Source organism: Alexandromys fortis, unplaced genomic scaffold (genome assembly GCF_014885135.2).
Source record: "Alexandromys fortis isolate MF-2015 unplaced genomic scaffold, M_Fortis_MF-2015_v1.1 scaffold_147, whole genome shotgun sequence".
NCBI classification, from domain to species: domain Eukaryota; kingdom Metazoa; phylum Chordata; class Mammalia; order Rodentia; family Cricetidae; genus Alexandromys; species Alexandromys fortis.
The window spans coordinates 2530017-2602105 of NW_026068029.1; positions in this window are offsets into that span (position 1 = coordinate 2530017).

The window sequence follows — 72089 nt, forward strand, 5'->3', positions numbered from 1 at the left end:
TTCTAGTAACAGATCCACTAGGAGGCTACAGAGTACATGGAAGGCAGGGCACATGGAGATTTGCAGTAATCTCTCAGGAGGTGAAGTAAGAAAGGACACGAGCCAAATGCCTTTGTTGTGCTTTACACAGAAAGGAACGAGCAAAGCATAGAAGACAAGTTTAGGATTGAGTGGATGTTTTGGGTTGGCTCGGGTGCATAAAGATTGGTCCTAGTCCTCTGATGCTTGTCTTAAGAATGATTAAGGTAGTCTATTCTTGACTCTACTAAGAGTGTGGCTGGGACTGCAGTTAGTTTGCATGCAAAAGAAATCTTTCACTACCTCTCCATATTGGCTAACCATGTTAGTGCTCCCAGAGTCAGCGAGTCCCCAAAGTTAGGGAGATGAAAGACAGAAACTAGAAAGTACGGTTGTTACCACAAGCTCCAGCATGAGTTGTAAATGTAGAGATTATCCTTGCCTTGTTTTTGATCTACAGAGTGGTAGACTTGCAGATACTCTTTTATCAAGGAAGTTCTCTCTCTCTCTCTTGTTTAATGGTTCTCAAGCTTCCTAATGCTGTGGCCTTTTATGCAGTTCCTCATGTTGTGGTGACCCCCACAATACATTTATTTTGCTGCTACTTCATGCCTGTAATTTTACTAATGCCGTGAATCATAATGTAACTATCTAATATGCAAGGCATCCAATATGTGGAGGCTGCAACTGACAGACTGAGAATCACTGTTCTAGTTGGTTGTGGATTAAGTATGAATGGATGCTAGAGTTTGTTGAATATTTCTCTGCAAAAATTAACATGATAATCTTTACCTTGTTAACAAAGTGGATTCCATTGTCTGAATTTTGAATGTTGAAAGACACAAAGAAACATCAACATTTGAAATAAATCCCTTTTTACACATATCTGAATTCAATTTATTGATGTTTTATTAAGGATGTTGCCTAAATGTTCATAAGAATTATTTGTCTATAGGCTTTTTTCCCCTCACCTTTCTACACTGTGGCTGGTTTTGATGTCACAGTAATCCTAGGCTTGAAACATGAGTTGTAAAATGTTCTATTCTTTAGAAGAGATTATATAAATTGGCATTAATTACTCTTTAAATATTTGCTAGAATTCTCTAGTGAAACCATCTGGCTTGGAGATTTCTTTTTTGGAAGATTTTTAATAATTAATTCGCTTTCTTCCATGTTTATTAAATGAATCAAATTCTCTGTTTTATCTTGCTTGATTTTGATAATTTGTAGTTTTTGAAGAACTGGTCCATTTCCCTCTAGGTTTTAGAATTCTTTTGTGGTCATAAAATTTTTAATAATATTCTCTGCTGGATATATAATAATATCTCCTTTCTTTTCTTATGTTGGTGAGTTTTGCTTTCCTTCTTTTATTTATTATGTCTTGAATTTTGTTAATGTTTTTCTAAGAAATAGCCCTGTAAACTTTAAATTTATTCTTATTATACTGTTTGCTTGTATGTGATTGTGCATACATAAATGTTCAAGAAGTATCTTTACAGATGCACATGTTACTGTGCAGATATGGAGGACAGAGGATAACTTGTAGAGTTGGCTCTCCACTTCCACTTTTACGTAGATTCCAGGGATTGAACTTAGGTTATCAGGCTTGTGCAGAAAGTACATTTACCTGCTGAATCATCTTACTCGCCCCAGGTTTTATTTTAATTTTCTGTGTTATTTTCAATTTCATTCACTAATGTTTCTGTAATTATTACTTACCTCTACACACTTTGGGTTTATTTTACTCTATTTTTATGGTTCCTTGAGGTAAAATGTTAGGTTATTGATTTGAAACATTCCCTCTTTTCTAATGGAAGTATGTGTTTCTGAGCACTTATTTAGCTGTATCCCAAACATGACCTTATGTTACCTTTTTACTCACATTATACAAATGTTACATTACCTTTTATGTAATATTAAGTAACATTATGTATGCATAGAGCTTTTTGGCTATGGTAGACAACCTCGGAGTAATAGGGTTTTTATATATGAAAATTTAGAAACTACTGCTGAAGTATATTTCTTGTGAAGTGTTTCCTATGTACAGATTTTAGGATGTTTTACTTAAGTGATTTATTCAACAGTATGTATTGGCTTTGAATGATTATTTACTATGATATACAATGTTTTAATTCTGTCACAATCTTCTTATGTATATAATTTTAACGACTAATTAGAACATCCTAGTGTTGCATAAGATATTCTAGTTCTTTTCATTATTATAGTTAATGTTATAATGATTGTACATGTATTTGGTTTTTCTATAATTCAAGTTGTTTTGTTAACTTCCATTCACATAAATTAAATTACTAAATCAAGGCACAAACATTTTAAATCAGTCAAGCATGAAATTCGGCCTGTGGGATAGCTAGTCATGGTTGTGAACTTAACTACATCTGGAATTAACTAAAACTCAAATGACTGGGCACACCTAGGAAGGATCATTTTTTCTTAATTAAATCATTTGAAGTGGGAAGAACCACTTCTAATCCAGATCTCTGAGGTGGGAAGACACACCTTTGATGTAGATAGTTGATGTGGGAAGGTCTGGGCCACACCTTCTGCTGGCAGTCTATATAAAGGACCTGGAAGAAGGAAGCTTCCTCTCTCTTTGTCTGCTCGCACATACCTTGCTAACAAATCATTCCTCCACTGGCATTTGAGCCTATTTCTTTAGGATTCCAGTGTATATTGAAGACCAATTGAGACATCCAGACTCATGGATTGAGCAACTATTGGATTCCTGAACTTTCCATTTTTAGCTAGCCATTGTTGGATTGGATGGAGCATAGCCTATAAATCATTTTAATAAATCCCCTTTCTATAGTGAGATTCATTCTATAAGTCCTGTTACTCTAGAAAATACTGACTAATATGGTCTTTGTTTTTGTTTGTTTTGTTTTTGACAAGAGATAGCACCTTTCTCATATAAAGATTTTATCTAAACTTAAATTTAAATGGTTCTCCTTAACTGAGGAAAAAAGTATTTTACATCAAGTATACTAGAAAAGCTGATATGAAATTAAAATTTAGAAATATATCTTAATCTACGGGGATCATGGTATCATTTTAAAAAGTGGGGAGGGGCTAATGTATGACTACTTTGAGATGCTTAGAAAATTTGTCTAATAAGTTTTTTGAAATAACACAGGGCCATCAACATATGAAGCCACATATGGAAGTGTTCCTCATAGTAGCAGTTAGCAAGGATACAAAGGGAATTGACTTGTGAAAAATGGGTTTGCTAGACAAAGAGGTTGCTTGGTGTCATTTCTGATCTGTGATCCAAATGGCACCTAAAATTCACAGCTAGTCTCATGTCACAAAATAAAGCAGGTTCTGCCCTATCCCTAGCATATACTGTCTCATGTTTCTCCAAAGGCCTAACTACAGCTGATTCGTACTGATTTTAGCAGCTTGAATCTGCCCATCTAGTTTTCTATCATATTTTAGGTCCTAGTGAAGGAAACAGAAAGAACAGAATAAAGACAGGAAGGCAAATTGACCAGGTAGAGTGTCCTTATTATTTTAGATATATATATTTTTAGATGCAACAATTATTTTGCATCTAAAACACCTAGGACCTACCTACCATGCAAATTCCACAAATGTGCAGGACATAAAACCAACACAATGACTCACTCGCATTTTTATACATTTGCAACTAAGCAATATCAAATTTAATAATCAGATTTAAGCTGTGGGATAACCCCTCTGTATGCTGTGAACATGTTTTATTACCATTAGCTCATAAAGAAGTTACTTTGGTCTATAGCAAGGCAGGATAGAGCCAGGAGCAAAATCCAAACAGGGATACAGGAAGAAGAAGGACAGAGTCAAGGGAAGATGCTAGCCAGCTGCCCAAGATGCAAGATGCCAGCAGACCAGTAATGCCATGGTCATTAATAGAAATGAGTTAATTTAAGTGAAGAGCTAGTTAGTAATAAACCTGAGCAATAGTCCAAACAATTCATAGTTGATATTAAGCTTTTGAGTGATTATTTTAAAAGCAACTGTGGGACTGGGCAGGACAAAAAGTCTCCATTTACAGATCGAAATTATAATTTAAAAATAAAATACTTAATAATTAAGCCATCTAGGAAAAATATCTCTCCACTGAAGAATAAGGCGAACACTTAACTATTGCTGGTGGCAAGCCAGCCACAAAGCCTTTGTTCTTCAACTGTGTCCTGCTTTTGATATATATTAGTGCAATGGTGGCACAAAGCTTGTGAAAGTAACCAAACAATATCTGATTAGATTTAGAGCCTACTCCATGAGATGGAAATCAATCCTGACACTCTTTGGGTGTCTAAGACCCTAAAACTAGCTATCCCAGGGATCTCAGACAAAACCAAATACTACTGTTCTGGAAAAATAAAGTAGCAATAAAATGATGCCAAATGACATTCTGCTAGATCAGTACCTCACTCAGCCATTATTAGAGAAACTTCCTCCTTCAGTAAATGAGATCAAACACAGAGACCTACAAGCAAACATTATACAAAGAACATGTAGCCCTAAATGGGATATATCTCTATCAAATTCCTCCCTTAAGGGTCAAGAGAACCCCAAGGAAGAGGAGACAGAAGGAGTGTAAGATTAGAAGGGAAGGAGGACACCAGGAGAACAAGGCCCTCTGAATCAATTCAGCAAAGCGCATATGAACTAAGGCAGCATGCACGGCATTTACATGGGTCTATACCAGTCCTTTGTGTATATTATGGATTCCAGTTCAGTGTTTATGGGAATCCTAAGTGTGTGAAGGAGTGGGTCTCTGATTCTTGTGCCTTCTCTTAGACTCTTTTCTCCTTCTGTCCATTTGTTTTTTTCAATTGTGATGTGTTAGTTTTTGTCTTATACTATTATATTATGTTTTTATTATTATCCCTTAGCAACCTGTTTGTTTTCAATGAGAGACAGAAAAGGAACAGTTTCAGATGGAAGGGGAAGTGTGTGGGTGGGGGACCTGGGAAAAGTAGAGAGAATGGGAACTGTAATCAGGATATATTATGTGAGAAAAAACTACTTTCAATATAAGGAAAAAATACTCCTCCATGGAAGTTAGAAAACAGCTATAAAATTATAACTCTAAATGATTCCAATAAATAGAGAAGGAGGTTGAGAAAGAAAGATCATGAGTTTGAGGCTAGGACAGCCAGGTCTACAGAACACAGAAACCAAACCTGGATAGGATAGGTGTGGTGGTTTCAAGGAAAATAGCCCCCATAGACCCATAGGGAATGGCACTAATTGTAAGGATTAAAAGGTATGGCCTTGTTCGAGGAAGTTTGTCACTAGGAATGGGCTTTGGGGTTTCAAACGTTCCAACTAGACCCGTTCTCTCTCTCTCTCTCTCTCTCTCTCTCTCTCTCTCTCCCTCTCCCTCTCCCTCTCCCTCTCCCTCTCCCTCTCCCTCTCCCTCTCCCTCTCCCTGTTTCTCTCTCTTTTTTCCTGCCGACTTCAGATCCATATGTAGAACACTCAAGCTATTTCTCCAGCACCATGTCTGCCTGAATGCCACTATGCTTCCCACCATGATGAGAAAGTGACAAAGGACTAAACCTCTGAAATGTAAGTAAGCCCCAGTTAGATTATTTCCTTTGTAAGAGTTTCCATGATCACGGTATCTCTTCAAAGCAATAGAAGGATAGGGCAGGACAGGACATGACAAGACAAGACAGGACAGGACAGGACAGGATAGGATAGGATAAACTATGTCCATGTGTACATTTTAACAATATCCAATGTCAGTTGTCTTAGAGTTTTCATTGTTTTGATTAAAAAAAACACCATGGCCAAAGTCAACTTGAGGAAGAAAGAAAGAGTTTACTCCATCTTACAGACAGTCCGTCATGGAAGAAAGTCAGGGCAAAGCTCAAGGCAGGAACCTAGAGGCAGAAAATGATGCAGAAGCCATGGAGAAGTAATGCTTACTGGCTTACTCCTTATGGTTTACTCACCTACCTTTCTTATATGACTCAGAACCAACTACTCAGCTCTGTTCACAGTAGGCAGGGACCTCCCATATGTCATCAATTAAGAAAATTAAACATGGGCTTTCCCACAGGCCAGTCCATGGTGTTTTCTAAAGTGGTATTCTCTTTCTCCAAATGAGCTTGGCTTGTGTGAAGCTACCATACAACTAGCCAGCACAACACTTTTCATTAAAATAGAAAGAAAATCTCAAATACAAATTTATCATTTTAAATTTCTCATATTCGGTCATATAGTACTTTACTTTCTGTGCTGGATTTGTTGAGCTTAATATAATGTTCACCAGGTCCATTCATGTTGTCACAAATAACACGATTTCCTCCTTTTTAGAGACTGATGGAAAAATATTCCATTGTTTGCATATTATACATTTATCTTATCCATTGATTTGTTGATAGGCACTTGAGTGACTACCTTGGCTATGGTGAATGCTCCAGCAAACGTCTAAGACACTGGTGTCATTTCCTTTCTATATATACCCAGTGGCTGATGAGTTTCAGTCAGTAAAAATGTGAGCCAGCAAGCCTGATACCTGAGTTCAATCCCTGGGATCCACATGGTGGAAGGAGAGAGCCAATTCCTGCAAACTATGGCATGCGCATGCCCACAAGCATACAAACAAACAAATGTTTTTCAAAAGTCAAGTAGAATTGTTTTAAATAATATAAATCTTATTTTTAAAAGGTAAAGTAGATACATAGCCAGAGAAGGGATTGTGCAACAATATAGTACTATGAATTTGAATTCTTGGGGAATTTTTGTGTATTTTTCATAAATGTAGTAACAATGTATATTTCAATTAATAATGTAGCAATGTTGCCTTTTAGCTACATCATTGCCAGATCTTGTCTTTCATCTCTTTTTGAGAACAGTTATCCTAACTTAAGTGAGGTGATTGAGATGTAATTAGCTTTAATTTGAATTTCCTTGATGATTAGTGATTCTGAACACTGTGTAGCTTGAAACTGCTTCCTCTGCTTCCTGCCCTGAGGCTACTGTGTAAGAAAAGTCACATTATCTACTAGAAGATGAATGTCTCTGTGGAGTAGGAGAGGTTAGCACCAACTGCCAGGCATATGGCTAAAATACTCCTGTCCGGCCAACCTTCCATTCGAATGCTGCTTCAGGAGTGAGTCCAAGCAAGACCAGCTGGACAGTCCAACAGATTCATCCAAGAAAGATGAAGAGACAAATGTCATTTTATGTCAAAAGGAAAAGAGACTGCCATTACTTGTCCTTTGGCTGTTGCATTTAATGAAGAGATCCAAGCATATTAGTCATCTTTTCTAAGGTCCACTGGGATATGGTGCATTCTAATATAGACCCTGAGAGGTTCAAAATAAAGCCTGCACTCTACATCTGATCGTTGGTAAATCTTGCTCTTTTTCCTTAAAGAACTGGAAAACATGGTTAGTTGTTTAGGCTGCTGTCACCGCTCACATAATTTTAAAAATTCAAAGAAAACAGCTGTCCATGTGCCAAACAGCTGCCTATGCAGAGTCTGGAAAAGGGAGTCTATCTTACACAGGGTGTGTTTGACTTGAGAATTCATAGAGAACTGTGCTGGGGTATGTCGAACATGCTTTTAGAGCTATGTGCCATAAGCTATTACCAACAGCTGCCTTAGCTGCGGTGTTTGTTACAACACATGAGCAAGTGAGAGAAAGAGCGATAAGGACACAGAGGGAGAGGCACAGATTGAGATTTTAAAATGTTTCCACAGATAGAGGATGGCTGGTTGATAATTTGTTTGAGGATTATCTTAGGCAGTGTATCCAGCCTATCTTTTGAAAAGGGGAATCATGTGGTAAGCATCCTCTGTGCCACTGTCTTCTGCTAGAGCGTATCCATTTGCAGGAGTAGGTTTCATGCAATACGTTGTCTTTTTTAGGCTGTGTCAAGATATAGCCCGTTTGAAAAGGAAGAGAAAGGATGCTTTAGTGAATAATCAAAGGCTTCATGGTTTGTTCGGTGCCACTGTTGTATTGCCCCTATCAGTTACCGTCTTACAGCTAAGACCACAGGCGCAGGTGTGGTTACTCAATGCCACGTTTGCTCGCAGAGATGTTGCTGTGAAGAGTTTATTGAAGAATGAATTGGAAATGAAACCGTCGGATGAATTTCCCCAAATTTCTTTCTCTCTTCTTTTTTAGTAATCAAATCCATCACAAAATTTGCTCACTCAAAGAATAATTGATATGGAAAACAGAAGAATCAACAATCTTATATTCCCTGGAATTATCATTATATATCTATACACATTTGTTTAAAGCCACCAGTCCATAAACCCACAACGTAGGTTTTTCTCCTCCACCTTCTTGTGATATATTCTTTTTGTTTGTTTGTTTGTTTTGTGGCCCCAAAAGAAATGCCATGAACTGGTTCACAAATCTGTAGTAATAGGCAAAATCTCAACAGCTTTAAGTCCATTTTGCCAACTTCTGCAATGTCTGTAGTTCCCTTTCTGATCATGACTGGCAGTGCAGTCTGCAAGTGGGCTCATTTGAGATATATTACATGACCCGTCCATGCTGCTCGACAGCCTAGGTTACTTCTCTACACTCAAATAATTCTCCCATTATTTAAGGTGTTTATGACACTCTATTGCTCCCGACTCCAAAGTTTGTATTTTCTCTGCTCATCATTTGTCTGATAATCTGACTTCTTATTGCATTCACAAACCATCAGAATGTGTTCTACCAGATCCTTAACTGCCACATTTTCCGGCAGATATCTGCACCCATATACTTTGTCTTCTCTGTAGGTAAAGCCATAACTGCCTGGTTTTATATAAGACCAAATTCCCATATCATCAGTTCAAAAATGATACTTTTTAGCTATTCTGTTTTTCTCCTTGTAGTGTCGATTTTGCTATTATTTCACTAACAAACATGCCAGAATAATTCCAATTTTAAAATATTCTTTTCTTTTAATATTCACTCAAATTTTTGTTATTCTGTATTACAATGAAAATCTCTGAAGGTATAGACTATTCAACCATGACTTCTTCCCTCAAACTATTCCTTGAATTTACTACAACATAATTTAAATAATCAATGTTGCATTGAAATTTGGATCATTGGGTCTTCTTTAGTTTGCCTAATCCAATACCAGTTTTCCATTTGCATACTCCTGGGTCAGTAAATACCATTCATCAAAAATTGACAATTTTCTCCCATGAAATGCTATTTTCATTTGGTTTCCAAATCTGGCTTTCCTTCCCCTCATTGTTACTATTTTAGTGTCTTCTAAATTTGTTTTGTCCCATGTTTCTAAACATTATAATGTCTATATATTAATCCTTAGATACCTACTTCTTTTATGCTTTTATTGAGCTATCCATTTTTATCTGCTCCCTTCCCTTCCTCCCTGTCCCCTTCTACCCTCTTCCATGGCCCCCATGCTCCCAATTTACTCAGGAGATCTTGTCTTTTTCTACTTCCCATGTAGATTAGATCCATGTATGTCTCTCTTAGGGTCCTCTTTGTTGTCTAGGCTCTCTGGGACTGTAAACTATAGATGTTTTTCTTTGCTTCATGTCTAAAAGCCACTTATGAGTGAGTACATATATATTTGTCTTTCTGGGTCTGGGTTACCTCACTCAATATGGTTTTTCTCTAGATCTATCCATTTGCCTGCAAATTTCAAGATGTCGTTTTTTTTAAACCTCTAAGTAATACTTCATTGTGTAAATGTACCACATTTTCCTTATCCATTCTTCGGTCAAGGGGTATCTAGGTTGTTTCCAGGTTCTGGCTATGACAAATAGAGCTGTTATGAACATAGTTGAGCACATGTCCTTGTTGTATGACTGAGCATCCTTTGGGTATATACCCAAAAGTAGTAGAGCTGGGTCTTAACCAGGTGCCAACATTTAGTATAAGGTATAGAATTCAGATTTCTGGCACTATAACAAAATGACTGAAATAACCAAGTTAAAAGGATGAAGCGTTTATTGCGGCTCACAATTTCTTTTACTAATTAATTTTCCCTAGCCTGATTACATTTTCCTTCCTTCCTCCCTCCTCTCCTCCCAGTCTCTCCCCCAATCACTCCATCTCCGCCTCTGTGTCTCTTCACAAAAGGGCAATCTTCCCATAGATACCAGCCAGCCATGGCATAGCAAGTTGCAGTGAGCCTAGGCACCCCCTCTCCTGTTAAGGCTGGTGAGGCAACCCAGTATAAGGAATAGGTCCCCAAAAGCAAAGCAGGCAACAGAGTCAGAGACAGCCTTTTCTCCCACTGTTAGGAGACCCACAAGAAGACCAAACTAAGTAACTGTCACATTTGAGACACCTACTTCTCTTTGTTTATCCCCTCACTTAGCTGATTTCTTATTTAAACACAGTATAAGCAACATCAGTGAATGTTTCAACTGTCTATCTTATCACCTGACCTTACATTTCAAGCAAAGTTCTTAAAATTAGCATGCCCAAAATTAAACTCCAGTTTTCCCACCCCCTCAAGCTTTCTCCTTCAGTGCTTCCCATTTTAATAAGTGGTAAAAATATTCGTATATTAGCTAAAATCATAACAATTTGAGGAATCTCCACGTTGATTTCCATAGTGACTACACCAGTTTTTACTCCCACCAACAGTGAATAAATATTTCTCTTTTCCCACATTCTTACTAGAATCTATTGTAATTTTTAAAAAATTTCAGCCATTGTGACTAGGGTAAAAGGAAATCTCAAATTACTTTTAATTTGCATTTTTCAGAATCGCTAAGAATGTTGAAAAAGTTTTGAAATATTTCCCAGCCATTTCTATTTCTTCCTTTAAGAATTCTCTGTTTCATTCCATATCCCAATTTTGAATGGAGGTTTTCTTTTTTTGGTGTTTAATGTTGAAAAACTATTTGTTTTGATTATTTGTTAATCTAGGCACAAACCCTCTGTCAGATGAACGTTTGGTTAAAGGTTTATCCCATTATGAATGCCGTCTTTTCACACCAATGATAATATCCTTTACTATATAGAAGCTTTATAGTTTGATGAGGTCCCATTTGTCAATTCTTAATGCCTGTACTATGGAGAATTCTGTTCAGAAAGTCTGTTCTTGCGCCTGTAAGTTAAAGCTTATCGCTACTTTCTCCTCTAACAGATTCTGGGCCTCAAGTCTTATGCTGAAGTCCTTGATCCACTTGCAGATAAAGAAGTTGCTTGTTTCTTCCAAAATGCAAGCTATCCAGTTTGACTAGCACCACTTATTGAAGATGTTATCTTATCTTTAATTTTTGGCCTCTTTGTCAAAAATCAGGTGATTATATGGGCATGGATTTATATCCAGGTCCTCAATTCTTTTTCATTGATCAATGTATCGTTTTTGTGCCAGTTTCATAGTTTATACCTTTGAGATATTACTTGAAATGAGGGATGGCAGGACTTCTAGCAGTGTTTTCATTGATCAAAATTATTTTGGGGTGTGTGTGTGTGTGTGTGAGAGAGAGAGAGAGAGAGAGAGAGAGAGAGAGAGCGCATATGCCCTTTTCCAAATGTAATGAAATTTAAGCTTATTTTTTCAATTGTTATAAATAAATGTATTGCAATTGTGATGTGATGGGGAATTGCACTGAGTCCATAGATTGGTTTTGGTAGGATATCATTTTCGTAGTATTAATCTTATCATCCCATGACCACAGGAGGTCTTCCCATGTTCTGTTGTTTTCTCAATTTCTTTCATCAGTGTCTTCAAGTGTTCATTGTAGAAGTCTTTCACTTCCTCAATTATATGTATTCCAAGGTTTAATTGAAACTATTGTAAGTGGTATTGCTCCCCTAATTTCTTTCTTGGTATGTTTTTCATTGGTACATAGGAAGGATACTACTTTTCATTGCTTACTTTTGTATGTTGCTAATTTGCTGAATGTATTTATTAGATCTAGAAATTTTTTGTTGGAGTCTTTGGTGTCTTTTATATATAAAATCATCCTATCTGCAAATAAGGATACCTTGACTTATTTCTTTTCTATTCGTGTCCCTTTTATCACCTCTTATTGGCATAAGACTCCTAGTACTATATTGATGGAGAAGGATTAGACATCCTGGTATCATTTCTGATTTTAGTGGAAATATTTTGAGTTTTTCTCCATTTAGCTTGATGTTGCTTGTAGGCTTGCTGTATACTTCATTGTGTTGAAGTATGTCCTCTGCATCCTTAGATTCTTCGGGACTATTTACATAAAAGAATGTAAAACATAAAACTATTAACATAAAAGAACTTTGTCAAAAGGCCTTTTCAGCATCAAATGAGATGATCTTGTACTTCCTGCCTTTGAGTCTATTTATATAGTAGATTAAATTTTATTGATTTATATATTTTGAGCCATCCATGTCTCTCTGGGTTGAAGTTGAATAATTTATGGTAGAAAATTTTTCTTACATGTTCTTGAATTTAGTTTGTGAATATTTTACAGAGAAAACTTTTTGTCTATGCTCATCAGGGTGATGAGCTTATAATTTGCCTTTTGGGGGGTGTCTTTGTCTCTTTTTGATATCAGGGTAATACTAGAATCATAAAAAGAATGTTGAACTGTGCCTTCCCTTTCTATTTTATAGGATAATTTGATGAATATTAGTATTCTTCCTTAAAAAAAATCTAGTAGAATTCTGTCTGTGCTGAATCCACAAGGAAGAAGGAAGCTACTTCTTTGACTGTTTCCTCTAGCCTTGCTAGAAAATCCATTCCTTCAATGGAATTGAAGCCTATTTCTTTGGGATTCAAGAGAATACTGAAGACAAACTGAGAAATTCAGCTTCATGAACTGATTAACTTCTGAATTATTGGACTTTACCTCTGTAGCTAGCCATTGTTGGACTGCAGCCTGTAAGTAATTCCAGTAAACTGGGGGTGGGAGAGAGAGAGAGAGAGAGAGAGAGAGAGAGAGAGAGAGAGAGAGAGAGAGAGAGAGAGAGAGAGAGGGGGGGGGTGGAAATTTATTCTATAAGTTTTGTTACTCTAGAGAACATTGACTAATACATACTACATCTTGATTTAACTTCAGTAGGTTATATGCATCTAGAAATTCATCCTTTTTTTGGATTACCCAGTTTAGTTAAATATAAATTTTAATAATATGTCCTTATGACTCTGAGTTTCATCAATGTCTATTGTAATGTCTCACTTTTATCTGCAATTTTTATTAATTTGTGTTTCCTCTCCCTTTCTTTTGGTTAATCTTAATAGCCTTCTCAAAGAACCAACTCTTTATTTCATTCACTTAAAATTTTTTTTCATTAATTTCAGTCCTGATTTTAATATTTTCCTGTCTAATGTGGGGTGTTGTTTGGAAGAACTTTCAGACAAAGTATGTTTAAACAACATAAAGAAGACATGAATATACTCTAAAAGAACAAATAAATGAATTACAAAAGGAAATAAATCTAAGATATAAAAATAGACATCAACAAAGAGATAGAATTGCTAAAGAGAAGCCAAACTGAAATGATGATACAAATTAAATACTATATAAGCCAAATAAAAACCTTAGTGGAAATCCTCACCAATATAATTGATTAGATGGAAAACAGAATCACAGGCTAATATGGGAGAACTCTGGGACAACATGAAAGAACTTGACCTTTGGAATATGAGCAAAGAAAGAGAAGAATACTATCCTGAATACAGATAGAATATTTTCAGTAAAAGTCAAAGAATAAAATTGTCTCAGAGATGCCCAGTCAGGTACAAGAGGCCTACAGATAGACAAGAACAGAAGAAACTCTCCATGACATATCATAGTTAAAATGTTAAAAAACACAGACCGACAAAAGGGTATTAAAAGTTGTAAGAGAGAAAGGTCACATCACTTATAAAGACAGACCCATTAGAATAATATCTCATTACCTGACAGAGACTTTTAAAGCCAGCAGGGCCTGGAAAGATGAATTCCAAGGTCTGAAAGCCAGAGTTGTCAACCCAGACTATTATACACAGTAAAACTATATGTTAATGTTGAAGGATAAATAGAAAAACTTTTCACAATGAAAAGAAAAACAGAATAAATAAATTTATTACATGTAAGTTTGATCTATACAGGATGCCGGAAAGGATGCTTTCAGATACAGGATGTTGGAAGGGATACTTTCATCTGAATATAAGGATTAACAGTCCAAAGAAGACATGGAATTAATAAACAATTCCAGAACAGTTTAATTAAATATGGGGTCTAAGCTGGGCCATGTGATGCACACCTTTAATCCCAGCATTTGAGAGGCAGAGGCAAGCAGATCTCTGTGAGTTCAAGGCCAGTCTGATCTACAAGAGCTAGTTCCAGGGCAGGCTACAAAGCTACAGATACCCTGTCTCAAAAAAGGTGGAGTCTAAGAAAAGACCACAGAACAGCAAAAATGGACAAGAATTAATATATGTTTCAATAATAGCTCAATATTAATGGTCTCAATTCCCCCAATAAAACGACACAGACTAACAGAAATCAGGCTCTATATCTTTACTGCTTCCAAGAAACATACCTATCAATGATAGATACCACCTTAATTAAAAGGATGAAAAAAGGTATTCTATGCCATCTGAATTAAGAAATAAGCAGGTTTATCAATTCAAATACACAGCAAATAGACTTCAAACCAAAACTAGTCAGAAGAGAGAAGGAAAGTCACTTCATACTCATTGAAAGAATAATCTAAACAAATGTACCAAACACAGAGGCACCCAATTAAAAAAATACTATTAGATCTAAGAACTGCAGATTAGCCCCAACATAGTGATGGGGGTGACTGTAACACCCCATTCTCACCCTTAAACTGGTCATTTGGAAAAAAAAACTAAACAGACACACTGGAGTTAAATGATATTATAAATAAAATGGAGCTAAAGGACAACTCCAGAGCATTCCACCCAAACACTAAACAATACACTTTTTTTCAGCAGCTCATTGAATTTTCTCGAAATTAACCACGTATTAGAATACAAAGTCTTAACAAATACTTAAAAAGGAACTAATATCCTGTACTCTATCTGATCACAATAGAATAAATCTAGATGTCAAGAGCAATAGAACATATAGGAAGAACACAAACTTATGGAGACTGAACAGCATACTAGTGAATTATAATTGGGTAAAGGGAGAACTCAAGAAGCAATTTACAAATTCATAGGTTTGAATGAAAGTGAAAACACAATATACCAAAATCTATGGGACCCAATGAAGGTAGCTGTCAAGAGGAAAACAGCATTGAATGCCTGCATCAGAACGTGAGAGACCACAAATGAATAATGATGCACCTGAAGGCTTGGAACAAATCAAAACAAAGACTATACTTATACCCTCCTATGTCACCACTGCGCCAGTCCACTTCAGGTTTTAGCCACAGTCAGCTTATTTAGATGATCATGAAAGCCTCCTGCCCTCTTTTTCCCTTTCATATTTACTCCTGTATAATTCTTCCTTTTTATAGTTCTCAGGAAGAACAATCTAAACTAAGTATATGCCATCCCCATATTTAAAATTTTCCAATGGTTTCCCGTCACATTCAGAAGAATATATACAGTTATACAGTCTTTGTTGTGGCCTTCATACTCCCTGACCTTATGTTTTTGGGACTGTTTCTCTGACCTCATTCAGTGGCACTGACATTTATTTTTAAACTAAACGTAAGCTGCACACTGGCCTCCTATTTTTCTTCTAGTACAACAAAGACATTCCCACCTCAGAGACTTTGCATTCTGTTTTTGCAGTGTTTTCAGAGCTGAGTTCATTCAGATGTCAGTTTAAATGTCACCTCCTTATTGACTCATTCACTGAAAACTTTATCTTCAGTGGATTTAACCAAAATTCTATTCTCATAAACTGATGGATTTACTTTTCATAGCACTCCTAAAACTAAACTACCATCTATTAATCACCTTTGTTTATTTTGTTCCCTCTGCATCCATTGTCTAGAATAGTAATGTAACTAAGTACATAGTTAATAAATATTGCTGAATTAATTAATCAATAGCCTCCTGAAATTTTTTGAGAAAAAAGGCTGACTGCTATGGTCTTAATAGGCCTCAGACAGTATGTAGGGAATGGAGATGTATGTTTTCTTCTAATCCTAAATTGATCTTTTTAAGTCACAATAAAAATTTCAGAATATCAGCAAGGGCATATTTTAATCTTTTTAAATCAAAGTATATAAATAAAATTTAGAATTCCTTGGGATTACCACAATGAGAAGCAGTTCATATGATTCCCATCTGACACAAGTTGTTACTTGAATGAGAAATATGGTTGACAATTTTCAACTTAGTTCAAAAGATATGAATATTTCTAATAGTTCCTGATTTGAATTTTTAAAATGCAGCTATATCTTTAAAGTAAGAAAATTTTGATCTAATAGCTATTTTGATCTAATAAGGAGGTTCATACCCAAAGTGCAGGAACTTTTTAAAGAGCTGACATTTTGATGAAATGTACAGGCATGTTTAAAGTTGCTGTTGTTCTATGAGCAGAGCCTCCAGGTCATTCTTTTCAAGTACCTGCTAGTCATTTAAGTGAGAGAGTACTTTTTCCATCAGACCAATTGAAAATCTTTTACTAAATGCCAAAGCTGATGGTCCTTTCTTGGTTCATGATTGAAAAAGTTAGGCTGACACGTGGGAACTTTTAGTCTTAGAATCCCATCAATGAACTTTCCCCACAGTGGCTGCTAATAGGAAACAAAATGATTGAAGTGGCAGGAAGTAAAGACTAGTATCATTTATAATTTCTTTCATGCACATGTGTGGCTGGGGTTGAATATGACATAGATATGCAATATTTTCTTTGAGTGAAACTGTTCCTGGCTCACACGATTAAGTTATGTGTCAGAATTTCATGATGTTTCTCAAAGGGCTCTGATTCCCAGATGCTTCATCATCTAAACCAGATGGACAATCTTCCCTCACAGAGAAATAAACCAAAATTTACTCTAAGAATACATTGTCCTATTTTTTTTTTAAAAATCATCTTTTAAACTTCCATCAGCTTTTTAAAATTTTGATCCAATATGACTAAAAATGACATGGGTGTTTACAGCTGTAAATTAGAAATTCATAATTCACCAAGTTGACCATTGTGGCTCTTTTTTAATATATAATTTTAAAATTTGAGGTTCTTATATATTTATATTCATGTCAGTAGTTCACTTTTTACCTTATATAGGGGATAATGCTCCTTCCAAGAGCCATAGGCTACAAATTTAAAAGCCTAGCATCAGATGTAAGATATTTCCACTTGAGTCAGTGGTCAGAAGTGTCCCAGAGTTCCACAAAACAATAAGTGCTATTGCCATTAATTTTTGTTGACCACCAGAACTTGATGATAAAATTCTATCGCTGAAGCAAACAAACCCTTTGCTCACAGGGTATGGACAAATCAAGTCGATATTGACAAGAAAGCTTCCTCCTTGTTGGCTAGTTTTCTTATTACTAGGAAGGTGGAGGTTGCTGCTGGAGAAAACAGTCAACAGTAGACTTACACAACCATGAATCCTATGAGCTACAATAATGACCAGTGTGGCAAGACATGCCTATGGGTGCAATATTGTAAGGGAATGTTGACTGGATTGATCTTATTTAAGGCTTGTGAAAACAATTACATCTTTTTGAGGTCTTGAATACATAGGTCATGGGACTTCTGGAAGACCCTGTTTTGACCTGGTTCTCTCCCACTTCTGGTTATTACAATCTTTTTATACCATCCTCCACAATGGATTTATATTCAATGAGAAAGAGATTTACTATCCACTTAATTATTGCCAGCAGACAGCTTCTGGGGGAAAGACAGTTTCTTTAAGTGTAAGGCTCCTGGTAGGTTGAATGTGCTCCAGTGTATGGCCCAATACTCATATGAATATAGGCAACACAAATTGGACACTGTGGGTTATTGAAAAAAATAAAAGAGAGACACAAATTTGGGAGAAAGTAGGAATGTGGAAGATGGATATAAGTTAGTGGGAGGGGGAGTGAGAAGGTGAATATAATAAAAACACATTATATTAAATTACAAAAGACTCAATAAAATAATATATAATTTTTAACATCTAATTGGGAATTTGGATTTGTAAGATTAATATATTTATTTTATGACAATGCATTCTCATTTAAAAGTGTAATAAATCATTTTCTGTTTTGTTTTACCTTAAACAGCAAAACTATCAATGTGGTAGAGTTTATTTCTTATGTAGGCATGACAACTGTAATAAACAGCAGTTCATAGATTAGTAAACTACGTTGCAGAGAATCAGTGATTAAGACAGATGTATAGATGTTTGTCACTGTTACACTGTCTAAGTCAGCATTCTATTTCTGTGAAGAAGCACCATGCTCATGGCAACTCTTATAAAGGAAAACATCAAACTGTTTCAGTTTCAGGGGTTTAGTCTGTGTTCATCATGGCAGGAAGCATGGTGGTACACAGGCAGACATGGTGCTGGAGAAGTAGCTGAGAGTTCTGCATCTCAATCTGAAGGCAATAGAGAAAGACGCTGGGCTTGGAAATTATCGTAAGATGTAAGAGCTAGATAGAAATATGCCTGAGCCATTGGCCAAACAGTGTTGTAATTAATATAGCTTTTGTGTGATTATTTGAGTTTGGGTGGCCAGGACACAAAAGCACAGTCTCTGTTTACAAAGGAACCTTGATTAAAATAGAGCATTTCTTCACACTTTTGCCCTGTTTTCATTCTTAATAATTTTTAAATTCCTTATGACAACAACATTTCAGAAATATAAAAATCAAGGGTTAAGAATAACAAAGTATTTGCTTCAGTTTACATGGGAGTAAGCAATAGAGAACACAGTATGAAATCAAATGCATATGGGTAAATAGCTATTCAAGTCTTGCATTTTGTGATTATGATTTGTCATTCTAACACTAACATCATACACTCAGTACTCTTTCTAGGCATAATATTTCAAAAAGACAAAAAAGAGAATATAATTAAGAACTGTACATCAGCTACTACCTTCAAATATAAATATAGATATATCACATATATCTCCAGAAACCTTTGTTTGTCTCTCCTTGTATTCTCCCTACTTCTACATTTGTTACCTACATATAGAAATACAATAGATTTTTTCACATAATGGTTCTGTACCTAGTAAATTTTGTGAACATTCTTATGAATATTTTCTCTATAGAGCCAGGTTTAGCCAACCTGTAACCCTTGGGATGCATATAGTCAAGGAGAGTTAGTAAAAATAATTAAAGAACACACAAATAGAGAATATTTTGTAGTTATAGATTGAATAATATTAGAATGCCTATAATACTTAAATGATATATAAATTCAATGCCATTTCTAGAAAAAATTCAATGAAATAGTCATTGAAATAGGAAAAAATCCTATGGCACATAGCAAAATACAAAAGATCCAGAAAAGCTAAGTCAACCATTTTCTTTAAATTGTTTGAAAATTTTATACAGTAAATTTATTTTATCATATTCTTTCATATCCCACAAATTTTCCCAACCCTACCTAACTTCGTGGGTTTTTTCACTCCTAAAGTAACTATTAAAAAGACAAGGAGTCCATTTTGCATTGATCATCTGTCATTGAGCAGAGGGCCTGTTGTAATATTAGTGGCAGGCTACATTCCTGGCACCCAGCTGCCTGCACGGCTAGCTTTATACACGAAATAATTACATGGAAACTGTATTCTTTTAAACACTGCTTGGCCCATTAGTTTTAACCTCTTATTGGCTAGCTCTTACATATTGATCTAACCCATTTCTAATATTCTGTGTAGCCCACGAGGTGGCTTACCAGGGAGGATCTTAACCTGCGTCTGTGTCTGGAGGGAGAATCATGGCGACTGCCTGACTTGGCTTCTTTCTCCCAGCATTCTGTTCTGTCTACTCCACCTACCTAAGGGCTGGCCTATCAAATGGGCCAAGGCAGTTTCTTTATTAATTAACCAATGAAAGCAACAGATTAGAAAGAAGTCACTCCCACATCAAGGGCCTGCACTGAAACGTCATTGCTATGCCAGAGATATTCCTTTGGGGAAAACCAATTCTCCCTTTGTAGTACCTATCAATTGGCTAGGAGTGGGACTTTGAGTTCACCTCCCTTCCTCTGTGCTAGGATTTTTTATCTGGCTTGAGTTTATTCAATCTTATACCTGCTGCCACAGTCTCTATGAGTTCACATATATGTCTGCCCTGTTGTATCTGGAAAACTCTGCTTCCTTAAATTTATCTACAAACTTTGACTCTTACATTTTTTTCCTTCCCCTCTTCCACATAGAACACTGAGCCCTGAGGGGAAGGATGTGATAAAGACATCCCATTTAGAGGTAGAACTCCAGTCTCCTACTCGATGCATATTGTCCATGTGTAGTATATGCTAATTACCATGAGAAGAAGTTTCTCTGATGAGGCTTAAGCATTGTACTGACTTATGGGTATAGCAATATGTCATTAGGAGTTGTTTAATTGCTATGTAGCTAAGACAATCACAAGCAATAAGAGAAAAGCTGCAAGCTATACACTACCTGGCCTCGAATATGCTGCAAAGCTCTCCCGATTAAGCTTCATAATACCAGCATATAAACAAATGTAGACATCAAGGGAAAAGAATAAGGAGCCCAGAAATAAATTCATGAATTTATGCTCAATCATTTTCTGACAAAGTTGCCAAGAAAACATAATGGAGAAATTACATGTCTTCTGTACATTGTGTCAGGAACGCTGGATACCCACATGCAGAGGAATGAAACTGAACCTTTATTTCAAAGCGCATACAAATCAACTTGAAAAGAATAAAGAATTAAATATGAAACCAGAATCTATACAATTACTAGTAGAAAAACTTAGAGGCAAAATTCCATGACAATTATCCAGGTAACACTTTGTTTTTGGTGTAGTATGATGGCTGGTTTATGACTCCAAAAACAGATAACAAAGGGGAAAGTAGATAATGAAAACTTACGAGTTTCTGCACAGCAAGTGAAAAAAAAACCAAACTGATGTAACAACTTAGGAATGGGAGAAAATATTTGAAAGTAGAATATATGATAAAGAGCTATTATGCAAAATGTACAAAACCTCAAATAACTTAATAAATAAACAATGAACTTGAGTTTAAAACTGGGCAAAGGACCAGCAAGACATTTCTTCAAGGATGCCAAACAGATAATGAAAAAAAAAGTCAGCATGATTAAGGAAACAGCAAATAAAATGATACCAGATCATAATCTTGTGTCTGTTACAATGGCTATTCTAAAGGGTAAAAAGAAACAGTCATTCGTGAAAGTGTAAAGAACAGAAGAAGCTTGTATAGTGCTGATGGGAATGAATGTTAATGAGGCCACTGTGGAAACACTAGGTAGTATGTTGAAAACTTGAAAACTAACCTAAATGCCCCTCGACCAAAGAATGGATAAGGAAATTGTGGTACATTTACACAATGGAGTACTACACAGCAGAAAAAAAAATAATGACAGTTTGAATTTTGCAGGAAAATGAATAGAGCGAGAAAACTCCATTTTGAGTGAGGTAACCCAGATCCAGAAAGACAGTTATCACATGTACTCACTCATAGGTGTTTTTTAAGCATAAAGCAAAGAAAGCCAGCCTACAAACCACAATCCCAGAGAACTTAGACAACAATGAGGACACTAAGAGGGACTTACATTAGATCTAATATACTACTGGGGAAGTAGAAAATTGGGAGCATGGGGACCTTGGAGGAGGGTTGAAGAGGTGAGGGGAGAGGCAGGGAGGGGAGCAGAGAAAAATGTAGAGCTCAATAAAAATCAATAAAAAAATAGAAAATAAAAACCTAGCCAGGCAGTGGTGGTGCACACCTTTAATCCCAGAATTTGGGAAGCAGAGAGGAGGGGATTTCTGTGAGTTCAAGGTCAGCCTGGTGTACCTAGTGAGTTCCAGGACAGGCTCCAAAGCTACACAGAGAAACCCTGTCTCAAAAAACAAAACAAAATTAATCAAGACGTTTAAAACTACGGATCTGGAGAGATGGGTCAGTGGCTAAGAGTACTTTCTACTCTTGAAGAGAACCTGAGTTAAGTTCCCAGTGTCCATATCAAGTGGCTCACAGCTGCTTATTAATCCAGATCCAGCCCTTTATGAGCAGCTGCACTCGTGTGCACAACCCCTCCACAGATACATACACACATGAGATTTAAAATAATATAAATAAAAAAGTTTAAAACTACACTTGTCATATGATCCATCAGTGCTACTAACACTGATTTCAAAGCTGAAAGAAACAAAATTACTATGTCAAAGTGACACCCTCAAAAGTTCATCACATTACTCTCAATAGTCAAGAAAGGGAATCAATAAAAGTGCTTATCAACAGATGAATGAATAAAAGATATTTGTATAAATAATATAACATACTGATCCTTATAAAACAAAATTCTGGCATTTACAGCATGGGCGCACTGAGTGTATGTTAAGCCAAATGAAATAAGTCATACACATACATATATACATACACACACACACACGCAAATGCTACATGGTATCACTCACATGTTGAAGCTAAAAATATTGAACTCAGAATAGAATAGTGATTCCTAAAGGTTTGGGGGAGATTCTTGTTAAAGAATATAAAATTTTAAGGAAAATAAGTTTGGGAGCTGAAGAGAGATGGCTCCGTGATTAAGAGGGCTTTCTGCCTAATCAGAGGACTAAAGGATCAAACAACCACATACCAATCTGGGTGTCCCACCAACTCCTGCAACTACAACCCCCAAGATATCCAGCACCTTCTTTGTGTTTTTGTGCATGTGTAGACATGCACATCTATACACACATATCCACATTGACTAACAGACACACACACACAAATATGCAAATACACAAATAAATATACAAAAAATAAATCTTCAAAAAGATAAAGAAAGTCAACCCATCTATTTGTACAACATGGTGACTATGTAGCCCTGGCTGTTCTAGAACTTATTATGAAGATCAGACTGTCCTCGAATTCAGAAATCCACCTGCTTCTCCCTCCTGGGTGCTGGGATTAAAGGTGTGCACCATTATGCTTAACTTTGACGGTTTCTTAATAAGGCTGAGAATTGATTTTCTACGGCTAGAAAGTTTGTTAAAAGGTTTGTATTTTTATCAAATTATTCTACTTCCATTAAGATAGGAATACATTTTTCTTCGTTGTTTATTAAGTTGAATGGCACTGGTAGAATTGATATTAGTAGACTATCATAGTGAAAGATGATTTTTAAAAGGTTTTTAGTTTTCATTTTAGAAATATGGGTTAAAAATACCACATTCCTGGGACATATGAGAGCGCCATATTACAAACTGGTTGTGTAGCTGTTAGCTGACTGGAAAGTGTCGCCTTTAACAACAGCTAGCAAGTCTAAGAAATGGCCTGAAAATTAGCTGAATGATTGGGAGGACATTTTGTTAGTTTGAAGTCTTCTTAGTTGACCTTAATTCTAGGGAAAAGAGCTTTACAGAAACTACTTAAATGCAAATAACTTGTCACCCAAAAATCATGAAACACAATATACTGGTTTGCCACACTTCTTGGTAAATATGAGGGACAGAATGGTCCCTTTCTACCCACAAATCTACCCCACCAAACAAAATAATGTTAAACATTTGCAAGACCCAGACAATGTTAATGGTGGTTCATAGCAATAGTATGAAAAATGCACCTTTCTTTCTCTTGCCTGTCCTCATTTGTCCAACTCAGAAACCCTTATAAGAAAAAATAGCAGCACGGAATTAGAAACACTTTCTAGGAAAAGTGATAAGACACTGTCTACATCCCCTTTCCTAGTTTTTCAGCCACTGCAGGCCTGAAATGAAAGGTGGAAGCCTGAACTTTAAAGAAACATTAGAGCTTGAATTACTGCTGATATTTTAATCAAACTGAGACTCTTCTATGATAAAACATAACCGAAACACACAAGAGTCATGGCAACTGCCTTAGTTCTGATCCAAGGGATAAATATGGGCCATTACAACTAGCAATAGAAACATCAGTTATTTTCTAATCATACCTCTGGTACTCAACAATAAATTCTCCAATTTATTGCTTATATTTTCCCTAAATTTAACCTAATGAGATTATATTACATATTTTAAATACTTTTGAGTTCATATTCTGTATTTTGACTATATGCACTCCCCACTCCTCCCTCTAATTCCTTCCAGATCCACTCCACCCCTTCCTACTCCCTTCCAACTCAATGTCCTCTCTTTTTCCATTCAGTAATCCATTAAGTTCAATTTGTGCTAAGCGCATATTCCTAGGTGTGACGACCATTTGCTGGTGTGTGATCATCCTACTATGGGCCACATCAGAAAAAAAAACTGAATCTCCCTCATCTAGAGGTTATTAATTTTCATAGCTCCTCACCTGGGGATGGGAGCTCATGAACTCCTCTTCCATGCTAAGATACTAACCAGCTTGATTTTGTGCAGGTCTTATACAGGTAGCCATAGCAGCTGTGTGTTTATGAGTCATGTCTCTGTCATGTCCAGAAGATGCTGTTTTGTTCTGTTCCTCCCTGACCTCTGCCTCTTACAATTCATCCACCCCCTGTGCTGTTGTGGTCCATGAGACATTCAGAGTGGGAGGCTGTGATATAGATGTCCCATTTGTGACAAAGCACTCACTCTCTTTTATTCTCTACACTTTGACCAGTTGTGAGTTTCCATTTTAATTGCTGTGAACTACACAAAGAAAATTCTCTGATGAGGTCTGGGAGCTGCACTAATCTATGGATATAGAGATGTGAATTTAAATGGCAGCTTGATATTATGTCCATTTAGCAGAAAAATATTAGTATGTTTACCCCTGGGGCTTGAGAGTTCCTCAAGGGGAATAATAGGAAAGAAGGTTTAGATGGGGACAGATATGGGAGACTTGGACAGAGGGGGGGGGGATAGGAAGGGATAACTAACACTAAGGTGTTTTTAAAACCGTTTAATAATGTAAGGTTAGCACAAAGAGGACTTGATAAAGGGAAAAAGAGAGGTCATGGAGTTGGAACAGAGTGGAAAGTGGTGGAGGTAGACCTGGAAACAGTTAATGGGAATAGTAGGGTGTGTATATGAACAAAATACAGTATTTATAGATATAAAAATCCATATATATATATATGTATATGTATGTATGTATATATATATCCACATATAAGAGTTTAATGGGAGTTATCCTGTACAGGAGATAATGTGCCTCCCAGAAGTCACAGATTGCTAAATGAAAAGTCCAAGGGCATGGGACACTCCCCTTCAATTGCTGATCAGAGGTCTTCCTGAGACCCACAAAAACCAGGCGTTTGCCATTGCTTTGGTTTGCCCACTAGAACTTGATGATAAGATCATATTGCTGAAGGAACCACACATTTTGTTCACAGGATATGGGCAAATCAGGTTGATACTGGTGATGTGGGAGTGATTTCTTATTAATAAAGAAACTGCCTTGGCCCATTTTATTGGATAGAAAATTAGGTAGGCGGAGTAGACAGAGGAGAATGCTGGGAAAAAGAAGCTGTGTGAGGAGTCGCCATGGTTCTCCCGCTCCAGACAGACGCAGGTTAAGATCCTCCCTGGTAAGCCAGCTCGTGGGCTACACAGAATATTAGAAATGGGTTAGAACAATATGTAAGAGCTAGCCATAAGGAACTGGAACTATCCGGGCCAGGCAGTGTTTGAAAGAATACAGTTTCCGTGTAATTATTTCTGGGCATAAGCTAGCCATGCGGGCGGCCGGGTGCCGGGGACGCAGCCCTGCCGCCGCTCCTATTTCAACAGATGGCGCCCAGACGTGATGGCTAAATCCACTTAAAAACCTGAGAAGGCTTAAAAATAAGGGAGAGAGAGTTTAACACAGATTTTTGCTGTTTTGTTGGTGGCGTTCTGTAGAGAGATTCCTGATTCAGCAACAGCAAAAAAAAAAAAAAAAAAAAAGCCGCGTCATTTTAAAGCGCTGCTTCCTGGAGCTATGCTGCCAGCGTGAACTCTGGCTTTAAAGCATTTCAAGGCTTTTATGGGACTGGATGTTTGTGTTCCCGCTTGGGATCGGAGGAGAGTGCTCTGAGACTGTGCCGATGGCTCAGCGCTTCCCGCCTGCACCTGGGCAGACGGCAGAATCAGGCTTAGGCAGGCGGAAGAGCATGGCGGATTCCTGCCGCTGTACAGAGACGCATTTTCAGACTGCGCAGTGCTCTGCATGTCAGATTTGGCTGTAACTTGGATGAAAAGAGTTTCTGTGCTGCACACTCAGTCTCAGAGTTAAACTGCTGAGTGCGGCTCCAATGTGGACTTGCTGTGTGCCTGAAACTGTGAATGGTTCAGGGGCACCAAATGACTCTGAGGCAGGAGCAGCTGCTCCATGCTGAACTGTGCTGATCTCAGCAGGAACTACCGTAATTACCTTAAAACCGTGCAGTTAAGGTTTAGACTGGGCAGGACACAGGCAGTACCGTATTACCTGTAAATGGTGCAACTTAAGTTTTTAAGAAATGCTTAACATTTTAAGAAATGCTCCTGTATAGTAAAGAAATTACAGATTCACAATAAAACAGATTCAGACACTGTTGGATAAATGTACGTAGGCTTGGGAAAGAGAAGAAAAAGAATATAAAGAATAAAGTTAATGTCTTAAAAAGAAAAAGGGTAAAGTCTTTAAAGAGACAGAGTACAGAAGTACAGAGAGTTATAGATTAAAAGAAATAAAGAAATATAAGCCACGTAAAAATGGAAAATTCACAGAGAGTCTGGATTATGTACATTGTGTTTTCTTTAAAATTTTTGACTGTGAAGGAGCTAAGTACAGAGAGACATTTCATTACATGGGCTGCCAAGCTAAACCAAAATGGATATAAGGGTATTACGATTTCAAAATTTGGGTCTAAGGATATGATGCTTTGGAGAGGGTCTTCTTTTGTTTTTGCAGAGGATGAGACCCTGTGGATTGCATCTATTCCGATTTGGTATGATAGACCACGCCCTCCTGAAAGGTTGCTGTGAACACCCTCAAAAAATTGCTTCGCTCAATTGCCAACTGAGATGAAACTAGCATACAGGTTATATCATGAACAACCTAATTAACGACGCCCCTATTCAGCAGGAAGCAGTTTGTAGAGAAAAAACTACGCCCATGTTCCCAAATATTGTTTATAAATGTTCTTTTACATTTAAAGGGGGATATGATATAGATATGAATAATTTGCATTGGTATGGATTTTATGGTCAATTTTGTTATATGTATATGTATTTTTGATCTTGATTAAGGTATTGTGATTGTGTAGTTCATTTAAAAATGTAATGTATAATTAGGAAATATAGGTTGTTAATGGATAATCATCGCTAATACTTAAGCTTGTAGTCATGTTAGTTAGATTTTCTAGATATATAGAGAGATATTTTAGTTAGATAGGCATTCTTCATATCTTTCAAAGGCTGCAGAATATGGCATTTAAGATATTTTAATAACTTAGGGTTTTTCATGACAATGAGACACATTTGCTCCTGGCAGCACCAATCTATTTCAAGAGGAAGATGGGCATCGAAGAGAATCCTTATGGAGTTTGATAGCCATTTGGGCAAGAAACTGCTCTTGCCTGGACTGTTGCATAAACTGGACACAGAGAACCCGCAGAGAGAGGACTGCTGAACTTGCCTAAAGGTGAGATGACCTTTTGGGGTTCCTGCTTCATGAAAGAGTCTGTGAGACATTCTGCAGGACACAGCAAAAAGTGACTGAACTGTCTTTGGAATTTCTTGCTTGATGAGAATGTCTGCTGGATACTATGGGCCTGTAGGCCGAAGATGGATGCCCCAACGGTACAGAGGAACTTTGGGTGACTGTCCAGGCAGCGAGATGTCTCTGTCATTTCTAGAGTTTTCTTATTTCTTGTTTGATAGGTAATATTATATCCTTCTGGAGTCTTTGATGGAGTTGAAGAATGGTTAGTTATAGTTTTCCTTAGTTATGATAAGAGATAAAATAGATATAAATATTGTAACTGTAATTCTTACTTGATAACTGTTTTGTTATATGTAATTTTACTATGTTAAAGTTAAAGCCTTTCTTTTTTGTTTAAACAGAAAAAGGGGAAATGATGTGGGAGTGATTTCTTATTAATAAAGAAACTGCCTTGGCCCATTTTATTGGATAGAAAATTAGGTAGGCGGAGTAGACAGAGGAGAATGCTGGGAAAAAGAAGCTGTGTGAGGAGTCGCCATGGTTCTCCCGCTCCAGACAGACGCAGGTTAAGATCCTCCCTGGTAAGCCAGCTCGTGGGCTACACAGAATATTAGAAATGGGTTAGAACAATATGTAAGAGCTAGCCATAAGGAACTGGAACTATCCGGGCCAGGCAGTGTTTGAAAGAATACAGTTTCCGTGTAATTATTTCTGGGCATAAGCTAGCCATGCGGGCGGCCGGGTGCCGGGGACGCAGCCCTGCCGCCGTCCCTATTCCAACATACTGGCCAGGAAACTTCCTCACTGCAGGCTACTTTTCATGGTCCTAAACAGTTCTGTGTAGGCTGCTGGGAGAAAGTTACCAGTCTTAATACAGTCTTATACCTTGTGAAACATTATGATCACAGGAGTGGGATAGCCAACTGCTTTCTGATTTGGCTACAGGGGAAAACACATGCCTGGTACAAAAAGTCTGGCTATTATACGTATTTTGAATGTTAAAAATACAATTATCACAAGTAAAATTTTATTGAGAGTATTTTGATACCTATTAAATTACTAAAACCTTAAAATTTGAAATGTTAAAATTTATATTACTCAGTCATTAGCAGTTTTACTCCCTTAAAACATCCCTGCAAGATTGGGCATCAAAATAACAGAAGCCTGGAGAATCTACAGATTATTGGAGTTCAATGTTGCTTGAATAGTTTGTAGAATTTGCCCATAAGTTCACATAGACCTATTGCTTTGTGCTTACATAAGAGGGAATTTTTAGCTATTGACTCAGGTTCTTCAAAGCTTGTTTACTCAGATGTCTTTTCAGTCAGGTTTAATAAGTTATATTTCCTAAGGAATTTTATTTGTAAATTTCAAGTAACTGGACCCTAAGGCTGATCATAAAAAAATCTATTATTTTTAAAGATTCTGATTTACTTAGTCATTTATGTTTTCTACATTTTTACTCCTGATATTGTTTAATAATGTTTTTACACAACCCCCAACACACACACACACATTTTTTTTTTTTTTTTTTTTTTTTTTGCTGTGCTGTTTGTTTTGTTTTTGTTTTTTGTTTGTTTGCGTTTCTTTTTTTTTTTTTTTAAGACAGGGTTTCTCTGTAGCTTTTGGAGCCTGTCCTGGCACTAGCTCTTATACACCAGGTTGGTCTTGAACTCACAAAGATCTGCCTGTCTTTGCCTCCCAAATGCTGAGATTAAAGGTGTGTGCCACCACCGCCCGGCTGCTGCTTGGTTTTTAATTAACACAGAAAATAGTAGATTTCATTAGGGCAATTTTCACACACGTCTTCCTTGATTCGCCTCAACTGTTTCTCCCATTCCCTTGTTTATCCTGCATGCACCTTGCATCCCAAGTAGTCCCAGTTCTACTTCCATGCCATTATCTTTCTATTGCCCTCTCTCCCCATCTCTAAACTGTCTTGTTACTATCTCCAAACAGCTTGGGCTAGCATGAGCAGCAAAATGCACCTAAGCAAACCCAAACTTTCCTAATTTGTGCATAAACAAATAAGAATAGTTGCTGCTTTCCTACTCTTTCCCATGTCTCTGAAGAGACAGAGAACTGGCAACTCTAACTCTGCTTTGGGTGGAGGGCAGTATGTTTTTGGAAATCGCACAATGAGCTTTCTTTTCACCACATTCAGAAACTGCAATCAAATTGATTGTAATTTGGACACCAAGGAACTTAGTTGTTGCAATAGGTCTATCATTCTCTGAATGTTTTTTTTTAACCATTCAAAGAATTTTGTAATAATGTCCTGAATAGAACCACAGCATAGTTCTCTTGTGGTTGCAAACCGAGATGTTACAAATACTTCCTAAATTTGCTTATTTAATGTTAGAATTCTAAATGAAGGTTAATTGTCAATTTCTCTCTCACTTTAAAAGACATCAGAATGTAAGATTGCCTATTATCTTGTTACTCCCCTGTGTTATTGTAGAATAGAAAATTGCAGAATAGTTTCCCAGGATCTAAACTTGAAAGCCATCCATGCTACTTTCCTCTCACTACATCCCTTGCAAACATCTTTTTACTACTTCTTCATTCATATTATCTCATATATATAGGCCCTTCTTTTCCAGATTCACTGCCTGGTTTTGCAGCATACAAGGAATAGTGTTCAAATACATAAGCACTATACCTACACTTATTCTCTAGAATACCTTGTGATTTATTACTCACACAGAACATAGAGCTATATTTCTAGGAGTCATCATTTCAGTCCCATATTCATAAAGCCTCAATGGTTGCCAAATAAAATATAAAGTTCTATATTTCTGTTCTATAAAATAAAGCTAAAAATAATGCAAGAGTTTCTTGGCTAACTCCCATAATTTATAGGCAGTCAACATTTCAACACTCTCAAGCCACGCCAGCTATCTTTTGAAAGGAAAATAACTATAAATAATATTCTGGCAAAGGAAATTCTAATTTCACACACAGTGAAATTATCTGATTTTTCCAGATTTAGGAAGATTAAAAAGAACTTAAACTTAAGCAGAAATATTTCTCAAATCCTTTGTTAGTCAGTCTATGACATACTTCAATTGTTTTCATATGGAATTCTCAAAGTATAATTTAAATGAACTAATACTGCATTCCCCCCCCCCTATTCATAGGAGATATGTCTTAAGACATTCATCAGATGCCTAAAACAGCTGGTAGTACCCAACCATATGGACACTGTTTCTTCATATATCTCAGGCAGACTATGCAATATCATTTGCATTACTATGCAATACCACAGTTAATCCATTGATGTGGGAGTGTCAGATATCAATCTGTTGATTTCATTGGTTAAGCAATAACGAAACTCCTTGGCCCTGATAGGTTAAAACATAGGTGGGAGGAATAAACAGAATAGGATGCTAGGAGGAAGAGGAAGTGAGCGCAGACTCGACAGCTCTGCTCTCTGGAGCAGAGGCCCTGCTTCGCTCTCCTGGGCATACGCGATGAGGCTCTGACCCAGGATGGACGTAGGTTAGAATCTTCCTGGTAAGCGCACCTTGGGGTGCTTACACACATCATTAGAAATGGGCTAGTCTAGGTGCAAGAATTAGCCTAGAAGAGGCTAGATAGAAATGGGCCAAGAAGTGTTTAAATGAATACAGTTTGTGTGTTGTTATTTCGGGCATAAGCTAGTCAGGTGGCCAGGGTGATGGGGACACAGCCCCGCCGCACTTATTACTACAATCCATCATTCCATGTTTTATACCTTACTGGGTTTTGTTGTTATCGTTGTTCACTGTTGTTGTTGTTTGAGGATTACTCAAAGAGAAGCCCTATAATACCATGACGGTAAATCTAACAACCAAGAGAACTATTAAGGAGTCACTTATAATAATTGCTGTACACAGTATGAATATGCTAGATGAGGAATTATTGATGTGAAATGGAGTAGGATGATTTGAAATCTCATCATGCTTCTGGGAGTGTAATTGAAAATATTCTAATTGTTTATTTGTAGAGTTTTGCACTTGGGAATTTTGAGCTACAAGTGATTGAAGTTAACTAAAGGTGCAGAAAGTGAAATATTAAATAGGAGGAGCCTACTGTATGTGCATAGCATTTAAACTTGTGGCACACAGAAATCTTTATTCAAATGTTTACAATGATTACTACATGACAATTAATAGAAAGTGAGTGATGTCTGTATAAAGACAGACATGGATTTGGATTCTATGTCTGGGATCAGTGTTTGGAAGTATAGGACAAATCATTACATCCTCCTTGGCCTTGGTTTCTTCTTTTGCAAGACAGAGATAATAACTACCTTGAAGAATTGGAAAACGAAAGATAATGAAATGAAAATAGCCTGTACGATAGGCACCAGACTTGGTGCATAGCAAGTACTCCATAAATTTAACTATTATTATTCATTGCTATACATTTCTCTCTCTGTTCCCTAGACTGAAATATCTATCACTTTCATCACTCTGTCCTTATTTGAATTCTATTTACTTTCCTGAGAAACACAGCAGTTTCGTCTTCCCTCACACCCTAGAATTTACCTGTTTAATTTACACATGCAAAGTATCTGCAGTAGAACACTATTTCAAAACAATATTATAAAGATATAAGCCATCTACCATAATTTTTTCATTTAGGAGATGTTATGTTCGGTGTGGAATCTCAGACACAGAAAGACAAACATCACATGTTCTCTTTTATCTCTGGTTCCTCTGTCCAAATTTTCAGATCTGAGTATGTGACCTGGTGTAACTACAAAAATCAGGAAAGTAAAAATTGATCATGGTGGAAAGGGCATAGAGAATGCAATAGCAAGATACGAGTGATATGAAAGGAAAGATGAGAAAATTGAGGAGGAAGAGGGCTTTAATTTGGAAGAAGAGGGTAAGGTCAACACAGAAGGAGATGGAAAGAAGAACAAAGAACACTACTGATGGTTGAAAGTCTATATATATAATTTTTGAATTAAATAAAATTTAAAATTATATATATATGTTTGTGTCTGTGTTAAAGGAAATATACTATTTGGGATAACAATGTTTTCACCAAAAGCCATAAGCCATGTGATGGTTTGAATGAGAAGCCCCCATAAGTCCATATATTTGCATGCTTTCTTCTTAGTTGTTTGAACTGTTAGGTAAAGATTAGGAGGTGTGGCCTTAGTGAAGAAGGTCTGTCAATGGGCGACAGCTTTGAGGTTTCAAAAGATTATGCCAGGCCCAGTGTCTTTCAACCTGCTGACTATGGATCAGGATGTAAAGCTGTCTGCTACTGTGCCATCACCATGCCTATTTACTTCCTACCATGATGATCAGGGACTAGTCCTATAAAACTGTAAGCAAAACACCAATTAAGTGCTTTATAAAAGACTGGGCTATTGCTATGACAGGCTTGACCATGCTATTGTTTGGAGTAATATGGAAGACTTGGGAATTTGGGGCATGCATGTTTTAAGTGAGGCTTAATGGGATATCGTAGCACAAGCATGAACAGCAGTAGTATTAGGGCAATTGAACTATGGGAGCCCAGCTCAAGAGGTTTCATAGGGAAAGAAATTTATTGGCTGCTCTCAGATCATTTTTGTGATATTTTGGCAAATAATGTTGTAGGCTAAAAGGGTCGGCCAAAGAAACCTAACCGGGCCCTAAAACTAGAGCCAGTGAAAGAAACACACCCTGACCCTGAAACTAGAGCCAGTAAAGAAACCAATCCTGGCCCCTGAAACCAAAGCTAGTGAAAGAAACACGCCTGGCCCTAAAACCGGAGCCAGTGAAAGAAACATTGAACATAAAACCAACCAATCCCTGAGTAGGAAAGCCAACCAATCCCTGGGCACAAAATCTAGCACTTTGACCTTGAACCCAGAGTCAGTGAAAGACACACTTTAGCCCTGAACCCAGAACCTAAGAAACACACAATGACCCTGAAACCAGAGCCAAAGGAAAATACTTTGGCCCTAGAACCAGAGTCAGTGAAAGAAATATGCCATGGCCCTGAAAATACAGCCAAAAAGCAAAAAAGGGGCCAGTTAAAGAAACACAATTTGGCCCTGAAACTAAAGCCAAATCTGTCCCTTACCAACTAAACCAACCAATCCCTAAGCAGGAAAACTAACCAATCCCTGAGCAGAAAATCTTCCCCCTGGAAAATTCAGCCCGTAAGAAGCCCTATATAAGTCCCTCTGCCTGTTCAGTTGTCAGCTGTCCTTTCCCACCCTGGTAGAGGCAGCCACTCTTCTAGACTCCTTATTCCCAAATAAATCTCTTTCTTAAAAGTGTTTTGGGGTGCAAATCTTTTGCTGGCATAGAGCACAACCTTTCCTGAGGCATTCCCTTAGGGGACTGAGCAGAAGTAACAATTTCGCACCAGAGCCAGAGAAGAGTTCTCCATTTCTGCAGGGGTTTCCCCTTTAGCAGAGTAAAGCAGGAGTAACATCTTGGGCTGGAGTTGAGAAGAAATGGATACCTCTGCTGGAAAGCTTCCTTTAAGGAGGGACAAAGCTCAGCTATAACAGCTCTCTCTCTCTCAGAGTGAAGCAGGATTGCTATAACCTGTGGGGAATTGAACTATGGGAGCCCAGCTCAAGAGGCTTCCCCTACCACACCCCAGCTGCAGGTATAGCCTAACTTCCCACCAGGTCAGCGTATCTTTCCCTCCAGAGCTGTCCCTTTTAGCTTCAGGAACAGTCTAACTTCCTGACAATCAGGATATCTTTTCCTCCGGAGCAGTAACACTCTCAAATGTAGCTACTTTTTGCCCTGTGCAAATAGACATGGCTCAATTGAAGACTTTTGGGTTAATGTCGGTGGAAATTTCAAAACTGTGTCACATGGTCATCAGTGATCATTCTTAGGCAGTTCTATAATGAAAGCAAGTTGAATAAAAAATTTATACAAAATGTATAGTTTGTAAAGAGAAAGAGAACGAAGAAGTCTAATATTGAAGTTCTGTGTTTAAGTAAATAAAAGGTTTAAAGAAAGGCCTGATTCTGAATAGCACAAAGGGAGTGGTAACCTCAGAACAAAACCGCACCCAGTTGCTGGTCAGGGAAGTCCAAATATTGCTTTTTCCTTTTGGCTGCTTCCCAGAGGTTGAACATATGTCTCTGTTGCTGAAGATAGTGTACTATGAAGACAAGATATGACATGGAAGCTTTCAGTTGGGTCTGACCTGAAAGACTTCTCCCTAAAGACTAGCTTTTATATACCAGAAGGTGCTTTACAAACTCCCATTGGGGGTTGATCAACAGTTCTACCCAACTATGACACCTAATAACCACAACAATAGTGAACAAGGCTAGATATCCCTAAAGATGTAATAGTGGCAAAAATACTTTGGGGATAACTAACACCCCTTTAATTGAATTTAAGTCCTCCTCAACAGGGGGAAAGTCATGCCTGGTACCAGAAACCTATCCAACTACCAAGTGCCAGTGAGGTTATGGATCTTAGAAGAGAACCTACTATTCTTTACTAGAATGGCAAAAATCCTAACTGCATTCTAAATATTTATCTTATCCTTATGCCCATACACAAACATAACTCTCACCCCTCATGAAAAGCTTTTCATTGCAATAGAGGGCACTGTAATAATCTGTCCTGTCCCTTTAAGAGACTAGCCATGCCCCCTTCCATGACAGTAAGTCAATTGTCTGTCTCTTTCCCAGAGAGGTAGCTGCTGCTATGACTCCTCTCCTGCCACCTTTGTCTCTCTCTGTCTCTCTCTCTCTGTCTCTCCCTCTCTCTCTCTCTCTCTGTCTCTCTCTCTGTCTGTCTCTCTCTCTGTCTCTCTCTCTCTCTGTCACTCTCTCCACTTCTCCCCTTCTCCCATTTCCCTTCCATAACCCACTAAATGAATATCCAACCTCACTCTGCATGGCATGCCTATCCATGTCTCTGTCTCTCACCCACTGCATGGCTCCCTGCCTGGGACACGCCACCTGTGAAGACCTGTGGCATGGTCTTGTGGTGTGCCCATCTGTCTCTTCTCGTGGGACTGGCTTCCCCATCGAGGTCTCTCACCCATCAAGCAGCTCTCTGCCTGGGACTCACTGCCCCTCGTGGCCCACTGCAGTCACTTGGGGAACTGCACCATCCCTACCTGGGACTGGCTGCTCTCTGGACCCACTGCCTGCTGCCACTTTGGAGACCTGCAGCATGGTCTCATGGCCCACTGCCTGCTGCAGCCACTTGAGGACCTACAGGATTTTTACTTAAACCATAACAGGCACTACAGAAAAGCACTACAGGTCAATATACAGATAACTGATAGTGGGGTTCCAAGCCTCAATGAATGCATCTACAATACAACTCTTGTACCTAAGATTCAGGGAACATCTTAGAACAGGAAAAAAAAAAGATTGTAAGAGCCAGAGGACCAGGAAGTCTACTGTATGATTGTGTCCTAGAAGCGACAACGAAGCTTCATTAAGAATACCATAACGATGGGCTTCCTAAACAAAACCCAAGCAATGACAATACTAACAGACATGCTGTCACAGAAGGGAGAGATCTCATGGAGCCCCCCCTAGACAAAGGAACAAATGACTTCTGAGAAAGGAACAGTCTTCCCCAGGGATGAGCTTCCTAACTGGTTATACAATACCAAGTAGTCAGCCCTGAACAACACTAAATGGATGCAGCAGGTTGTAGTTTTACACATGTGCAACAATCATAATCAAAGAAAAATAGGCCATGAACTTTAGAGAGCATGGGATGAGTTAGAAGGAGAGGAAACAGGAGAGGTTTTACAGAGGAAAGGAAAAGGGGTAAATAATGTAATTATATTTTAATTTAAAATATTAGAAAAAATAAAGTGTGACTCAATGGATTTTCACACATTGCAGACTTCTGCATGTCAGAATTTAAAAAAATTTTCATGCCCATTATCCCTGCCTCCAACACTGGTAGGCTTTCCCTGGGAACAGGCCAGGGAAATAGGTAAACTAATGGAGGACATTCACCAGTCACTCCTCTCCAGATCCAATTTCCCAATCTCATCTCTTGCTCTGCAACAGAACACCTGCTAGAGCCTTCCTCCCATAATGTCCACATACACCTCTTGTGGATCCCACAGACCATCTTCTCCTCACCTCCCCCACTTGACTCTAACTTTATCCCCCAACTCCAGCAGGTACTCCCTATTTATCCACAGGAAATCAGGTAGGCTAACTATAGTTATTCAGCTCTCCCTCTGTTCCTCCAGCTCCAATTCCCTAGTCTTATCTTCATCTCTGTATCAGAATGCCTGTTGCAACCTCTCCCAACCCTATTTCTAGTGGATCCCACAGATCTTCCCTTCCTAACCTTGCTCCCTCTACTTGTTACTTTATCCAAGCCCCCTAATTTCAACTCCTCCTCACCAATCCACAGGCCACTCCTGCCAGGAAAGCAAGTAGACTGAATACAGATCCAATACCCCAGTCTCATTTTAAGCTCTATAGCAAACCTTCTGGGGTGATCTCTCTTTACTCTCTCCCCTCATTCCAAGGAGACTACTGGTTTCCTCCAAATGGAGCAAACAATTCAGCATCAAACCATATAAACTGAACCTGATAAGAAGAGAAAGTGGAAAATAGCTTTGAACTCATTGGCAGAGAAGATCACTTTATGAACAGAACATAGATAGCACAATTACAAAGATCAACAATTAATAAATGGGACCTCATGAAACTGAATATATTCTGTAAGGCAAAGGACACTGTCATTTGGTCAAAACAGCAGGCATACAGAATTGGAAAGACTTTTAACAACTCCACATTTGCTTGAAGACTAATATCTAAGATACATAAAGAACACAAAAAACTAAATATCAAAAATATCTATTTAAAAATGGGATACAGATATAAGCAGAACCCTCAATGGAGGAAACTCTAATTGCTGAGAAACACTTAAAGAAATGTACATCATTAGTTATCAGGGAAATGCAAATCAAAACTACTTTGAGATTCCATCTTACAATGACACCTGTCAGAATGAATGGCTAGATCAATAATATAAGGAACAGGGCATTCTGGTAAGGATGTGGAGCAAGGAGAACACTCCTCCATTGCTGGTTGGAACTACAAACTTGTATAGAAACTATGGAAATCAGTGTGGCAATTCCTTAGAAATATGAGAATAATTCCAAGATTTAGGTGCAGCACTCTTGGCCATATATACCCCCCATTCTACCACAAAGACACTTGATCAACCATGTTCATTGCTGTCTTATTAATAATAGCCAGAAATGGGAAGCAATCTAGATGTTCCTCAACATAAGAACAGATAAAAATGTGGTACATTTACACAATGAAATATTACTTAGCTGTTAAAAATTAAATCATGATATTTGTAAGCAAATGGATGGAACGAGAAAAATCATCTTTAGTTAGGGTTTCTATTCCTGTGAAGAGACACCATGACCATGACAACTCTAAGAAAGGAAAGTATCTAATTAGGGCTGGCTTACAGTTCAGAGGTTTAGTCCATTATCACCATTGTAGGAAGCATGGTGGCAGACATGGTGCTGTAGAGGTAGAGAGTTCTACATCTGGATTGGCAGGAATCAAGAAGAGAAAGATACACTGAGCCTGGCTTTAGCTCCTGAAACCCTAAAGCTCACTCACTCCTAGTGACACAATTCCTCCAATAAGGCCACACCTACTCCCATAAGGCCACCTCTCCTAATAGTGCCACTCACTATGGGCCTATGGGACTATTTTCATTCAAACCACCACAGTAACCCAGACCCAGAAATAGAAATATATACAATAGTCATTTATATGTGGATATTAGTCATTAAATAAATGATATCAAAGCTATGGTCCATACATCCAGAGAGGTTAGGTATAGAGAAAAAGATTAAGGGGAACACATGGGTCTCCCTGGGAGAGGGGCATAAAATAGATTTTATGGGTAGTTGTGGGGTGGGGAGGGAACAGGAAGATCTGGTAGGGAGGAAGAGGGCAGATAGGCTTAAAGGGGGGATTCAGAGAGAGAGACAGCTAGAATTGGGGGGCATTTGAGGGGTGGTATTGTCACGGACAAGCCTCAACCAAAACACCTCTTGCCAGGGTAGGGGTGTGGGGATTTAGAAATAGCAGCAAAGAATATGAAGACGTGTGTGAAAATAATAAAACAGAAAAACATAGAATAGTACTGGGAGGGAGTTCCAGTGAATACTGAAATTGGCCATATTTAATTTCCAATTGTTTAAAATACCCTGACCCTAAGAGGTAGGAGTAGGATTTAAAAAAAAAAAACTGCATTAACATGATAGAAGGAAATGAATAGACCAGCTGAAGGTTGCAGGTTACATCCACAGTAAAAGATTCTGTTGCTAGGACTTAACAAGTCATGCTCACACCCTAGACCAAAACATCCTGTAGGCAAACAGCTTTCTGGGTAGAATCCGATGTTATCTCCTTAAGGGAACTGGAACCTCAGTTGGATCCTTAGACTTTTGTTTGAGGTAGAAATAAACAGACTCTGTTTCTGACAAACAAGGTCTGGGTATTAGCCACACCTGTTGACAACAACCTTGAAAGAGCAGAACTCTCTGAGCTGAATCTAGGTGGGAGCTTTGTTTGAGGTAGAAACACAATAACCTTGAAGAAATAGAGGTAAGTTCCACCTCTATGACCTTTGGTCAAGGTGGAAATAAGCTCACATTTTTGGGCCTCCACATGATATAGGAATCTAGTACAGTGGAAACTTTCTACAGAATATGAAGGGGACCCTAATAAACTCTCCGAATTATAGGGGAGACAGAGTTCCAACTGGCCATTTCTTGTTGCTGAATTAAGCTTTCAGTATCATGGAGTGGTGGCATATATTTGAGTTGTTGGCCAAAGGGTTCCATGGAGATCCCCAAATAATCCATGCTATTGCCAAGACAATAGATTGCTCTCAACAAATTGACAGCAAGGCCCCATTGCTGAAGACAACATCCACACAAACTCATGAGCATGGAAAGGCCGAGCTGGACCCTACATAGATCCTTCACCCCTATATGCTAGTGTCTTTGGTGTGGAAAGGTACTCTGCAGGCTACCAGAAGAGTAAAATAAACACCAACCCAGACACAAACTCTTTGAACTATAATGTAGTAGTGCCTGAAAATTATATGAGGGCAACAGTGTTACAAAGCTTGTGGGAGTAACCAACCAATGTCTGATTTGACTAAAGGCCCCCTCCACAAAATGGAACCCATTTCTGTCACTGCTTGGGTGACCAAGAACCACAGACTAGATAGCCCAGATATCTAGGGTAAAAGCAAATACTGCTGGTCTTTTTTTAAAAAGTAGTGATAAAATGACTCCTAATAATATTTTGCTATATTCATAGATCAGTGCCTTAGCCAACGATTATCACAGAACATTCTTCCTACAGCAGATGGAAACAAATACAGAGATCCACAGCCAGACATTACACACACAAAAAGAGACCTTGGAACACACAGTTCTAAATGTAATGTCTCCATCAAATCCCTCCCCCTCAGAGCTCAGGGAAACCCTAGGAAGAGGAGGCAGAAAGAGTTTCAGAGTCAGAGGGGACAGCTAACACCAGTAGACTAAGTCCCTCTAAAGCAACTGAGCAAACTTCATAAGAACTCACAGAGACTGAAGCAGCAAGCACAAGGCCTACATGTGTCGGTACCAGGTCAAAACTTTCTGTACCCCAGTAAGCCCCTCTGTCAATGCAATAATCCATATCAGACCAAATAAACCGAATTAGAAAACAGCCAGGTTTAATGGATACAAATGTTCCCTGATGGCTTTCCAGCTCCCCAGAGAGAAGACAGGGAAAGAAGACCGCAAAACCATGTGTTTGTTCTCTGGGAGGCAGTTTAAATACCCTATGCGAGTAGTCTTGAGCATCTGTGGAGAGGGGTCATTGTTTAGCAGGCTTTCTTGAGGGGAGTGGAATCTGGACTGAGGCAACTCCCAAGGGAAGAGGCTTGGGATGGAACTTCTATTCAAACATTCTAGACTCCTTGAATATATGGATGTCAGTGATTGGGCTGAAGCCTGAACCCAAACATTCCAAACTCTTTGGGTATATGGATGCCAGAGGTTGGGGTGACGCTTCTATCCAAACATCCCTGACTCTTTGGATATATGGATGCCAGGGGCTAGGGTGATGCTTCCACCCAAACACCAGGTCCTCTGCATATATGGTATATGGTATAGCTTTCAGTTTAGTATTTTTATGAGACTCCTGAGTATGTGAACAAATGGGTCTCTGATTCTTGTGCCTTCTCTTGGGACTTTTTCTTCTGTTAGATTGCCTTGTCTAACTTCAATGTCATAATGGCTTTTGTTTTTATCTTGTTACTTTTTATTTTGTTAATTTTGTTGTTATCTCTTAGAAACCTATTCTTTTCTAATGAGAGACAGAAAGGTAGTGGTTCTGTAGGGGAGGGGGAAATAGGAGCAGCAGAGTTCGAAGCATTGGGGTTCTTCCAAATGAGAAAAGTGAAAGTCAGACTGTTGGGGGACTTGCCCAGTACCATGTAGTAAGTGACCAAGCTGAGAACTCTCCCTTCTAAGACCAATTTCTTTCCCTTTGAGTTTCATAGAGAAGCTGATTACTCTGTGTATTCTTACTGTTTTGACTCACAATGGCTCTAATTAAATTTAAATAAGGGCTCAACTTCTCCTGTTCGAATGACAAGCTTCAGCTTCTTATACCTTCTCCCTGGGTAGAAATTTTCCAAGGATGAGGTGGACCAGAGCAAAGAAGATGAGGTTGGAGGGGTGATAAAATGTTAATGACAAAGTCTGCCTCCCCTTTTCTGAGGTCAGTATGCTTTATTTGACTGTTACCTCAGTTGTCCTGCAGATTTGGGGCAGCTTACAGAGCCCGCTGCACTGTTGAAAACACTGAGCTTGCATCTCTTACTGATGCTACTCACATCAGTTGTTTTTCTGAAATGCAGAACTGGTAACCCCATTCCTTCTGCTTCAGATCCTTCAGTGTCTTTCTCTACAAGGAGTAGAAGCCGGTTTCCTAGGGAAGGCTTGATAAGCTCGCATCAGCGACATGCTCTCCATTAGCCCCATCACTGTATCTGCTTTCACTACCTCTATCACATTGACTGCCACTGCTTAGTGGGCTTTCCCACCACAGCGTGTGTTCCCTGTTCACATCGTATCTAGAGGCCCTTTGACCATGCTGCTTCTGCCCTAAGTTCTCTTTTACATTTCTGCTTATTGTAACAAGTCATTTGCTTACAAGGTATCTTGGGCATCCCTTCCCAATGTCAGAAGGATAGTTTATTGTTGCCCTCCTAACTACTCTGCTGGATTTTGAGCTCTTAATGGACAAGAATTGTGTCTTATTCTGTTGAATTAGGAGCAGCGGGGCTGCGTCCCCGGCACCCGGCCGCCCACATGGCTAGCTTATGCCCGAAATAATTACACGGAAACTGTATTCTTTCAAACACTGCCTGGCCCGGCTAGTTCCAGCTTCTTATTGGCTAGCTCTTACATATTGTTCTAACCCATTTCTAATATTCTGTGTAGCTCACGAGCTGGCTTACCAGGGAGGATCTTAACCTGCATCTGTCTGGCATGGGAGCATCATGGCAACTCCCCCACTAAGCTTCTTTTTCCCAGCATTCTCTTCTGTTTACTCCACCTACCTAATTTTCTGTCCTATGAGGGCCAAGGCAGTTTCTTTATTATTAACCAATGAAAGCAACAGATAAGATACAAGACCCACCTCCATCATTTCCCCTTTTTCTGTTTAAACAAAAAAGAAAGGCTTTAACTTTAACATAGTAAAATTACATATAACAAAACAGTTATCAAGCAAGAATTACAGTTACAATATTTATATCTATTTTATCTCTTATCATAACTAAGGAAAACTATAACTATCTATTCATTCTTCAACTCCATCAAAGACTCCAGAAGGATATAATACTACCTAAGTAAACAAGAAATAAGAAAACTCTAGAAATGACAGAGACATCTTTCGTTTTCGATGGACCGCAGTTCGGAATCAGGCATGTGGTAGTAACTGAAAGGGTGTTGAATGAATGAGTAATGGAAGTGACTGGCATGCTGGCAAGGGGCAAGAGCCTTGAATAATATTTTAATGGATTCTCATCTGCCACTGGCTCAACCATGCTTATTCCAATCTGACTGATATTTCATCTTATCTGGAGCCTCTGGTGGGACCCTATAGATGAGTCACAGCAGTGGCCCTTGGTATTTTGGAGCTATCATATGCAGATAACTCTACAAATGTATTCTCCCTTTGAGATAAAGCTCTTGGCCTGCTACAAATCCTTAGTGGTAACTGAACAATTAACAACGGATAACCAAGTCATCATATGATCTAAGCTGCTGCTGATGTTTTCTGACCCATTATATCATAAATAGGATTCACACAACAGTTACTGCAGAAATATTATGTTTATGATCAGTCCACAAGTCCTAAAGACACAAATAAGTAATGAAAAGTAGCCTAAATGACTACAGTCCCATACTAACGCTGCAATGCATTTTATCCCCAAGCAGAAGCTATTGGGTAATGCATTATGACTGATTTGCTAATGAATAGAACACTATTTATAGTGTTTATAGATTGTTTTGTAATTTACGCATGCACAAATAGAGTGGATAGTTTCAATATTATAATACCTTTCTGGGACTACCCTGAAGGACAGTGGTGAAAGAAAACCTTGCAGTGGGCATAATTTCAGACAGGCACATGATGATCCACTTTGCTTGGAAAGAAAAATGACCAGATGCGTGATTACATAATGACTCACAAGGCTGTAGCCAATGTTTTGGCTGGATGATTGCAGAAATGGAAGGGATGTGATTGGAAATTGGCTGAAAAGACATTTGTGGAAGGACTATGTAGATAAGATTTTTCAAAATTAACAAAGAATATATTCCATATAAATGCTTGCCAAAAGGTTTCTTAGCAGAGAAGGATTTAAATAATCAAATAGATAGATATTTTTTGTTTGTTTGTCTTTTTACTCTTTGCTCTTTGGGGGTCCTCTGCCCAGTTCCCAAATAAATATATGGAGACTTATTCTTATATATGAATGCTCAGCCTTAGCTTAGTTTATTTTTAGCCAGTTTTTACCTTTTGCCTCTGGGCTTTTACCTTTGTCTCCTCTATATTCTTTTCTTTCCTTCTTACTCCATAGTTGTCTGAGTGACTGTGTGATTGCCCTCTGGTGTCTTCTCTCCTTTTCTTACTCCTCCCTCTTCTCTTTTTCTCCTATTTATTCTCTCTGCCTGGCAGCCCTCCCTATCCCTCTCCTGCCTAGATACTGGTCATTTATCTCTTTATTAGACCAATAAGATGTTTTAAACAGGTGCAGTAACAATAGCTTCAGAGAATTAAACAAATGCAACATATTTTTGCATCATTAAAGAAATATTCAACAGCATAAACAAATGTGACATATCTTAAACTAATATTCCACAACAGATAGATTTATCTATTCTATAAATATCAGTTGGTTTCTTTCCATGTCCTTTCTTGTCATTGCTCAATGGACTTGTGAATGAATAAAGGGGCAATCTTTGCAAGAATATAGGCTATGCATGAGCTTTTTCTCATTACGGCTGACCTAGTAGCCTTGAGCCAAGAGTCATGCAAACACTTCAAAGACCTACAGAATGTGGTATCTAATATGCTTAATAATAGTCTTTTCATGACAGTAAGACACATCTGATCCTGGCAGCACCAATTTATTTCAAAGATAATGGGTATAGAAGAAACTCCACATGGAATTTGCTTCCTTTATGGCAAAAGCTAACCATGTGAGCAAAGAAACTGTCCTTGCCTCAATTGCTTACAGTTGCTGTCCAAACTGGACTAGCAGGATGCAAGAAAGGGGACTGCCAAACTTTGTCAAGACAATGTATGAGAGTCCTTCAAAATTCCCTGCTTCACAGGAAAGTGTCAGATATGCTAGGCCTGTAGGACAGAGTTGGATGCCCCAATGTTACAGAGAAAATTTTAGTGACTATCCAGGAAGCCTAATGTTCCTGTCATTAGGTAATATTTCATTCTTTTGGAGTTAAAGACTAGATAGTTATAGATTTTCTTAGTTATGATAGAAGATAAATGAGGTACAAAACTTTGGAGTCACAAAGATAGATAATGGAATATTTTATCTGATTTTGTCTAGTACAGATGGACTGGATATTGTAACTGCAATTCTCACTTGATAACTATTTTGTTATATATAATCTTACTATGTTAAAGTTAAAACCTTCCTTTTTAATTAGACATAAAGAGGGAAAAGCTGTGAAATAATCCTTTTGTATACTGTGAAGATTTGTCACTGTGATTGATTAAATAAAAAGCTGATTGGCCAGTAGCCAGGCAGGAATTATAGGCAGGACAACCAAACTAGGAGAATGATGTGAGGAAGGGCAGAGTCAGAGGAGATGCTATCCAGCTGCCAAGGAAGCAGGACATGTAGAAAATTAAGTAACAATCCCTGAGTCATGTGGCAAAGCACAGATAAGAAATATGGGTCAGTTTAAATGTAAGAGTTAGGTAATAACAAGCCTGAGCTATCAACCAAGCATTTATAATTTATATTCTTTATATTAAGTCTCTGAGTCAGTAATTTGGGAAGTGGCTGGCAGTTGTTTGGGATCAGGCAGTTGGGACAGGAAACTTCTCCCAACACAGCAGTCTAGCACATGTTACAATGTTATCAACGACCATTTGTCTAGATTACCAGAAGGAAATTCTACTACTATTCCACAAAGAAGTAATGAAGAATCTGTCTGGAATGCCACCTCTAAGTTACCATGGCTTGTGATTAAGGCCATTGGAAAACTACAACAATTCAATTCAACCAGGATGATGAATGTTCTAGACTCTTCAGAAATAAAAATGTGGATAACCTTTCCAAGTACTGAACTAAGATTTGCTGAGATACTTGCTGAGGTGGAAGAAAATAAAGAAGATTATAGTCATCAGGTCTTTCCATCAGGACCATAGGCTCTCCAATAATGACCACTATTAATTTTAAAAGCTTGGTCAATAGCTTAGGCTTGTTTCTAACTTGCTATTATAACTTAAATTAACCCATATCTTTTAATATATGTTCTTTTATGTGGGCAGATTACCTTTACTTTGTATTACCTATGCTGCTTGCTCTGTCCTCTGGTGTCTCCTCATGACTCCTTCTTCTTCCCAGTGTCCTCTATGCCTGAAAATCCTGCCTAGCTATTGGCTGTTAGGCTTTTTATTAAACCAATCAGAGTAACACTTCTTCACAGTATACAAAATGATTGTTCCACAATACAAGATTCTCTCCAAAACTATTATTTCAATGTGAACAACTGTTAAATTTTTAAATGATGGGAAATAATCAAAAATTCGTACTTTGTAAAGCACGACTATTATATGATATCCAAATTGTTGTGTCCATAAACAGAATTTTATTGGGCTACAGGTATTATTGCCTGTTTACATACTTTATAACTGCCTTCACACCACAGAATAGAGTAGTTGTGACAGAAAGCACAGGATTTATAAAACCTAAAATATAAAAAAGCACCCTAGCTTATAAGACCCATTAAAAATGCAGGTAATAAAGCATTTTTAATCAGTAGGAATAATCCAGTAGTTAGGAGAGGAGCTATAGAAAAATATGTGAATGTCAAGTATATAATATATATAAATATATATATAAGTATATATATATTCAAATGTTGTTGTCATCTTTCACAACCACCTATGTTTTCAAGCAAAACTTAACCACAGACTGCTAGTTTACTGCTTAGTTTAATAGGTATAAAAGGCAGTGTGAGACTATAATCATTAATTAGTTTAAACATTTTTGAACACTTCCTCTCTTAATTTGGGTTCCCTGTGAATAGTCCTTGAGACAAGAATTTGCATGTAAATGGTTTATTTGGAAGGCTATCCCAGGAAAGTGAGGAAATGAGACAGGGAAAAGCAGGCAGCTAATACACAATACGTGTTTCAAAAAGTGGCACTTTGGGCCACTATAGCTTAATTGCACTAGGAAAGTTAGTGTAGAATGTTCACCTCAGAGTTAAGTCAAAATGGTAAGGGAAAGCAAGAGCTTTAACCCACCAACTCCTGTCAGTCTGCCATGTTAAGGGTTCTTCCAAGAGACTGTTAATTCTTTGCCCTTCTGGTCTCTAATGTGTTGCGGTCCAGAATAGGCTGTAGTAGTAGTAGTCAAATTAATCTTTTAGGTAAAGAGATGCAACCACTGGTTAAGCTGGTGTGTTCTCAAGGGGTGGGACTGAGAGGGCAGATATGGGGGGAATGGAGTCTGTTGCATTTCCTATCTGAACACTCAGACAAAATGCAGCAAAGAAATAAACATTGACTGGATGTTTGCTCTGTCCCAAATAGTATTCTAAGCCCCGAGAAAACAGCTGTGAACATCCTGTATGAACATCCCTGCCCTGGGGTAATTTATGTTCAGGTGGGACAGAAATAGTAAGCAATACGAAACAACTCCAGAGTTTCTGTGAAGAGCTGTGGGCTAAGGAAGCAGGGGGCTGCTTCATCCAGAAGGTAGTCAATGGGAGAATGACGCCTGAATAGAGAGCTCAGGGCTCTTGTTATATTCTCCATTCTCCCCTTAAAGCTGCTGTGAGAGAATCATTAAGTTTGAAGGAGGCATTTAAAAATCAATTCCAGTTCTGCATCCTTGAGGAAGGAGTTCCTATTAACATTCAAAGACTCCTAACAAATCAACATATGAAATAGAGATGCAAGGGAAATGCTACAAAGGGCAAGGGGAGGATAATTATAGCCAAGGCTTGAAGCTGGAAGGCAAACCCTTCCTCCCATCCCCACCTACTTCTATTTTTTTTTATTAGTCAAAAGCACATCTTCAGTGTGGCCTCTGCATAGACACTGCTCATTCCCAAGCTGCTTCAGGGAGCCAAGGGGACTAACAAAGCGACACGTTTCAGGAGCTCCTCAACAAAGGGAAGAATTCCTTAGGGTACACAGAAACCATAGCAGAACAGCCTTTGTTCCTCTCCTCTCATACAGTATATTTGTTTCTGGCCCTAAGGGACATGTTCTTATGACTCCTAAATCTGCAGCGTGTGGGTTTGTATACTTGTACAGATAATACACACTGATAATAGTTTCAAAACATAATCAAAAAGACTGGCGAGTTAGCTTAGTTGGTAAAGTGCTTGCATTCCATGCAGGAGGGAGTGAGTTCAATCTTTAGTACTATATTCTAGTTTCAAAAACAACAACAAAAAATTAAAGAGTATTTTACATTAAAAATGCTGGGCATAATGAGATATTTTGAATAAACAGGTTGTTTTGTGCTCATATTACAAAGGCCTGAGTTACATCTGATAGGAAAATACAGTTGAGATAATGGAGTAAAGTGACAAGAGCTACAGAAACGAGTTTGGGGCAATATCAAAGCTTTTCATAAGTTCTATCAACCTCAACCTCACAAAATACATGCCTTTGCCCTAAGATTCTTCATTTCCATACAATACTCATATTTAAATATATCTGTTATTATGTATAAATATATATTTCAGGTCAACAATTGATTTTCAGTTTTCTTTCACTCACTAAAGTACAATACAATTCCAAATATCAAGAGCATGGTTCCAGATTTGAAAACATTTAGAACAAAGTTGAGGCTAAATGATATATTGACAATATCAGATTGTCAGCAAAGGCTAGACTGAAACATAAAATACTAGAAATGAAAGACCTCATAAACATGGAGATGTTGAGCAACTATGCTTATGACCCAGACTAACTATCATCTGTCTGTTCTGTATAAATCAACGATTTGGGAATGCATAGCTTATATATGCAACTGCTTGGGTTCAGACTTCGCCCTAGCCCCTGGCATCCATATATCCAAAGAGTCTGGAATGTTTGGGTAGAAGTTCCATCCCAAGCCCCTGGGAGTTGCCTCAGTCCAAACTCCACCTCCAAGAAAGCCTGTCAAATGGTGACCCCTCCTCAGAGATGCTCAAGATCACTCCCACAGGGTATTTAAATTGTACCCCACAGAACAAACATGTGGTTTTCTGGTCTTCTTTCCCTGTCTCCTCTCTGGACAGCTGGAAGGCCACCTGGGAGCATTGGTATCCATTAAACCTGGACTTTTTCTAACTTGGTGATTTGATCTGATTTGAATTATTGCATCGGCAGAGAGGTATATTGGGGCGCAAAAACTTTTCATTTGGAGGTTCCACCGAGGGACTGTTTTTCTCACCGACAAAGGACCATGTGATAAAAAGAACTACCCTCTCTTGTACCTGCTCGGCACCAGGCAAAGATGGGCTTTGTCTGAGTAAGTTCTGATTTCCAAGTCATTGCCTTAGAGGCCTAGGGCCTCGTGCGGTTTTGAGGCTGTCTTGCAGAAGATGCAGCTGTACCAGGTATCCTTTGTCAGAAAACGTCTTGTTCTAGGTATTTCTCACACCCTTCTGATTTCTTGACCCAACGTCTACCACAATGGATGCATTGGGCTAGGCTATGTATCCTGGCATAGAATTGCAAAATGGGTACCTACAATTTGAGGCCTGATCTCCAAATGTCCTTGGGCTGCCTTTTACAAAATCTTTTTAAATTGGGGCTCTCAGACACCATATGTTCTTAACGCCTAAAATTTTTTGCCGGTGTGAGAACAAGTAAATAAACTCCCCTTATGCCCATGGTTTCTGGATGCTCTGCTCCTGCTCCCCCCTCCTTAAATCCCCTCTCTGCTTCTCTTGCTGTTTGTCTGCATTCCTGGCATGTGATCTGGTCACGTTGGGATTCTCCCTACAATGAATCCCTTCTCCCTTCCTTCCACTCTGAACTGCAGAGGTATTCTGAAATTACCTGGTGCGAGTGAGAAGGAAACATGGAACACACAACAGACCCGCTTAGGAGTTACAGGAAGATGGCACGTCCAGCTTCTAAAAGCTACCTAATGCATGGGCACAGGGGGGTTGACATGGCTACGTCATACGCAGATGATGGGGCTCAGGCACGTGCGCAAGGACTTAGCTGAGTGACAGGAGATGATGTAATTCACGCCGCACAAGGGGGGAGGGGCTTTAAGATTCCCTGGGTGGGGGTGGGGGGGCATTAGGCACTTCTTCCTGAGGGCTTGTCTGCACCTGCTCGACCCCTAGAACCAGGAAGTATGAGCCTTATGTGGCGGAAATCATTGCATATTCAGTCCTCATGTTCTCCTTTACAGCCTCTGCTGATCGGGCTCTCAATGGGATCACCTGTGCTTGCCTGACTTCTGCAGCCTGCGCCAGGATTTTTAAGTTGGTCAGCTGACAGTTTCCTGGAAAAACAAGTTTTGTTTGTTAGTCTGTTAATGTATATGTAAGTAATGTGGCATCAGCATGCTTGTTTTATGTCTCTCTGTGTGTATGTGCTCGGTTTAAAAATCTGTAAAACTTGTAACTCCAGATTACAACAGCTTTGGAAAAATGCAAACACGTGGGTAGCTGCCGTTTTTGGTTGAGGTCAAAGTGTAAACCTCAGGTCATCTTTGGTAAAAGTACCCAAGTGTGCTGGCTCTACCGAGAAGACAGTCTGTCTCCTCCTATCAAGTTAATACAGTTTTTTTTTTAATCTTATTCCTACCTCTTAGGGTCAGGGTATTTTAAACAATTGGAAATTAAACACAGCCAATTTCAGTATTCACTGGAACTCCCTCCCAGTACTAGTCTATGTTTTTCTGTTTTATTATTTTCACACGCGTCTTCATATTCTTTACTAATATTTCTAAATTCCCATGCCCCTACCCTGGCAAGAGATGTTTTTGTCGAAGCTGGTAACCCCTCAAATGCCCCCCAATTCTAGCTGTCTCTCTCTCTGAATCCCCCCTTTAAGCCTATCTGCCCTCTTCCTCCCTACCAGATCTTCCTGTTCCCTCCCCACCCCACAACTACCCATAAAATCTATTTTATGCCCCTCTCCCAGGGAGACCCATGTGTTCCCCTTAATCTTTTTCTCTATACCTAACCTCTCTGGATGTAAGGACCATAGCTTTGATATCATTTATTTAATGACTAATATCCACATATAAATGACTATTGTATATATTTCTATTTCTGGGTCTGGGTTACTGTGGTGGTTTGAATGAAAATAACCCCATAGGCCCATAGTGAGTGGCACTCTTAGGAGAGGTGGCCTTATGGGAGTAGGTGTGGCCTTTTTGGAGGAACTGTGTCATTAGGAGTGAGTGAGCTTTGGGGTTTCAGGAGCTAAAGCCAGGCTCAGTGTCTCTTCTCGATACCTACCAATCCAGATATAGAACTCTCAACTACCTCTTCAGCACCATGTCTGATAATTTATTACTTTTTTATTGGTATTTTATTTTGAGACATGGCTTCTCTGTGTAACAGCCCTGGATCTCTTGGAACTCACTATGGAGACCCAGGATGGTCTTGATTATGGAGATTTTCCTGCCTCTGCCTCCCAAGTGCTGGGACTAATGATGTGGCACCCCACTGCTAGCATTATTTGCTACTCTTAAAGATTTACTTTTGACTGGACCCACACTTGCATCAGCAAGTCTTCTGTGGCCCTGCACTTCTCCCAGAAAGTGCAAAGCTTGAGTTCATTGTCCACTTGATTTTCTGACAGCTGGGAGCTACAAAGGCGATATTCAGCTTCATCTTGCTATAGCCGGCAACCTAGGTAAAAGTAGAAACGCTCTGTGATGGCAGCCTACATCTCGTGGCTTCCTTCATTCTCTTGGCTAAAGTTTATCATATTCTGCAGTCTCCACATTTGTTTCTTTAGAGCAATAGGTGAGCTTTTTTTTTGGGGGGGGGGACACCTGAAGTAATAAGACTTTGAATCTTAGGTGCTTTGATCCTGGGCTTCTTACTGTCTTTGTGTAAGGGCTTTCTGACAACATATTGGCAGTCATCTTCATTAGAGATACTGGAAAGTTTCTGGAGTCTGCTAGCCCATTTGTGAAGCAACCACTTAGGAATAGTAGTATCTTTCAGTCTAGGAATAACCTTTCCTTCTTCGTTTTGTTTTTACTTTATTATTTTACAATAACCAAGTTGAGAACACTCAGATTGGACCCACAATGCATCTGCAAACAGATCTGCACTTCCTCTTTCCCTTTCTCCTTAATCTGTAACAAGAAGCTTTTATTCAACAATAGGCACTCTGTTGTGGGTCAGGAAGCCTTGCTTCATGGAAAAACCTTGTTTGTCATTGCCACTACAACTTCAATACTTGCAGTCCACTCTTCACCCAGAGCATCAGCAAGCACATCTGTGGCCCTGCACTTCTCCCAGAAAGTGCAAAGCTTGAGTTCATTGTCCACTTGATTTTCTCACAGCTGGGAGCTACAAAGGTGATATTAGCATCATCTTGCTATAGCCAGCAACCTAGGTAACCTAAGCTGTGCCATGATAAAGAGCTAATGACAATAATTTAGATTTTGGAGAACATACAAGTTATCTTTCTCACATTCTACTTTGCCTTGTAAGCAATGTTTTAAAATATGAAAGCATTTCTTATATAAAAAATAGGTCACAGACCAGAACTGCAATATAAATGACAGTTTGTCAACTTCTGTCCTAGACTGCAAGCTACCTAGTATATTAGTCATTATTAACACATAATATTATATATAACAGACCACCCCCAAATTTTATGCTATACAGCAACAAATCGTTTCTTTTAGTGACATATCTATAGATCATCTAAGAGAGATCTGCTTACTTCTCACCCTACATGCATACCTTACTGATGTGGGATTCCCCTCTATATGCTATGAGTATGTTTTATTACCATTAGCTATTAAAGAAGCTATTTTGGCCATTGAGTTAGTAGAGGAAAGCCAGGCATGAAATCTAATCAGAGATATAGAGAGAAAGTAGATGGATTCTGGGAGATGCCAAGTAGCTGTCAAAGTAGAAAGATGCCAGTCGCCAGCCAGAATCTTACCAGTAGGCCACAGCCTTGTGGTGATACACAGATTAATAGAAATGGGTTAATTTGAGAAGTAAGAGTTAGTTAGAAATATGTCTAAGCTAATGACTAAACAGTATTGTAATTAATATAGTTTCCATGTTATTATTCAGGTCTTGGAGGCTTGGAAATGAATGAGCAGTCTCTGCCTGCACCCTAAACACACACACACACAAAACACATCAGTGGGGGGCCTCTATTTTGAGTATGTATATGTGTGTTTGTGTGTGTTGTATGTGCATGTGGGAGGAGGCCAGAAGTCATGAGTATATTTCTTGATCACCTCTGAATATTATTTTTTGAAACATGTTTTTTTCACTGAACCTGGAACTCATGGATTCTGCTAGCCTGGCTAGCCAGTGAGCTCCAGAGATCTGCCTGTCTCTGCCTTTGACCTAGCCCTAGGATTACAGACATACATTTTCATCCTCAGCTTTTATTTGGTGATGGATATCCAAATCTCAGCCTGGATAACCTTTTTTAATGGAATTTAAACCTGAGAACTATTTCTCTTTAAGGGAAATACATTCTTAGTTTCAAAGTTATGCCAGCAAGCTGTCTCTAATCATATAATAGTAGCACTTTAATCTTGGAGGTCACTAACAGTTATCGAATTGGCTATAAGGGCCATGAAATCAAAGGGTGCTGTTGAAGGAGCTGCACGTTGCATTCCTGCCGCCCCAGCTCCTGGTCGCCTGGCTAGCTTATACCCCGGAATAACAACACACAAACTGTATTCTTTTAAACATTGCTTGGCCCATTAGCTCTAGCCCTTACTGGCTAATTCTGATATCCCCATCAACCCATCTCTAATAATCTGTGTAGCACCAGTCTTACAGGGAAAGATTCTAACCTGGCAGCTTGCTTCATCGTGTCTGCCCGGGAGAGGGGAGCATGGCGTCTGAGCTCACTTCCTCTTCCTCCCAGCATTCTGTTCTGTTTACTCCTCCCACCTATGTTTTAACCTATGAGTGCCAAGCAGTTTCTTTATTATAATTAACCAATGACCTTCCTCCATCAGAGTGCTAAAAACTTAGCCAACTGACAGTGACTAGAGAGGGCATGGACCCAAAAGAACAACCTATTACATGATATTTTCCTAAGCCAATATAGTTGCTAACTATATTCTAAATATATATCCTTATGCCTACAGATAAGCATAACTCTCACCCCTCATCAAATAAGTTTCTTTCTGAATAATCTGGAGACCATTACAGAGATTAACAACTGATTAAAATTCAGAGAATAAGTGGCTATGGGGTACCTAATTGGTACATCTACAGTGTAACTAAACTAAACAGAAGAAGGGCAGAAGAATCTAAGTGCCAGAAGTCCAGGATGCCTGTTGCTAGATGGTCTTCTATATATGTCAGGGAAGTTGTACCCATGAAATCTCAAAAATATGGTTGCCCAAACAAGACTTTCATAATGACAGTGCTAAATAAAAACACCAATGTAAATGGTCTCACCTTTAGATGAAGAACTACAGGCAATTAGTCATTGCTAACATAGAAAGAATCAGTTTTTTTCCTAAGGACTAACACTCTGATAAGTTATCCAGTCCTAAATGATCAGCCCTAAACACATAATAAATATGAGAAGTACTAATGATTAAATAACAATAATAATTATGAAGGAAGTTGACATAAATTTGAGAGAGAGGGCTAATAGAAGAAATTGGAGGAAGAAGATGTTGGTGGAAATGAAGTAAATATAGTAATTATGCATGAATTTCTCTAACAATGAAATTTAAAAAGGAAAAAAATCCCTGAAATGTGGGTGAGGGTTATAAAATGGGAACCCTTACACACTGTTGATAGGATTATAAATTAGTATCACTTTTATGACAAACAACACAAACTTTACAAAATATAGAAAGAAGATATTCTACTAGTCAAATTTATTCAATACATGCCATATGATTTATGAAAAGAATTAACTTTTACTAGCACATGTTATGTGCCAGAAACTATTCTAAGCCCTATATGCATACCGATATGTTCAGTCCTTGAAACTATTATTCCTAAATGAAGGCCATCGCCCAAAGTCGTATTTATAAGAAATTAAAGAATATGTTAATGGCAGGCTATATTTCCTTTCATGATTTTTTTTCTCAGTCCCTGTGGCATTTAAACTGTGCAGAACAACAAGATAAAAATAGTCTGTATTCAGATTTTAAATCTTGAAATTATTTTTTCTTAGAAATAGCATTCTTGGAATGCAAGGTATGTATTCTCATAATTTAAACTTACCTTTTTATAAATGTTCATATCATGAGTTCATTTTGTCAAGCTTTTGAATGACTTGAACAAAGGATTGACTATGTAATCACTAACCATTTTTGTTATGATAACCAATCAGACCAACGGGGGCTGATCATTTTAGACAGACACATGTGTTGAACATTTAAGCACATCTGGCTTTGCTATTTGAATGCAAATGACTTAAGGAAAATTGTTTCTATGTTTTTATGACCATCTACATTGGAGTAGTTTTCTCTGAGATATAATAGACATAAAGTTAACTCTTAAAGTACACGAACCCTTACTGTGGAGTCTGGTAACTTTTAACATATAAGTACACAACCTTCTCTGCAAACTCCCCTTCCCTATAACCACCACTCAAATCAAGATATAGAATATTTCCAATACCCTCTGAAGTTTCCTCCTTTACTTTCTTAGTATATACTCATTATGATGCAACAAACTATTGAGTTTTGGTTCTGATTACTAATATTGGCAAATGTTTGACTACTTGTTGATTTAAAATGAATCTCTCAAAACCTTTTATTAAATTTGTTTATGCTTATATTTAATAATCAGTTTTCTAGGCCCAAGAACTAAACTTCTATAGAATATTCCTGTACAATCTGTTGGTCAGAGATGGCACATATCTGTGCTTTAGTAATATTGTGGAAATAAAAGAGGGAAACACCAGAAGTAAGACAGCATCCTGTTTAGCTAAAGAGCAAAGTTTCTTGCTATTGTTGAATTGAACGTGGAAACTGTCCTGGCCTAAGTTGTGGGATACTTGACCTTCCCTCAGGGTCAAGTTGTTTTTCAAGATAGACTATCTGTCTTATGTAATCCTAAGCATCCATCTTCAACCTACAGGCCCATAGTATCCAGCAGACGTTTCCACAAAGCAGGAAATTTGAAGATCTGTTTTGCCGTGTAATGGCAAAATTCATCAGTTACTTTCTTCTATGTCCTTCTGTCTGGCAGTTTCTTCTGTGATGTAGGAACAATGAAGGACCGACCATTCTGTCTCTTGGAAAGTTTAGCAGTCACTTTTCTGTGGGTCCTGCATGCCCAGTTCATACACCATATCTTCAAGCAGTCCAGGCAAAGAGAAGTTTCTTACCCAAATGGTTAGCCTTGTCACACTTAAGGCAAATTCTAGAGCAAGTTTCTTCCGTTCCCCTCAACCACTCTTAAATAGTTCGTGCTACCAGAAGCAGACATGTCACTGTCAAGAAAAGTCTAAGTTTTGAAACCTTTTAAATGACATATTCTGTAGATCTCTGAAGTTCTGAAGATTATGTAACTGAAATATATCTCTGTATATTTAGAAAACCTAACATGACTCTAAGTTTGACTGTTATTTAATTATACATTATATTTTAAATGAACTGCATAAACATAATACCTTAAACAAGAGTAGAAATATACATATAACAAAATTAACCTTAAATTTGTATCAGTAAACCAAAGCCCATACCAATATTAAGTATTCATTTCTATATCATATCCCCCTTTATTTCTTTCTTTAAAAAAATGCCAATCCAAATTCCCACTCCCTCTACACACCCTCCCACTCCATTCCCTCCAACCCTAAGAGAGGGCAAGGCACCCTGCCCTGTGGGAAGTCCAAAGCCCTTTCTACTACATCTAGGCTGAACAAGGTGTACATCCAAAGAGAATAGGATCCCAAAAGCCAGTACATGCGGTAGAGACAAAGCCCAGTGCCACTGTCAGTGGCCCCTCAGTCTGCTCCAACTGTCAACCACATTCAGAGGGACTAGTTTCATCCCATGCCTGTTCAGTCCCAGTGTAGTTGGAGTTGATGAGCTCCCATTAGCTCAGGCAAACTATCTCAGTGGGTGAACCCCTCATGGTCTTGACCCCTTCCTCATATTCTCACTCCTTCCACTATTCAAGTGGACCTTGGGAGCTCAGTCCAGTGCTCCGGTGTGGTTCTCTGCCTCTGTTTCCATCTGTTGTTGCAAGAAGGTTCTATGGTGATATTTAAGATAATCATCAGTTTGACTATAGCGCACGGCCAGTTCAGGCACCCTCTCCTCTATTGCTTAGGGTCTTAGCTGGGGTCATCCTTGTGAATTTTTGGGAATTTTTCTAGAGCCAGGTTTCTTGCTAACCCCATAATGGTTCCCTCAATCAAGATATCTCTTCCTTGCTCTCATATGTGTCCTTCCTCCATCTCTACTATCCCATTTTCTCAAGTTCTCCTCAACTCTCCCCTTCTCCCCTTCCTTCTACCCCCAACCCCATGTTCCCAATTTTGTCAGGCGATCTTGTCTGTTTCCAATTTCCAGGTGGGTCTATATATGTTTTTCTTTGCGTTCACCTTATTACTTAGCTTCTCTAAAATCATGAACTATAGGCTCAATGTCCTTTGTTTATGACTAGTATCCACTTATGAGTGATATTCATTTTTTTTGTTCTGGGTTACCTCACTCAGGATAGTGTTTTCTAATTCCATCCATTAGTATGCAAAATTCAAGATGTCATTGCTTTTTACCACTGAGTATTACTCGAATGTGTAAATGTGCCACATGTTCTTTATCCATTCTTCAGTTCAGGGGCATCTAGGTTGTTTTCAGGTTCTGGCTATTACAAATAATGCTGCTATGAACATAGTTGAAAAAATGCTTTTGTAGTATGATTGGACATCTTTTGGGTATATTCCCAAGAGTGGTATTGCTGGATCCTGAGGTAGGTTGATTCCCAATTTTCTGAGAAACCATCATACTGATTTCCAAAGTGGTTGCACAAGTTTGCATTTCCACCAGTAATGGATGAGTATTCCCGTTACTCCATATCCTCTCCAGCATAAACTATCATTAGTGTTTTTGATCTTAGCCATACTGACAGGTGTTAATGGTATCTCAGTTATTTTGATTTGCATTTCCCTGATTGCTAAGGTAGTTGAACATGTCCTTAAGTATCTTTTGGCCATTTGAAATTCTTCTGTTAAGAATTCTCTGCTTAGTTCGGTACTCCATTTTTTTAATTGGGTTATTTAGAATTTTGATGTCTAATTTTTTTGTGTTCTTTATATATTTTGGAGATCAGCTTTTGTCTCATGTGGAGTTGGTGAAATCTTTTCCCATTAAGTAGGCTGCCTTTTTGTCTTATTGACTGTGTCCTTTGCTCTTGGATAGGAAGGATCAACATTGTAAAAATGGAAATCCTTGCTGGGCAATGGTGGTGCACGCCTTTAATCCCAGCACTCGGGAGGCAGAGGCAGGCTGATCTCTGTGAGTTTGAGGCCAGCCTAGTCTACAAGAGCTAGTTCCAGGACAGGAACCAAAAAGCTCCAGAGAAACCCTGCCTCGAAAAATCAAAAGAAAAATGGAAATCCTACCAAAAGCAATTTATAGATTCAATGTAATCCCTATCAATATCCCAACACAATTCTTCACAGATATTGAAAGAACAATAATCAACTTTATATGGAAAAACAAAAAAACCTAGGATAGCCAAAACAATCCTATACATTGAATGAACTTCTGGAGGCATTACCATCCCTGACTTCAAGCTCTATTACAAAGCTACAGTAATGAAAACAGCTTGGTATTGGCATAAAAACAGAAAGGTTGACCAATGGAATTGAATTGAAGACCCAGATATTAATACACACACTTATGAACACCTGATTTTTGACAAAGAAGATAAAATTATACAATGGAAGAAAGAAAGCATCTTCAACAAATGGTGTTGTCATAACTGGATGTCAACCTGTAGAAGAATTAAAATAGACCCATATCTATCACCTTGCACAAAACTCAAGTCCATATGGATTAAAGACCTCAATATAAATCTGACCACATTGAACCTCATAGAAGAGAACGTGGGAACTAGCCTTTAATGCATGAGCACAGGAGACCACTTCCTAAATATAACCCCGGTATCTCAGACATTAAGAGCAACATTGAATAAATGGGACCTCCTGAAACTGAGAAGCTTCTGTAAAGCAAAGGACACTGTCTAGTTCTCTTTTCTCTGTCATGTCTAATATACTGATAATTTTAGTTGAAGTTCTGTCGTTATTATAACTCCATATTTTTCTTTCTTCAACTGATACCATGACCAACATTAGCTAAATAATTTGAATTTTCTCAAAAACAAGATGAGATGACTATGAAGGTGATGGAGAATCTGCTAACCCACTTTGGGTCACCTGGAAGTATGAAGATGATTGGAGAGAACAGAGAGCAACATTTGGGTTTGGCCAACCAATGTTACACTCCTGATCTGAAAAGTCAGCAAACCTGTAGGTCGGGTTAGGACACACTTGAGGAGAGCAGCTACTAGGGAATAATTCCCTAGGCTAAGCAGATCACTAAATCAATGTCCCAATCTATTCAACTTTATAATAGTGCTAGTGAGACGTAGGATTTTTATGTGTAATAATGCCCTGAAATATGCTGTAGAGTGGCAAAGAGTATTAATATGGCAATGTCAAAAGTAAGTAATATATTTCAGGAGTACCAGCAAAATGGAAATAAATGTCAATAGCAAAGATGATGATAGAGTGTCCTAGCAGAAAAGGCAGTGAGAAGTCTTTCTTAAACACTCTTGTTTATATTTCTTCTCCGTGAATTACTAAAAATAAATGAAATAAGCTACATGCTGTGAAATAAAGACTCATAAATGAGAATAATACTTCTTAAATAAAATGTAGTTTTATTATAAACCAGGATATATTGGCAGGGGAGGAATAAATGAGAAAGGGAAAGGTGGTTATTAAAAACTCTGTAGAAGTAGGCAACTAAGGCTAGGCAGAATCAGAAGCCCCTCCAATTTTTCCACTTGAGCTTTCAGGGAGCTAAGGTGTTTGTAATTAAATAACAGAGAGCTGTTAGCTGAAGGCTGCTTCTGGGCACTAGTTTTCCTCTTTTTAGCTTGCCCGGTGCACTGTAACTTCAGAGGAAGCCTTTAATTAAAGAGTAACAGTTATCAGTACCTGAAAACAGGTCTGAATGCAACAGTGAAAAAAAATGCCACATTTAAATCACTAGGTCAAAAATTCACTAAAATCTTACAAAGTTCCTCTTTGTGGGTCATCTTTCTACAGTGGGCTTTCTTTTAAGTGTTAATTAATGTAAAGGAGTGTCTAATTGTTATACCCTGAAAGGGTGACTTGCAGTATTTTGGCTCTGGTGTTATAATGTGGGGATAATTAACTTCTGTCATCCTTAGGTTTGGAACTTTATTGAAAATTCAGTTAGGATCACCCCTATCAGTATTAGTCAGATAAAACTATCAAAGAAAAGTGTGTTACAAAGGAAAAGACAGTAAAAACTATGTTTGGTGGAGTAGCACTATTAGTAATTTGAAAATTGGAATGCAAATGACTTCTATAATTACTAGTAAAGGTAAATAATTACTATGTATCCACAATAGTAATATGTCAAGTATGCAATACCTTCAGGAAGTGAGGAGAATGTTTTAGACAAAGCATATAATAATAGGTGAGAAAATAGAATATAAAGTTGAAAATAGAAACTATGCAATATGGTATGTGCTTATAGTCCCAGCACTTAGGAGGCTGAAGATGGATAATAAAAATGTAAAGCCAGCCTGGGCTACAGAGTGAGACCTTGACTCAAAAAAAAAATAAAGCAAAACAAAGGTATACAATATAGGATAAGTTTATGATGACCTCTCGTATCTACTTATTATTTTAACATGTAATAAGCATACATATGTAATCCATTATCTCCTCTCCTCTCCCCACAATCTCTCCAAGCTTTTACCCTTTTTAGGAGAACATTTATTTATTTATATCAAATCCTGGATTGTTATAATTTTTCTTTAGACATGATAGGCAGAGATGTCAAGAGAAGTTTAAAGACTGTCATTTCATTCACATTAAGCAGAGTACAGAGGGTGGTATCACTTGGGGAAAGAAGGAAGTGAGTGAGTGAGTTGTGTTTTTTAACACATATTGAACTAGAAGTGAAGATAAATAGGTAGGCAGAGAGATAGATACATAGATAGATAATACATGACTTTGAGGGAGGAAATTGTTTACAAATGATTTTGGGGAAATTTTGTTCTTTTTCTCTCTGTGTATGTGTATATAGAGAATATAAAAATGCTACTCAATACTCTCACTCTCTGCTCACCAAGTTTCAATAAAATTATATATCATAGTCAAAGCTTTAGAAAGCTAAATCAGGATTTCTTTCAGATTCAATACTGTGATAAGATCAGCTGAGCATAGCGGCAAAAAAAGGCCTATAGTTTTTTATCATTATCCATTGCAGGATATATCTCTGAGTTACATTCTAATAATTGCAAAATCTTACTATAGTTTTTTTTATCATTATCCATTGCTGAAGAGTAGTAATTTTATCAGAAGGAAAGAGGATGCACAAATTCTAGACAGAACTTTCTGATATTTGCTATCAGAGATTTGTACCAGGAGAAAGAAGGAAATTAATCAAACCACTAACTCTTATAAAGAAAGAAAGGCAGGAACTTATTTAAGAAGATGCTGTTTCCCTCTGGTTTAATGAGAATTTGTTTTACCATCAATTAAATCCAACTTCAATATTCACTGCATGGTACATACAGAGGCTCACACTAGATAATAAGTTTGAGAAGTAATTGAATTTGCTGGATTCTCCTGGCAAAAATCTCATTCAGTATTAACCTTTTGGAGAAAAGGCAGGTGAACTTTTCTCATAGAGATATTAGTGACAACATTTGGGGCCTTATTTATGTCTCTAGGCACACTGAAGTCGGGGATCCCTGGTTAGCCTAATGATTGACTATGCATGTGTGCTTTTTGAGCCTTGTTGAAAGCTAGCAAAGATTTTTCCATTTATAAATTTTCTTCATCAAAACTCTGTTTATGATTATATCAATCTCTTCAAAAATCATTTGAAATTGTGACTGTCATATTTAATATATTTAATATATGCCAATGTAATCTTCAAAGTATTCAGAGGTATAAAATTTGAATAATGACTAATCTTTAAAGGGAAACTGAGTGAAATAAATAGGAGGTGAAATTTATGGGTGCAATGTTTTCTGGAAGGCCAAAGAATAAAAATACTGAGTTTATTAAAACACACATAAGAAAACAAAATTTGGCGGGTTTCCATTTGAGGATATATGTTAGAACAAATAGCAGGAAGTACCCTTTCTATTGAAACACTAAACTGTTGGAAAAAGTAGAAAGGGCATTGGGTGGTTTGAAAGAAAATGACCCTCAAAGGGAGTGGCACTATTAAGAGGTATGTGACTTTGTTCGAGCAGCTGTGGCCTTGTTGGAGGAAGCATGTCATCGTAAGAGTGGGTTTTGAGGTCTCTTTTGCTCAAGTTTCCCTTAGTATGACTGTCAGTGAACTTCTTGTTTCCTGCAAGATATAGGACTCTCAGCTCCTCTAGCACCATATCTGCCTGCATGCCACCATGCTCCCCATAATGATGATAATGGACGGAACCTCTGAAACTGTTAAGTGAGCCACCCCAATTAAATGTTTTCTTTATTAGAGTTGCCATGGTCATGGTGTCTCTTCACAGCTATAAAAACACAAACTAAGACAGAAGTTGAAGGAATTTGGACTTTGGTACTTGGGGTTATGAAAGCAGTAGAATACATTAAGCATTGCTTAATGGGCCATACTAGTAGGAGCATGGAAGATGGGTGCCGAGAGTTATGTTAACTGTTAGGGGCTCACTCAAGAAGTTTCAAAAGAAAAGAATTGTAGTATATTGGAAGTATGTATTCTGCTTTTTTATTTTGATTTTATAGGTGATTACAGTTAAGAGATTGCATGAATCTCATAAGAGAATATGGACTTAAAAGTTTGGGACTGCTATTGACTATGGGGACTTCTGAATTCAATTGGACTGAATGCATTTTTTTCCCTTATGATATGGCTATAACCTTTGGGGATGAGGAGTGGAATGTGGTGAGCTGAAAGAAAATGGCCCCCAAAGGGAGTCACTATTAGGAGGTATGGCCTTGTTGAGGAAGTGTATCACCATGGGGCAGGCTTTGAGGTCTCTTTTGCTCAAGCTTCCCTCAGTGTGACTGTCAGTTGACTTGCTGTTGCCTCTGAGTAAAGATGTAGAACTCTCAGCTACTCTAGCACATCTATCTGCATGCCATCATACTCTCCACCATGATGATAATGGACTGGACCTCTGAAATTTTAAGTAAGACCTCTCAATTAAATGTTTTCATTTATATAAATTGCTGTTATCATGGTGTCTCTTTATAGCAATAAAAACTCTCAGACAGATATCATCATTGTTGGGTTGCATAAAAGTAGAGAATCGGTGAAAACAATTTTTTTTCTTTTTAAAGAAAAGTCAAATAAAGAATTCATGACAGAGGAGGAATGGGGCAAGTGCCAAATGTAACTTTAAACCTTGGGGTTTTGCAAAGCCATGAAGTTGTTGACATTCTTTTAAGCCTGTACATAGTGTGGATAAAAGAACTGTAGCCAGTCTAAATGGAGTCTGTTATAATTTATCATCTTCCCTCACTTTTTCTCTTTATGTGAGGATCTAAAGGCCCATACCCACCACACTCATGAAATAGGATAAATGGAAAAATGAAACCATAGTGAAGAAGGATATAGAAAACTTGCCTATCATAACATGTTACTTATATAAGCACATAAAGTGGTCTTTAAAGATCCATATTATTTATATAGTCAAAAACTCAATTGAAAACTAATTTAATGATAGCCACAGCAGGCTGGAGAAGTAAACAGAAATGTGCTCAGAAGAACTAGACTTTTAATCCAGACTTTGAAGATTTTTTTAAAATTATAATAAAAATTATCATCTGGGTTTAAAAATTACAATATACCAATAACAAAGCATGGTGAAGGAGAAATTGAAAATCTAATAGCCATAGAACAAGCACATAAAACTTAAGACATTAAAAGTGTCAGGTATGAGGCAAAATATTTATAGCAGGCCTGGAAAGATGACTCTGTATAAAAGCACTCACTAATCTTTCAGAGGACTTGAGTTCAGTTTTTAGTACACATGTTTGGCAGCTCACAGCTGAAACTCAAGCAACAAGGAGATGTGGCACTGCTGGCCTCCACAGGCACAAGCCCGATCTCAACATACATACAGATAAGTAAACTTTTCAAATAAAGCTTATAAAAGAAAATAAATAGACTAGGATGAGAACACATATGAAAATAATCAAGTAGAACATCTAGAAAACAGTAATATGGATTTTTTAAACTTTAAATTTGGAATCATTATAGAATCACAGAATTGCAAAGGTAGTATAAATAGGTTCTATGACCCTTTTACCCAATTTTATACCAAAATTATACCTCATAATTATGATTTAATGCTAAAATCAAGAAACCAACATTATTGGGGCTATAGGTCAGTGTCAGAGCACTTGCCTTACACAGTCAAGGTGGTAAATTCAATCCCCAGCAAACACACACACAGTAAATAGTTGACATCAGTATAAAATATAGTATATCTAGTTCTGTCGTTTTATCAAATGTCATTTTGTTTTTATGGTTGAGTTTTGAGTGTTATTAATGTATTATAGGTATGAGTCCTTTCTGGATATTATAATTTTAAATATTTTCTCAAAAAAATCTCATGTTAAAGACGTCTGTCCTTTAGAACTCTATTTTAAGAAAAAGGGAGAAAAAATACATTTGCATACACATACATGTTATAATAATTGAGGAGCTTCCTTATCTTTTACAGGGCTAATTTATGGAGGTAAGAGATTTTGTAGTAACAGTAAAGAATGTTAAATATTTGGCAATAGAAAAACAATCAGGAATAACAAACACTTGTTTCATTAAAACCGTTAGCTATAGCCATTTGACAAAACACTGTCAAAACCAGAAACTAAGAAAGTTTACCAAGCAAATCTATACCAAAAATATACTTTAAGGAAAAGAGAATAATACCATAATGAATGTCTGAAGAATAAAGAGTAATGATGGGTAAGTATGGATATAGAAGTATATATAATAAAATTCATTTCTAAAATAAACATAATCATGTATAAATTGATGAACTAAAAAATTGCAAAGCTAAATTACTAGAAAATAATATCAATTAGATTATGAAGGATATGGTAAAATTTAACTTTAAAAGTTCTATTTATTATTCAAAAGGAGAAATATTGAAAGGTGCCAGGAAAGACTTTAGCAAAGAAGGTTTCTGGGTGTTTCTATGAAGATGTTTCCAGAGATTATTAAATAAAGATGGGAGAGTTGAGTATAGGCATCACCATTCAACAGGTTTCTGAATGAAATAAAAGGAGAAGAAGGGAGTCTTTAATTTAGATGTTTTCCCTCATCTAAAGCTCAGAAATATGGAGCTCAAGTTGTTGTTTCAAATGCAAGGTAAAATTTCCAAAGTAGCTTCCAAAAGAATAAGAGATAGAGAATAAAAACGATAAAAAGAAACCAAGTAGAAAGAATTACCTAATTGTATTTTATCAAAAAAAAAAAAAAAAAAAAAACAAGCCAGACAAAACATTGTTCAAGTAGTATAGAAGAAAATAATATGGCATCTCCAAAATACTATTTTAGATGAAGGATTATTCTGAGATTAAGGCAATTAAGAAGTGTAGAAAATACTTTTTACTCCACATCTGATTAAAATAGATACAAATTACAAAGGAAAAAATGGTTTGTTATAATTGGCTATGCAATGTCCTCCAATGGCTCATATATTAAAAACTTGTTCCTTGTCCAGCAGTGTTCAGCATCAGAACCTTCATTTGTAGTGGGATCATGAGAGCTCTAATGCCATTAATAGATAAATTTAATGGGATAATAGAAAATAGGTCTTAGTTGAAGGACAGTGACCACTGGGGAATTATAGACTGATTCTTGTGTGCTATACTTTAGGGAATAAGGTGGTTTGAGGGGAAATTGGCCCCCATAAGGAGAGACACTATTAGGTGTGTGGCCTTGTTGGAGGAGGTGTTACCTTGTTGGAAGAAGTATGCCATTGTGGAGGTGGGCTTTGAGATTTCCTATGCTCAAGCTATGCCCAGTGTGGAACACAGTTCACTTTCTGTTGCTTACAGATCAAAATGTAGAACTCCCAGCTCCCTCTCCAAACCATGTCAGCCTGCATGCTGCTAAGTTTCTCACCATGGTGCTAATGAACTAAACCCCTAAAACTGCAAGCCAGCCCCTAAGAAATGTTTTCTTTATAAGAGTTGCCATGGTCATGGTGTCTCTTCACAGCAATAGAAACTCTAAGACTGGGAACTCTAAACTGTGGGATTTTATGAAACCCTTGATGTTTATGTGGGGGAAACTTCTCAAAGCCACACCCCTAGAATGAAGAGCTACAGGTAATCAATGACTTCAGAAAGAGGAAGAATCAGTTTTCTCTAGGGATGAACTTCCTAATAGTTCATCCAATGCAAGTGTTCAGTTCTGAACACTTAAATTTATAAGCAACGCTAAATGAACTCAGAAGGTTGTATGCATGTGCAAATGTATAAATATGAATTATAATTTATAAAGGAGAAGTCATGAATTTGAGGAGGGTCATAGAAGAAGGTGGATGGGTGGAAATGATGTAAATATAATACTTGTGTATGAAAGTCTCAAAAAGTAAATAATTGAAAAAATGATTTTTCAAGAAATGTAGACATAGTTGTCTTTAAATAATCAATGTCCAGATTCTCAATTTTTAAAATTTGTTTAACAAAAAGTGCTTTTATACTTTTAATTATTGAATCATACTTTTCCCACTTTCACAGAAAGAAGCCATTATTTATCAACTATCTTGAACCTGACTATTGGGCCTAGATTTCTCTAGATATACACACTTCCTAGTATCAAACAGTAGAGCAATTTAAAATATTGACTTCAACCCTGTGCCTTCAGCAGAATTAACTGAGTGCTTAATCAAGTTGTTGGTAGGCACATCAGTAATAGTTTTTGATGATGTTAGCTGTTTCTTTTCCGTGTAGAACTCATATAGAACATTAAAAGATTCAGCGACACTGCTGCAATGAACTCTTTCGTATTGATTTCTTTTTATATGTGAATAAGTTTTTTAATTACTCACATACAGAATATTTAAAACTGAGAAAGAATTGGTGGTGAATCCTCTGTCATTCTAGCCATAAGTGATAATCATTTCTAAGTACATGAGCGAACCTTTATTCTCATCACTAAGTGGCTCATTTTCATTGACATTTTATATTTGATGTTTGATGGTTGTCATGATATGCTAGGCCTCCCACAATATAGGGCATGACTCAGACTATTTTACTTAAGTAGTTAATGGAAACTAATTTTCCACATTTGAAGACTTTGTGGTATACAACTACAGGGATTTCATGAACCTTTTAAATGAAATTACTTATTTATACTTTAATAAATTATGTCATTTTTACATTTGATGATGATTACAGATATAAAATTTCATTATTTTTAAGTACCTATATATTCTCATTTTCAAAAATGTTACCATGGTGACTGGAAAGATGGCTTAGTGGTTAAAAGCATTTATTGCTCCTGCTGAGGCCCTACATTCAGTTCCCAGCACCCACTTTGCACTTTGAGTGACTCACAACTGCCTTGTCACTGCAGCGCCAGGACCAGGGGACCCAATGCATTTGGTCTTTTGGAACACATGCACTCATGTGCACATATTTGCACACAGCCACACACACACACACACACACACACACACACACACATATATATAGATAAAATTAATCTTTAAAATGTTACTGTCTTTACAAGCAATCTGTACTGTCATAAGTGCAAAGGTGTTCCAAGATCTCTCTGAACTATCATAGAGATAGAGAAAATTTCTCTCCAGTTCCTATAACACAGTATCTTTTATAGGAGAGAAATAACAACACCCAATAAAACATCACCATAGGTTGGATTGGAACTAATCTGACCCCTCCCTGCCTTGAAGTAGCAGGTATTAGAAGAAATGACATGGTAAGGTTAGCCTTAGTTCTATATAAAGCTACTAAATATGAATACTGCTTTCCTCTCCCTAACTCAGGCTTGGATATCATTGTGAGTAGTATTTGTTTAAAAAAAACACAAAACAAACAAAACAATAGTGTTTGCCCTTGAAAAGTTCTTCAACTTACTCTCAACATACTAATGAATGTGCTGATGAAGATTGGAGGAAGATGTAAGAAAAAAAAAACAGTGAAATTGCATTTGATGTAATGCCCTCCAGAAAATGAAAAAGATTAAGTGTAGAATTATTCAATTATAACTATGGTTCAAACAATGTATATGGAAATTTATTCCTGGATAATGCCTTCCAAGTCATTTGGCCCACCTTACCTTCTTCACATGCATCCCTGTCTGGGCTGAACAATAAGCTTTGCTGCTTGAAGCAAACATGGAGTGGAGAAGTGCAAGAGAATCAGCTTTTACTGTTTGAATGTTATTTCTTACACCTAATCTCCGAGGGAGTACCTCGAGGATGAAATATTACATTTTCTTTAAGCTACTAGAGTGAAAAATGCATTTTTTTAGTTTTAAAACATTATCCCATTATCACTAAAATATGTGTTCAAAACTTCACTAGAGTTTTGAGCTGGCATTATTTTGCTATATAATTATATTAAGGATGCTGATCTTGCCATATATTGATTTATCCTTGTCTCTTTTTGTCTACTTTCCATGATAATTTGTATTTCTTTATCAATTCTTTTGCCTTATCCTTCTCAAGACTGACTACTCCCTCATGTTCCATCATCCTAGAAAACTCTATAATAATCGGCATGCATGACATCCATCCTCAGAAATGTGGCAAGGAAATGTGTGTGTGTGTGTGCGCGCGCGTGCACGCGCGTGTGTGTTGTATGTGCACATCTGCTTTTTAAATTCTACTAACATTTTTTGTGGTTTTATGGGCTTTTAGTTTGAACAAAAGAAAATGATTATAACATCCAATTTGGGTTACTTCTCCAGAAGACTTGCCCTTTTCTTCTTTCTAAGTAGGAAATGGCACCTTCACATTGTTGCTTCAGTGCTCAAGGAAGGCTGGCACCACTTAATTAATCTCTGGTTAAGTCGATCAGTCCAAACACTAACCCATCCTATTCAGTGACCCCAAAGTACGATTAGAATGGAAAATGTTGTAATAGGTAGTATGTGATGGAGATGGAGACAGAAACCTACATTGGAGCACTGGACTGAGCTCCCAAGGTCCAACTGAGGAGCAGAAGGACAGAGAACATGAGCAAGGAAGTCAGGACCACAAGGGGTGCGTCCACCCACTGTGACGGTGGAGCTGATCTAATGGGAATTCACCAAGGCCAGCTGGACTGGGACTGATGGAGCATGTGATCAAACCCGACTCTCTGAACGTGGCTGACAAGGAGGGCTGACGGAGAAGCCAAGGACAATGGCACTGGGTTTTGATTCTATTCCATGTACTGGCTTTGTGGGAGCCTAGGCAGTTTGGATGTTCACCTTCCTAGACCTGGATGGAGGGAGGAGGTCCTTGGACTTCTCACAGGGCAGGGAACCCTGACTGTTCTTTGGACTGGAGAGGGGGGGAGGGAGAATGGGGGGAGGGAGAAGGAAATGGGAGGAGGTGAAAATTTGTAATAATAATAAGAAAATTAAAAAAATAAAAATAAAAAACAAATGTTTCTTAACTCCTAAAAACAGAAACAAAAATACCTGGTTTTTTTTCTTCCTCTAAATTTCTGTGTGCCAAAAGATAGTGGTATAATTCTACAGTCAACATATAACCTTGAAGGGAACCACTATATAGAACATTAAAAACCTGGTTCCCAGGGGAAAACATCACAAAAAGGAATGAATGAATGTATCTTTTCTCTCTGATGGTTGTTGACTGATGTGCCATGGTCAGTAGTAAATACAATGTTGCTTAAGTCCTGCTAATTTAGGTTTTCTCCTACTTGTAGCCTTTACCATTCAAAGGGATATGAAGATATAGCTCATAATGGAAAACCGACCCTGGTTGTCATGCTCTCTGTGAACTATTAAATTATATTAAATTACACTAAATTGCTTCTGTTTTTCAAAATTGTCTTAAGAAAAGTTTGGCCATAAAATAGACAAGCTAGTACACAAAGCTTACAAACTTTTAAGATCATGAAAATTTTTTTTTTCTCTCTCCATCAGTTTAGCAGTCTTATTTTGTTTCTTGTTGTAACCTCTTTTCCATTTCTCCTCTATAACTGAAATTTAGGTTAACTCCTAGGCTACTTTATTTCTAGGTTTTTTTTTTTTAATCAAAGACCTATTTGCTAAGAGACTCGTGAGAACTGTAGCAAATATGGCATGGTCAACCTAAGTAATGGTGGTAACAATAGGCACTGTTTAGATACTTTCCAGGAAGGCTGACTATTGGGAGAGTTGAAGGATAATAAAGCATGACTCAGCCAAAATTTCATGTAACATCTGAGCTTTCCCCTCAGAGAGTCATTTTTACTAGCTAAAATTTCAGCAAAAAGAAAAAATGTACAAAGAGCTCAGAGTAAACTATTTAAGACTTACGGATGCTTTAAAACTTGTCCTTGGAGGAACAAGTCATTTTGGGTAAGAAAAATATTTATAATTGAGTCATTCCTTCACCTCTACAGATTTATTTCAATTCAGAAAGCTTTCAGTGGGAGCCGAACATAAGCTCAGTCCTGACTTGACTGGCTTGAGCAGAGAAATATGAAAAAAATTGTTCTCTTCACGAAAGCATCTCACACCTGACTCTTCTTCTAGCTAAAACTGTGCCAAATTGAGATATAAATATGGCTCTTTGTAAGCAACAAGGGTAAATTTCCAGTGCTAAATGGAGTACCCGGGGGGCATTGCACAAAATATGTAGGATTTGAACTATATCATAAAGGATGAAGGAGATTCATAGGAAAGAAGAGACCCCAGATGAGTAGATTGGAATGGGGAAAAGACACTTCTGAATTGACAATGGAGCTGCAACTAAGTTGTATATTCTTTATGACTTTATCTTTGAATGTTAGCTAAACAGCAAGAATCATTTTCCCATCTTCCTTTTCCTGACCTGCCAGGTGTTAGGATTTCTCCATCTTTGGCTATTGTTCAGCTCCTCGGTTTGAGCACTGCAATTTTAGGCATAACGTCTGCTCTTTGTGTGACAGTTCTTGCATAAAACACATTCTCAGTGCTTTCTGTGATACTTATTCTTGATGCAAGGAACAGATGGCAAATCCAAAGTCATTTCTCTTTATAGACCATTCAAGATGTAAGTGACGGACCTGGATGCTGTGGAATAGAATGGCTACAGATCTTTTATGCTCTGTTCAGTTAAATAGTCTGATTGTTTTAAAGACGCAATAACCATTCCTCATGTATGCATTTAAATAGTGGGAATTTATGTTTATTTTCAATCCTTCCTTAATTTTTCACAGATTTGAAATGCAATTGCTCAATTTAAATATGTAACACAAATGCAATGTCCATGTTATAGTATCCTTCAGCATTTGCTCGGTGTTAGTGAGCAAGTTGGGGAGGAAAGGGTTTATTTGGCTTACACTTCCATATTGCTAGGTATCATTGAAGGAAGTCAGGACAGGAATCCAAACAGGGCTGGAACCTGGATGCAGGAGCTGATGCAGAGGCCAGGGCGGGATGCTGCTTACTGGCTTGCTCACCATGGCTTGCTTAGTCTGCATTCTTACAGAAGCCAGGGCCATCAGACCAGGAAAACCACCCACAGGACTCTCCCCCATCAATCATTAAGAAAACGCCTTACAGCTGAACCCTATTGAAGCATTTTTTCAATTGAGTTTCCCTCCTTTCAAATAACTCTGGCTATGTCAAGTTGACATAAGGCTAAGCAGCACAGTTGGCTTCACAGGTCCTAGTCTTTGAAACACACAATATACATATGTGAACATACGTTCAGTCTAAGAAATACAACAGCGACTGTTAAAAAAGAACAGCCATTAAGTGTAAAATCCAAGCAAAATTTTGATAATGTACTGAGAGTTCAGATTGAAGAACCATTACTTGGTACCAGTAATCCTGTGTAATTTGCTGCAACTTTTTCTTGTTAATCCTATATTATTGCATTTATGGATACTAACATTCAGGTTTTTTGAAATATTTCTATTCTTTAAGATTTTCATATGTTGTATTTTGGTCATAATTACTCCCTCCTCCATCTCTTCCTCGAGTCATCCTCCATCCCATTGTGGTCCAATTTTGTGCCCATTCACTTCTTTAAAAAAAAAATCCTTCAAGGAGAGAAAAGTGAGAAGGGGAGGTTGGGGGGAAC